Genomic DNA, 72,089 nt, shown 5'->3' with positions numbered 1-72,089 from the left:
AGCTGGTATTCATTCTGAACTGGATGGGCTGGAATTTCCGCTTCCACAATGACTGAATGAAGTGGTCAACCTGTTCTGGAAAACTTTTCTAAATCTTCTCAAATTCACTGAAATAGCTCACCTTAGAGGGGCAAAATGAAAATGAGAATCAAAATGGAAGTGCCTTCATTTCAGAGCATTAGTATCTCCCTCCAAAAAGCTTTCAGCTAAAAATCCCTCACCAGCTACAGTGTGTGCAATTTATATTCAGTCTACTTATGATCTTTCTTTTTCTTTAAGGAGTGATTAGATTTTATCTTTTTTTTTTTTTTTTAATTACCAAGATGCAAGTTTAAATGATCCTCTTATGCAATGACGTATTGCTAGAGATACTAGTTGAATGGGAGTAGGTTGCTGGCATAATAAATGATGAACATTGTCAAATAGGAAAACCTATAAGAACTCAAAAACCAGTTTGATTTTGAGTATTTCTGGTCCCATGTAGTTGCTCAGTTCAAAGCACTTTTCAAAGAGTTTTACTATCAGAGAGGTGCCCAGTGCTTCATGAAAATCTCTCTCTTCCAAAGGATTTATTACTGGTTTTCTTAAAATACTTACATAGACTTTCATGGCTTCAGAGAATTCTGAGTCCAATATCCAGATCTACAAACATAAGCAAACTGAGAAGGTAACAAGAAAACGAAGTTTTTGATTTTGAAATAAGCTGCCAACTGATGGTGGGGTTTATCTGTGCTAGCACAGCGCCCAGTAAGGGTGTGTAGCACATCGTTATGTAGTCAAATTTAGTCTCTGGCTTACAGCAGGTATTTCAGTAATTTCTTCAATTAGTGCAGCCACTCCCTCAGCAGGGCTTAACAAAAAGCTCCTTAAAGCATTTAAGGTTTGGGAGCTGCTGGCAGAGTCTTGGTGGTTGATTTTACATCTTTTGTGCAAAGTCAGTGAGAAGACGAGCTGAGGCTTTCAATGGATGGATGTTTCCACGTGTCCCAAGGGGCTGACCCAAGGTCCTGGGGAGAGGTTACCAGCCCCAGACCCCATGCCATTTCCCCAGTGTGGGGTCTCCATCCAGGCACACCTCAGCCCTCCTCACTGCTCAGCTCTCAGCCTCCTCACGTTAACAAGGGTTCCTTAAATTTGGGCTCACCTTGGAGCCATTTCATAGAGCCATCTGCCTCTGGCTGTGGCCAGCAAAACAATACTTGACTGACAAAGAGTAAGGTGAAACTTTTTTCCTGACTCTGCGGAAGGTGTGCATATCTTTATAAATTAACTCTATCCAAGCTGAAACCCGGACAACCTCCATAATCCCGCTCACCAGCAGCTTGCTTCCTTTCTGCAGTGTTGTGTTTGCTTCACTCTCAGTCCCACAAGGAGAAGCCACATGCATCCCTATCTCTTGTCCATCCATTTTCCCATCTTGGAAAAAAATCATGGGGAAAAAGTCAGATACCAAAGTGCATTTAATTCTACAAATGTTAAACAATGTTTCTTGAAAAACAAACAGAATTAGTGTTTTATTGCCATGGTAGATTTCCTAAAGCAAATTCAAACACTAATTTAAAAGCACCATTGAAACTAGTACAATGCTTGAGGAATGAGTCATATGCAAGCCTTCTTAGTTAAAATTTCAAAAGGACAAAGATATGCAGGGCTGTACTTCTGCTAGTATTGTAAATCATGGTGACTAATGTTAAAAGAGATTTACACAGCACAGTTGTTCCCATCTCTTTCATGAACCTAAAAAGTTAGATCCAGCCTATACAAAGAAGCCTAGTTGTAAGTTATGGAAATAATTTAGCAAAATGATGAAGCAGAAGGAACATATTCACCACTGTGTTTCAAAGGCTATAATAGAAATATTAAGGTTGGAAAAGACCTCCAAGATCATCTGGTCCAACCATCAGCCTACCACCAATGTCACCCACTAAACCATGTCCCTAAGCACCTCAACCAACCTTTCCTTAAACACCCCCAGGGGTGGTGGCTCCACCACTTCCCTGATACATACAGCTGAGAAAGTTAAAGGTGGATACCAGGGGTCGTTTAGGAATTTTTACCATCTAGTGGTAGCTAGTTACCATGGGCACATGGAAAATATTGTAACTTGTTCCTGCCAAGATGAAGATAGGTAAATGGAAGACTTTTTTGTTTGTGTATCTGTTTGTTTTTGTTGTTTGTTTGTTTGTTTTTTCCTTGGGGTTACTATGTGCTGGAAAGAGCAAACATGGACCAGAATTTATATCAGCAAAAGAGCCACCTGCACAACACTCATTATATTCACCTTGATACAAACTTTTCTGGATCACATTGATCTATTAGATTAGATCATTTCCCTGACTCCAGGTCATGGCACTGAGCCTGCAGGAGTTCAAGAAGCATTAGGACAACGCTCTCAGACATGTGGTCTGATTTTTGGGTGTTCCTATGTGGAGCCAGGAGTTGGGCTCAATGATCCTTGTGGGTCCCTTCCAACTCTGGATATTCTATGATTCTTTGATTTCAAACCTCAAATCACTTCCTGGTTCCAGCCTAGCTGGAAAAGCATTGGACAGCAGTCAGTTGTCATTATTTTACTCTTTTGACCACTAAAATATTCTTTAAGGCATACTTAGATCTTTCTGGAAGAGAGAAAATCGTCGTCTCTCTTACATCTGTGCTTTTGTAGTTTCTCAGCTAGGCTTTCCTCCATTTATTGTACTTGAAGTACCTGGTCAATGTACACATGGTCTGTGTGCATCCCTTGTTGATGCAGAAGGTTCATACCAAGCTGAGGGGGAACCAGGAGCTCCTCAGGAATTTTTCCCCTGTCAAACATCACTACTGAATCTGAGCAATCAGGTAGCAAACCAGCATAAGAAAGTGGTGCCTGTTGGCTTAAGGCATTCAGTCAGGGTTTTGCATCTAGCTCTGCTTCTTTATTTTAGCTGAGAGGCCAAATGAAAGATACAGAAATGTGGTTGCATGGTCTGTTTAGAAATCAAGTCCTAACTGGTTACGTAAGAAACTCATGGAAGAACTGCTGAGCCTTAATCTCCCAAGCACTCGTCCAGTCCTTTATTTAAACATATTGCCCATCCTGAAAATCAGGACTTGGAACTGCTCTCTCTTGGGTGTAAATCAGCATGGAAATTGCCTCAGTGTTATTTAGATGTAGCAGCTGTACGCTCTAGTATTAGCTGGAAGAAATGAATACATTATTAACTGGTTTGTACAGACAGCAGTATCCATTCATTCATGCTGCTTTCATTTTATGAATCATCTTTACTTTCTCATCTATACAGGGAATATGCATCATGTGCATGAAAAAAAAAAAAAGAACCCAACACAAAAAGATGTTTGAAAAAGTCTGTCATCAGGTTCTTCTTTTCTATATCCTTTCTTCTGATGATCATCCCTTTATGCTTACATCATCATCATACTGAAAGCAAATTAATTACATGTTTCCTAAGTATAATTTCATATAATTGATTACTAGCTAAAGCAAACCTCAAAGAAAGCTCTTTGACTTAATTTTGGAGGCCAGAGAGGAACCGTCTGCAAAAACAGTCCTATGTATTAATGTTCCCTTTATTCTGAGGCATTTTGCTAGTTTGCTAGGCTGAGTACATAAATATTAAATATGTATTTATTATCTGTATGTTATAGAGGTTATATACATGTATATATATCAATCACTGTGTATAATCAATTATCATATGAAGACTACTATGAAACCAACACATTGGTACCAAATCTCAGAAAACATGGATGGCCCGAACACCGTTTTAGTTGTCTCTTCTGTGGTTGTGTCTACATTTTTGACAAAGCAAAAGAGGAGAGGTATCTGGGCAGGCTTTGACCCATAGTTCTTCACATACTTCAGCAATGTCATTATAACTATGAAGTTGGTTGTACCTTGAACATTTCTGTAGTGTATCCTTGTGTTCTCGGCAGTGACCTTCACTACTCCTTACTCACAGACACATGGGTAACAGTGAGGGGAGAGAAGGAATTTCTTTGGTGAAATGAGGGAAAACTGAAGTCCAGGTAATTTATTTTGATTGCAGGCGTGAAATTTTCATCAGAGGAGGAACACTGTGGACCAGACTTTGCTTGAGACTTCTCAGAAGTATTTACAGGAACAGAGATATTAACTCACCTTACTGACAAGGTCAGATTCCTGCTTCTTATGTTTTTATGTCATTTTGTGTTTTCTAATGGAGAGCTGACAAATTGCGCTGGTGCTCCCTTCTGCTTCCTTGGTGCTTAAAAAGGGGGACTTAAAAAATATAGGGGTGAGGTAGGGTGGTAAAACTTTTCTACTCTTTCTGTATATGTGGTAGTCAAGAAGATAGAATAGAATAGTTTCAGTTGGAAGGAACCTATGAAGAGGACCTATCAAGTCCAACTGTCAGCCTACCTTGCGGCTGACCCAAAGTTAGAATATACCACTAAGAGCATTATCCAAATGCTTTTTAATAATTAAGAATTAGAATTCTCCCCAGGGTTATTCTGACAGAGAATAAGCCAGAACACCATGCAGGTCATCTACCTCTAGGGTTGAGCTCCACACCTGAGATTAATTAAATAGACAGACTTATAGGGATACCTACAGAGGATTTGGATGGGAAGTGCCCAACCAGGTGCTGAGAAGCATTAGGTACACCAGGTGAGACAGCATGATGGGCACCCTGAGTGCGGTGGTGGCACAGGTTCTGGCTCACCCCAGCAGTGCTCAGTGGGGTGGCAGCTCTCTGTTCACATAAATTGCAGAGGTTTGTAGCTTTTGTAGCTTTCTGCGATTCCTGTTTAAAGACAAAAGAAGCAGGTGGTCATGGTGCTCTGTGTGAAATGGTAGCCTGTGCTTTATGATGTTCTTACTTGCTAGCTTACTTTGTTTGCTGCTTCAAAGGTTGCAAATGTGGTTTGCTGCTAACAGAGAATTAAAATATGCCAACGCAAACTTCAGCTGCCTTGGGCAGATGGAGACACTAATATCTCTTTTCTCTTCTCTGATTCTTTTTCCTATGTAATTAAGAGATTTGTAGAGGAGTATTGAAGTACTATGATATGAATACTTTGACCCATATTTTCTCTTGCTTTAAAACAATTTCTGGAGTTCAAGGGCATAATGGTTCCTGCTTCCCAAGTAAGAGGAAAAAGGTATTTAACTGCTAGTACAGAATGTGCTAAAGTATTTTTATGGTGTACTTCTTGAAACTTGAGGCAGCCAAAGTTTACAAGGTCATATCTTTTGTGTTTCCTATAATTTTGGAACCCAAGGCAGTTGTGTTAATGAAGGGATTTATTTAAAATTCAAAGGAAGAGGATTTATTAAGTAATAAAATGTGTTTGATCTTGGGGAATGATTTTTTTTTTTTAAAGGAAATGTATTTTTTGTGTTTGAACTTATATATTTATATTTAATTAATTAATTTATTACTCAGACTTTCTAAGACTTGTCATCTGAAGATGCCAATGCATTTTTTGAAAATAAACTCTCTGAGTTGTCCATGTAACCAAAATTCAGTATGTTATTCTCTAGAAAACAGCCCCCTCTGAAGTGCATCCCTGGGACTTCCAATGTGTGACTGAAGGCATCAAAATCACCCAAGTAATTTTAAGGCCTTAAAGATTTTAAAATCATTTATTTATCTCCCCTAAACAACAGTGAGAACCGAGTATGATTATTTTTCAAGATATGCTTGTCTACAAATTATAAGAAATCCAGATGAAACGCTTAATTCTTCAACTAAGAAAGAAAAATCTTATCTCAGTGGTTTTGAAAATGGGACTTCAGTTTCCAAATCTCTGCCATGATTTTTTGTATTTTACTTCAAAATGGAGCATGAGAGATTTATAATATTTTTTTCCCCTACTAATTCTTAAAAGCTCATGCATTCTAGACCTTTATGCAAGTTTATAATGAAATGTAATGCTCACTCTTTTTGATGAGGTTAAATAGTGCCTGCTCAAGTAAATGATGTAAATAGAATAGAATAGAATTAAATAGTTCACTTGGAGGGGACCTACCAATATCATCTAGTCCAACTGCCTGACCACTTCAGGGCTAACCAAAATTCAAAGCACGTTATTGAGGGCATATATTAAGGGCATTATTAATGCCTCTTGAACACTGACAAGCATGGGGCATCAACCACCTCTCTAGGAAGCCTCTCACAGTGTTTGACCCCCACAGTAAAGAAACTTCTCCTGATGTCCAGATTGAACCTCCCCTAATACAGCTTTGTGCCTTTCTCATGTGTCCTGTCGTTGGCTATCAGGGAGAAGGGAATAGCATTCTCCCTTTGCACTTCCTCCGCTCAGGAATGAAATAGATGTTGATTGCATTCAGACTGTCAACCATCAACTTAACTTGCTATTAATCAGTCTCTCAAGGTCATGAGATTAGCACTGTTATAATTGATATGAAAATAATTCAAATAAATTCTAGTATTGCGAACTGAATTATATATTGTCTGTTAACTTAAATACTATAAACTGTAAATTCTCTGCTGAGAAAGTCTTCTCTTTTAAACTGTAGAACACTGTTAAATATATTTGATGTCTTTGGAGCTGATCAAACTGGATATATATATATATATACACACATAAACATATAAACTTCAAAATCAGGTGAGCCTTGACAATGAATATCAGCTCTGTAACAAGTGATACTCCCCAGAAAAAATATTTCTCAGTGTAGATCCCACAGATGGGTGAATGAAATAATAGTGCAATAAACAGGGTATTAAACCAATCTGTGAAAAGTGGTTTAGAAGATCAATGTATGAGGTGCAACTCAAGCCTACCAGTTTTTGACAGAGAGGTAAAACTAATCGGTAGTGCACAGGCCCTGTGCACTAGGACCAGCAGTGTGAACACTGCCAAGTGTTTCTCACACAACAAAACCAAAAGAAAACAGAGTTAAAAACATCCCGTGTTGCGGACATTGTCATGAAAGGAATTATGCACTTCACTTGTAAGTGAGAATGGTCAACATATTTATTGATGAAAATAATGATTTAGCAAAACTTAATCATGAATAGGATGGAGATTTAACAAAGTTCTAATGGTAAATGTGACATTAACAAGTTCCATGATGGCAATGTCACTTGATTATTTACTGCATACAGGACAAGGTTAGACTAAAAGCATCAGGGAGACCCTTACCTTGAGTCATGAGGTTCAGAATGGGGTCTCTTTTGTCATCGAAACTCTGAGGAGCCTAGATACAACCAGATCCTATTCCAATCCCAGACTTGATGGTTTATGTCTGAAGGACTGCATGCACAATCAATCCTTTATATCCCTTAGTTAGGATTACAAAGTTTCAGCTTGCTTAGCAAATTACTTGCAAAGTTTCAACAAGCTACCTATTAGTCACGGAGTATCGGTCGCAGGTAAGGAATCTCTTGACTTCAAGGAATAACCTTAAGAGGCATCCCTGCTCCAGGGTAAGATTCTGGCACGCAGCCCACTGCAGTACAGGGGAGCTCAACAGGCTCGGGGTTGTCCCGTTTATGGGGTAAGATGACTGACTACCATCATATGTGCATACCAGCCATATCTGGCTAGTGCATGCTCAGGTGGCCCTTGGATCTGTCTCTTCAGAATCCACCTGGAGCCTGGGCGTATTACAGCTCTCATGACCAGATGTGTTCATCACAGCCATCACTTATGGCTATCGCCTAGGCAGGGTTACAGGTGACAGGTAAGGTTAAGAGGGCTAGGAAGAGTACACTGCCACAGGCATCCATTCTCAAATTCTGCAGAGGGAGGCACACTTCTCTCTTGTGTCTTATTCTTCCAAAAAGTGAGAAGGACACTCTTTTAGATCCGTGACTTGTGATCCTGTCTCTGCCTGGTCATTTAAAACATCGAAGGATGACGGCACAGTCCCCTGGACAACTGCCGAGGGGCTCTGCTGCTCTGAGTTTCTTGACTGAAACAAGAATTTCTCCAGCAAATTGCCCCCACTGCTAAAGATTTGCAGTGCAGGGACTATCTCAGCCAGAGGTGGTTTTCAGTGAAATAACTAGAAAAGCACTGTTTATTTATTTAATTATCAAGTAACCAGTGACAGATGCTGTCCTCCTAAAGCCTCTTTATGTGAGGTGTGAGAACAAAATCCGCTTACAATTAGGCTTCTGATCTCTCCAGTTCTTTTTTCCTCCAGTTCCTTGTGTGTTTTCCCCTAAATCCTTGCCCTGCTCAGAAGAGCATATGAACAGAGGATATGAATCTCGAGGTATGCATGCCACTTATTAGTGTACTAAGCTATAATGCAGCAACCACCTGCTTATATTGATAGCTGTAGTGCTTTTAATTATGGGAAAACATCATGAAGAGTTTCTGGGAGCACCAGCCCCTGGCTGCCTGATTGACTCATCATTCATAGACTGAGTCCTCATCATTGCTTGGATGCAGGTGTTCATGGACCTCAGCAATGCTGTACCAAACTGTAAGAGCTGACAGTCTGTCCCACCTTGGAAAGCACAGAGATATTTTTATTTTGAAGAGCAAGTCAAAAAGAACAATTGTGAGGGCTGTGGCTGATGGGCTTGAAACTGGCCATTATACACAGAGAGTGATGTTTAATCTTTTTAACTACTGAAGAGCTGATTACCTACTGACTTTTATCGCAATATAATGCCTCAAGTGCCACTAGCCACCATTCCTGGACAAAAAAATAGCTGGGTGTCTCAAATACAGTACAAAAGCCATTTTTGAGATATAGGGGGAAAAGCTGTCATATACAAAGATGTGCACTATAAAAAGTAACAGCTTTAGAGGCACTTAATAGAAGCAAGTGTGGGCTCTCCAAGCCATGAGTGTTACTGGCAAATCCAAGGCATTGGCATTGGATGGAGGTAGAACGAGGTGACCATGTGTCTGAACTGATGGCTGCTCCTGCTTGTGGTTTCAGTGGAGATTCTGGTCCTTAGGCTCCTGATCCACCGAGCAGGGATGGCAGCTCTACTCAGCTATGGACAGTTCTTGGATATTGAAGTAATTCTGCAATAAACCTCAACCTAGTTAATCTAGTTTTCAACATTTTCTGAAATACTGACACATTTTACCTTGCATACTGAATGGCATACACATACTTTCCTCTCAGAAACTCCCAGCTCCTGTGGTCTTCAGTCTTGTCTTCATTTGGCTATAGGCATAGCTTCCTATTTGATCCACTTGATATATCGAGAAAATTAAAGGTTTCATTTTTTCAATATTTAACTAGTGGTGCTGGAATGCTGCAGACTGGCAGGGTGAGGTTAGGTTGGATGTAAGTGAGGGAAACAGGAAGAAAAGAAGAGATAGGAATTACAAAGAGTTCTTGTAGGTGGAAGCTGAGAAAAGGCTTGAGCTCAATTAAATGAGATGAATTTTACTTTTATTTCTATGTAAGTAGAAGTTCCTGTCTAAGTTGGAGCCTCAGTATTATGCATAAAGGTACATGCATGTGTGCCTGTGTATGCATCACCACAACTCTAACCATTTAAGTTTTTATATGTGTTCACTGAGTAACCACCTCACTGTTTAGTAACCTTTGTTTTTTTCTTTTCACTTCCTCTCCTCCTCTTCATTTCCTTTCTCCATTAAGTACAGACTGTAAGCTGTTCAGAAAGGTTACTGTTTCCTACTTGTTTTCCAAAGGAACCAAAGAGATATTCATGACTGAAAATTAATTTCTCATTAGCCATTCAGTAGTGGCATGCACTCACGCATGGAGAAGTTGCTGGAAGCTAATTCTGGCAAGCAATGTGCTGGAAGTGATTTTTTTTCAATAGTATTAGCAAGGCAAGGTAGGGAAAACAGACTCCTGAAGGATGATTCATGTAAATAGGAAACAGAAAATTAAGATGGAGATGGAAGTAGGAAACAGAAAAGACTACTCAACCTGACATCATGAGCAGGACAGAATTACCAGGAAGTAAAACAAAACTGAACATCAGAGCAAGGAAGTGATACAAGGCAAGTAAACATGGGATAAAAATATATTTGACCTTACTCTCTTTAACTTTTGCTCTAGCTTATTGGTACTTGTATTTTATTTCAGAAATTTGACATTGAAGTGATGTCAGCTTTGGTCCTTTCTCCGTTTGGGTGGACTGTGGGTCCTGTACGAGCTGCAGCAGCTCTGCAAACGCTGATGCTGCCACATGCAGCCTTGAGACCTCAGTTTACATTTCACTCAACATATCTGATGCCATGTTTTTTTAAAAAGATGTTCTAAATTTTTAAATGAAAAAATGTTCATAACAATATGAGACAGTGAAAACAAGAACACACAAATGAGCTGAGCTTTAAAAGAAACATTTTATTTGGTAAAAAATAAAAGTAATAAATTATTTCAAGACACTTTTTGGTTTGTATCTGTACATACACAGTATATCCATAACATAGTTGCTATGTAATCCAGGAATTCCATCTGAGAAAAAGGATTTACATATCAAGTAACTATTTTAGATGAAAACCAAATCAGTTGCTGTCAGTATTGGAACCAACATATCAGTAAAATCAGCTTGACAAAATTCCTTTTTTTTTCTTCCTCAGAAATTACTCAGTAATACCTGTTCTGGGTATTGTGTGTTTGCAGCACCCCTCATGACTGTTTTGCATCTTCTAGCTCAGTGTTCCTCAGCTTTTTTTATTCAATGACCACCTAATTATTATTACTACTTGAATCCCTATTTCAGTTTCGCAGTATTGAAATACCAGCTCTGTCTGAACTGATAAAAATTATATTATGAATGTTCTCTTACATGAATCTTTTGATTCTACTTGCTTCCTTTGTTTTATGTGGAAATACAGGCTTTTTTTTTCTTTTTTTTTTCTTTTTTTTTGTCTGGTCATGTTTTTTCAGTAATCTGAACTCACTTCCAAGTCACCTTTTGAAACCTTATGGATCATCAGGAATCCACAGACTCTGCTCTAAGGAAAATTAGAACCTGAAACCAAGAGCAATGATACTCTCACACCAGCATAGGTGAGACTTGGAAGAAACACGACTGACACGGTGTCAAAATGCAGCCATGATATCACCATGGGTGATAATTAGACATGGCCCAACGAAAACAATGAAACTATATAGTCAACTGTTTCCCAAAATATATCAGCTAGGACTACACTGAGATTTTTACACCAAAATCTAATAAAACACAAAAACATATGGCTGGTGGTATTTTTTATCCCAGGAGGGTTTAAACCATCCTTCTAGTTTAAAGCTAAGTGGGTGTTTAATGGTTCATTGGATTTTCTGGGACTTAGGAAACTATAGACAACCAGTCTGCATTTTGAGCATGCTGATTGCTAAATGAGGCAAGAACAGACAACGTACAACAGACATGTAAGAGGCCTGTGTTTGAATGCTAACAAATAAGTTGCACTCATTTCTCGAACAAAACAAAATATTGCTACTGGTTGTTAGTCTTTAGGATAATAATTCTTGGACTGTCATAAATTGTCTGCTTCAGAGAGACAAGAAATGTTTTTTTTGTTTGTTTTTTTTTTTTTTCCCAGCTATATTTACATTTATTTGTTGTTGGAAGCAACACTATCAAAGTAAACAAGAATCATGTGCCTCTTATCAGAAATGCTTATTTTCTGCCAAAAAAATCTTGTGTACTTGTCCATGGAATTTTTAGTTAGCCTAACACATATGATGGGAAAAAGATGCATAGTCCTCACAGAATCCAGCAGCATCTTCTGAAGGGATATCCAGTTTTTTATTAAACTAGACTCACTTCCAGAAAAATGCAAATATATTTTCAAGATATACAAATAATTGATTTGGTAATCTAGCACCCTAAATCCTCCCGGATTTTCAGAAACAGGACTTGCCTGCTTTTTAAAGGATTGCAATATATGGAAATTGCTTTTAAATACCGACCTGGAGGGGACCGCTCTAAATAAGAAGGGGATTAAGCAAAACTTAACAAGTCAGTGTCACTACAATAGAAATCCAAAATACTAGCTTTGCCTAAGAGTAAAGCAGCTCACTTCTGAACTGTCCAAAAGCAAATGGCTTCTTCTTCAATCCTGTTTCTCAAAGCCGTTGTCAATATGCAACATTTTTTTGGCATCATGTCCAAATGTGAAAAAAAGGAGACCTAACTGAAACGTCTCGTAAAGAGTTGAAAATGAAAAATTTCAAGCTCTAAAGAAAGGTACTAAGACATCTGTAAGCACCTACATGAAATAAAGAATGAAATGGCAAAATGGCATTTGAGCAGTGCAGACTTTTCTCCTGTCACTGGGGTGCTAATGGAATATGTACTCACGCAAGTGAAGACACAATCGGAGGAACATCTCTTAATTACCAACAAACTACTGCAGATTTGTGTTGGTCTAACTCTAACTTAAATCAAAATAAACAAACAAACAAACAAAAGTCACTAGAAATATTGTGCTGCACAGTACAACATTGATCTGGGGAATAAGTTCTTACTGATCTCTGTGCGTTACATGGTTGTACAGCTACTTGTAAGTTGTACAGCTTATGCCATGTAAGAGCAAGGAAGAAGTACTACAAATGAGAAAAAAAAAAAATATATATATATATTTATCATACAGCTTAGTGGAGCCATTTTACATTTTATTTTTACATTATCTTGCCACAGAGTTTGGTATTATTTTCCTTATGACTTTTTTATAAACCACAACATTTCCTTATACATTTCAGAAAGTTGAAAAAAAAAAATATATATATATATTTTTTTTTTCTGTGAATGGTATTGCTCCTGCACCTATCAATGCACAAACATCTATTGCCTGATAAGCTTTTGTTCCCTCAAGGTTTGTAACAAATAATAAATACTACCCTCATGTATTAGACAGCTGGAAATTTAATTTGTCTTATTTTTTAACCTTTCTTTACAAGCAGTTCATATTTGTTAGCATGAATAAAGAGTGCTGCGCAAGATCATTAATAAAATGACTATCATTTTGCAATCCAAGAGGCAGTAAAAACTGTTTATTACAAGGCTGAAGAAATGAAGCAATTAATTCACTGGATATTATGACCACATATCGGGGTGGTTTATTTATGACATTAATAGTATGTGCACCGTATGCGGGGTCTGTATCTCCTGGCTGCATTCCCCAATGCTGCATGCTCCTGAGGGCCACATTCAGCACTGCATAACTCTGATCACCTGAATCTATTAGGGTGCTAATGGAGTTTTATTTAATGTGGAAATGACACATCATTTCACAACTCCCAAGCCATTTGGCCAAATGACTGTCACGCACAGTAATAACTATTACTTCACAGCCTTACAAAACTGGGAGTGCGTTGGGTGTGTGTGGGGTGTTACAAACTTGCAACGTGCAGAGCACATTTAGGACACACTGAACAAAGTGCATCTCTTTGGGAAAAGCAGAAACATCACAACAAGCTTTGGGAAAAGGAAGATCAAAAACATAAACTCTATTCCAAGTATACACATATCCCTTTTCTTTGCAGATGCAAAGAGCATGTACATTTTTTTCCACACTTTTCCTTTCTTTTTTTGAAATGGCTGGGTTCCCACACAAACAGGAGGCAAATCAGACACGAATGGGCGAGCACTGTTTTCCCACCTGTAATGCACAATTCTGGAGGGAACAAAATAACAGCCAGTCCTTGCACCAGCTGCCCTTGGAGCTCCCTGGTGTGCTCCCCCATCTCTAAAGCAGTAGCTTCTGGCAAGGCATCGGGCTGCTGTTCCCATGCATGGTGTCCGAGCCACATCCTCCCCAAGCAGACTTCAGCCTTGTAACACTTCTAAAATAGCAGTGTCAGTGCATTAAGTGTCTGATCCAACTGCCACCGAGGTCAGTGGTGGTCTTTTTCATTCAGATCAATTAATCTTGGATCAGAACTGAATGCACTCATTCTCATGCAAGTTCTCTGAGGAGATATCTGAAAATGAAAAAGGATATTCTACTACAATTAATTTATTGCATTATTAAGTGTACGAGCAGGATCTTCACTGAAGGCTCTTAATCTTCTGTGCATAAATACAAAATATAGCTATATATCTATATAAGTGACTTGGTAAATTAAAATATCTGCCTTCTCAGGACTCTATAACTAGCAACCCACTCTGGAAAATAGAGTAAAAAATTTCCAAAGTGTATCAGATACATTTGCCCAATTTTACTACAAAATGCAAAGAACTATCACTTCAAAACTTGCCAGAAGGCCGTTGCCCTCCCTCCCTCATTTTCTTCCCAAATCTAGTATTGCCTACAAGTGTATGTCAGAGCTCATAAGAGTATAAGGAAAAACAAAATATACTCCCCAAACCTACCCCCACCATTTTTAGCACCACCTGCATCTCAGTTAAGTTCATTTGCAGTACAGTTAATTTAGGCACCATCCTGAATAACTGTCTGCCCTGCTAAAAGGTGTTAAGACTTATAAAAAGTGCACCGCTGCATTGCTGTTGGCTGGGTAGCTGTGGAATTATGTTGTGCCTGTACTGATAATATGCCTGGAATACTAAGGAGACACTATTTGCCTTGGGATCAGCCTGAAATTGCTGCCTCTGGCAGGACAGAGTATTTCTGTGTGAATGGCCATTTAAGAAAAATATCTGCTATGGCATTTTAGCATGGAGTGAACAAAGTGACCAATGTTCATTAAGAAGTTCATAAAATCTTTTCCACATACAGGGGTAAAGAGGAGAGTGAAACTTTCAGCATAGGATTGAGACACCAGATCTAGTCACCCTTAAAAATAAATACTATCCCCATGGTGAAATAATTGCTATAATGCATCAACCTAATAAGGCTGCCTGAGAAACAGTTTGAATGAAAAGCTTGCACTGCTTCACTGAAATCACTGCCAATAGCTGCGGTGAGTTCATGGGAGCCAGCAAGGCTTTTCAGTGATGAGCAAGAACTCGAGTGAGATGGTGCATGAAATGCTTTTTTGGTGTTTCTTTTTAAAGAACAGAGCCAAGGCCTTCACAGTGGGACTCCACCATAGAATGCTGCAGGACCTTTCAGATCTAAGAGTGAAGTGGTCTCCTAAAAGATGCTTCAGAAACATGCAGACCCTGTATAAGGTACATAAGCTTTCAGCAATGAAGCTACCCAAATTTCTGAATTTCTATTGCTGAAAATTTACAATACTACCTAAATCACCAAAATTCTGAGTGGCCTGGTGCCTGCTGCAGGTGTAAACCACCATCATATTTTTTTTTTTAAGAAAAAAAAAGTATTTTTCAAGATCTTACTTGTGAAGCTTAATTTTTAGTAGGTGTTCTCAAAGCAAGCCTAAAACATATCCTGAGAGGGGCAGCAGTGCTACCAAGGCAAGGATGTGAATATGCTTTTCTAATATGCTGAGTGCCCTCTTCAGAGAAATGTCTACCTGCTTGTTTCCAGCCTTCTTAATATGTAATTATTTGATGTGTGGTGGAACAGCCTTACTGAGTTGAAATGGAGTAAGACTGTCCCAGAGCATCTCGCAGGTAATAATAGGTTATGGGCATTAAGGGACTCTGCTACGAGACAGAGTCCATATCAAGGACGGCCGGGAGCGAGCTGGATGCTCTGGCTACAGTTGCAGATGAGAAGTGGATGCCATGGTGCTGCCCAAACACATCACCCTCTCTGTGGTTTCTGTAAACACTAATTTGGTGTAGGCACTTAGTATCAGGAAAATTCTTATGAATGAGAGGTCTGGATGAACACAGACATGTCCCCTTAAATTGTAGTTAGATGCCTAAACACCTTCACTAAGGTTAAATAATTGCTGCTATAGCTCTTCACTGACACTTTTTTGGCTTAGGAGAGGTAGTGATTTATGTGGTGATTTTCATCAACCTCATTTTTAGATGCCTAATTGCTCCTGGCCTTGTAACATTCATCCTGACGTAAGGCAACAGGGCATGGAAAATTTAAGCATTGCAGTATTGAGATTACAACCTTCGTCATATGCCTAGTCTAAAGCACTTACAACCTTATTACAAAAAAACAAAAAAAAGGTTATTAAAGCTAGAGTTGCACATAATCTGCCAACACCTAAAACATACTGTTACATGTGAAACTCAAAAACTTACCTGGGAAATGTAAGTCCACATTTTTTTTTTGGAAACACCAAACAGAAAAATCTAACAAAAAACATTTTTAGACTACATTACAGAATACTGGCATGTTATACAAATGTAATTAATCCATTGAAATTTAAACCAGTTAAGTTCTTTTCAAGGCACCTTGTTTTATAAATATATATATTTTTTACTTTCATCCTACATTCACATTACTTTAGCCATGTAAAAAAGTCTGAGAAAGCTGGGGTTAAGGTCACTTTAAGATTTGTGTGCCAAATACTTCAGAATAATATCATATTACATGGAAAATTCAATAAAGTAATATCCATCTGCTGCCTAAACATTTCAACAAATGCTAAGGGGTAAATTATTACCAAGATGGAATCTAAAAGAGGGTTTCAAAATGAGTTTGAAGTTAAGTAACATGCAATGCATTAACATTTGTGTTTAACATTTGAAAAAGTACATAAACGCTGAAAAGATGCAAGCCACTATTCCTAGTGCTATCCTATTTTTAAAGGGCAAATCTTCAGAAACAGTATTATTTTAAGTTTAAAAACACTCTCCATCTTTTTTTCCACACTTAAACTTACAATATACTAGCACATACTTTCTTCACAACGAAAATGTATAAAAGTAATCTTACAATATAAACACTATAAACAACTTCCTTGAGACATCTTCTGGACACAGAATTTCTGTAAAGACTTAAGCATAATAATTCTAGAATAATTATGTAAAAGTATGTACATTCATTCAAATGTCCTAGACCCTGAAGAAACCCAAGTAAGCTCTACAAAAGTTGCTTGTCAGTCTTATCCAGTTAAGAATGTACAGCTTTGCTACTCTTGCTGTATTTCAACATAATCAGCAGAAGTTTTACTTGTTTTTGTGTAGGAAGTTCCCAAACTTTTGCATAAATCCCCTCAGTTTATTTTCATTAGGCTGCAGTGGATGATAAGCAGTTGAGTTGTAGCTGACCAGGTGATTACTCCTGCCATAGTTATTTCCTAAGGTCTTGCTTTTGATATCTGGAAGATGTGAACTATTTGGTAAATTTCCTACAAGTTGACTAGGATTTTCCATCTTACAGAATGGCTCAAAGCGACTATAAACACGCCTTTCACTCAAACGAGATCTTAGCTCCTCTTGATGTTTTGAGCTTGCCAGTTGTGGTGTCATTGAACTTGCTCTTTGTAGAGCACAAACAGCAGGACTTTCAGGGGTAGTATTTGTGGTAATTTCCTTTACGTCTTGATATTGAATCTGTTCTGTATTAAATCTTGGGGTAGATGCATCTCCTGCAGTTTCTATGAACTTACTTTCAAGGGGGCACAAGACAGGACACTTTTTATTGCTTTCATCAGATGGAGGTTTTTGAGGCTTTGGTGATTTAGGAGACTTTGGAGACTTTGATGGGCTTGCAGTGACATCTTCTTTACTTCTGTTCAAGCTACCTTGGGAACTTGATGTGTTTCTCTTTCTTCTTGGGGAAGAATCTGTCTTATTTTCAGAGATCTTTGGTTTTTGATTCTCTTCTTCAGAAACCAAAGTGTCAGAACTACTACACATTCTGTAAAAGGCAGGACCTTTGTTTTTTGACAAGATTTCCTTCTTGTCTGGTGTGAGATTAAGAAGTGACCGCAGTTTCTGGGATCCTTTCTTTAGAAAACTTGGGGAGTTCTTACTTTCTTTCTTTGATGTGCAATCCTTACTAGACTCCTCTTTGCTCGCTTCAGCAAGAACAGCCATAGAGATTGCCTTGGTAGCAGTTGGAATCTTTAGCTCTCCTTTGAGGTTCTTTTCCTCCTGTGGCAAATGGTTGGTCACACTATGCAAACTTTTAGAGCTCTTCAGAGTGTCTTCTGGAAGTTTTGGACTAACTGGCTGCTTAAGCCTATGCCTGGTCAATGTGCTGTAAACGTAACTGGATGCATGCTTGTCGGCACCAGGGTCTAATATGGACTTTGAATTAAACATGGGAAAGCTTCTCCTTTTAAGTATATTTTCATTTTGAACGTTTTTCAGATTTTCTGCATGTTTGTCGGCACAGAGGGTTGTGTATAAGTAGATAGATGGGTCCCCTGCTGCATGTGAATTTACCATAGGTTTTCTGTTGTCTGCAGTATGAATTCTGTTGTTTTTTGGTGCCTCTGACTTAAGTTGGACATTTGTGCTAAGCTCTTCTAAAGTATTATCTGTTCCATTTTCCACACTTGGTGCATGATTTGATGTCCCTTTAGGTGTTGCACTTCCCTCTGACCCAATTATAGTTGAATTTGAAGAACTTGCACAGCTGCTTACTTCCTGCTGTTCGGGTAAAGTTGGCTGAAACACCAACGACGATCGTAAGCGAGAATGAGAGTACAGGGCATGAGCTTTAATATTTTCAGCTGTGTCATAGCTATCATATCTGTCACCCAAGGCTGACCCATTAGACTCCACTGGATAGTCGGATTGGTCATTTAAGTATGACTTAATTCGCCAGTTACGTAGGAATGATTTTGTTGTGTGTTCAAGGGTCGGCATCCTTTGCTGCAGATGGCGGATTTGATGATCTGTCCCATTAAAAGACCTCCTCACAATTGAATTTCTTTCTGCAAGATTTACCTTTGGTCGTGAAAACTGATCAGCGAAACTTTGTTGGGGTGGATTGCAGTTATTTGCATATCCTCCTCGTAATGAAGACACAATACTAAGGCTATCAGATGGCATTTTCCAAGTATTCAATGGATTATTGGCTCTATTAATAGCTCTGTTAAGCAATAGGTAAGGTGTCCTTTCTGGCTTCTCCCCAGCATAACTATGCCTCTTCCAGTGCTCATTTTTTTCACTAGGTTGATACTGCTGGATTGGATTTTGCATATTAAAACCTGGATGAAAAGGTTGTTTATTATAGGCTTGATTTCTCAATCCAAATTTATCTATTTCATTTACTGCATATCTTCCTCGAGTTTTCAGATAAACAGGATCTAAATTGTGAATCTTGTCTTGCCTACCAAAAAGGTTTCTTTGGCTAGAAACTGAAGCTAGGGAAGACACCGAGTGTTGGTATGTGTCGTTATCCCAGAGTGTCCTGCGACTGTTAACCCGCACTAATTCTGGGGCAAATGAACTAGGAACAGAAGAACGAGCATATAGTGTCCTGAATTCTTCATCAAAGGATTCGACCAGCTGTCCTGTGATAACTTGAACCATACTGAGGTTGGTTTTTTCAAAAGACCACATAAAGCTGAAAGAAGAACAAATGACCATTAGAAACAGTCCTTTTGAACTAATGTATTTCACTGGACCTTCCTGATAGGAAAAAAATTATGGAAAGTTTTCACACACACTTGGATTTGGCACAAATACTTTCTTAATCAATAAATAAATGGTGGCATGATTCATGTAATTTGGATTTGAAAGGTCTAATCTAATACAATTTGAACTCAGTGGCAGACTTCCACTGCTCTCAGTGGGAGCAGGACTGGGTCTATAACTACTTAATTGCCCTTATAAACAGGGGATATTGCAAAAAGGTATTCACAAGTATGCAACATCAAATACCTAATGGTGAAAATTACCTCTACAAAGACTAAGCCAGGGTTGACTAGACCCACTCTTAAATCAGAGACAATGTGTGGTTAAATTGTGAAAAAAGTATGTTTGAAATAATACACAGAACTGTTTCCACAGGTCTGAATATACTTCACTCTAAACATGTTCTCAAAAAGATGCACCTCAAAACTGTTAAACAGTTTTCATTTTCTGCTATGCACACCAGCTTGGATATTAATTTTTCTATTAACTGCAGTGTACTGTATCCTGATGAAGGAAGTTTTCCTCTTTTCTACTGTACTTATAAAGGCTGAACACATGCTCAAAGATAAATAGCTATAATGACTTTATAGCTACAAAATGAGATAAAATACATTAACAAGTACATTCAGGATGTTTCAAAAAGCCTGATATCATGGTGTTGAAACCATGTAATTTGTAGATTACAACAAACAAAAACATCTGTCCTATGACCCTAATTTCATGTGAAGAAAAGTAAGTGAAAAAAATGAAATGAAATCAATGAACTTGTTCTATTTGCATTTGTCTTCTGTATGTGATGAAGGTTTGTTCTATTCACATAAATAGCTTGCTGATTTTGTTTTATTTGTTTTGCTTTTTTTTTATTTTTCAGGAAATAATACTGTGCTGAGATTAAAACGACACATTTTTTTTCTGTTTCTATTTTCTTTCTTTTTCACAAAGTTCTTATTAAGAACATTATATTTTGCAATATTTGTAAATAATTAACTTTAAATTGAGTTCAGAGAGCAAGCATTCAGAAAAAATCATCTTTCCTGTTATAAATCACTAGATTCTTTTTCAAAGCAAGTTTAATTTCTACAGAAGTTCATGATTCCAGCCCCTGTGCTAGATCTTAAAGCAGTGTTATTTTTCAAAATGAAATGAGAAAAACTATCACATTCTTACAGACTCTAACACTGTGTGTAGATGTCAAAGCAGGCAGACTCTCTCTGGGCTCTCTTACACTGACTCATTTATGAACTTGTCACTTACCTCACTACCATTTATACCCATCAATCTGAATTTGGGGCTGCTCAATTCTCAGAGGAAATAAAGAGACAGATTTTCAAAAGCTTAAAGTAGTTGAAATCTACAAAAAATCAGCAGCTGTGGATCTGGCACCCAGGCATTAGGCTGGCATAAATTAATTCAGTAGACCAAAAGAGAGAAGCATACCATGACAAGAACAAAAATATTTAATAATGTGTGAGATAAAACTGCCCCTGCTTTAACCTAATTTTTTTCCAGCTCTGCAAAGATGCAAGTTCTTCTGACCTATGCCTTGTGAAAATATACTGGAAATAAAATGGAAAATAAATAAAATAAAATAAAGCTTAACCAAATATAGACTATGTCAACTTATCTTTGACAATTCTGAATTGTCCATGCTATAGTACAGAATGCTATAAACCTGGTCTGCAATTTTAGCTTTAGAAGATTATTACGAGGAGAAACTATCCAAGAGAGCTTATGAAATACTTTGGTAGCCTTTTTTGGAGTTATTGTTAAGCAAGAATAACTCAATATAAAACAAATTGGGATTTTTCTCTCTTTTCACCAAAACTTTGCCTAAATCAAAAGCTATATCCTTTATTTCTTATGAAAAATTAACAGGGGATCTCAAAATTTGGCTCCATGTTATGTTAGCTACCATTAAGCATCTATGACAACTTTATAAATTACAGAAAAGATAATCAAATTTGCCCATGAAGTTTCCTGGAAGAATTTTCAGAAATAGAAAAATATACATATTTTGCAGTAGGCAAAATACTGAGATGACACGTGTTCTATGGGCACCTCAGTGACTGACCTTACCTGTAAGAACCATATATGACTTTCTTACAGTCAACCAGAAGAAATTTTTGTTCCATTTTTCCATGGAATTTTGCTCCTGTTTTAGAATAGTAATCTTGTCCTTTTACTGTCCGCACCCTCATGTTCTGAAAAAGATAATTGAAATACTTTAATTGGTACACTATATTCTACATTTAGGATCCAGGGCTTTAAATGTCAGAGGTACAGTAGGAGTTACATTATTGCATACCAGTAAACTCTGCAGGACAGTAAATGCTGATCAAACCTGTCCCCTTGGGACCCAGTATGGCAAGTTATTGCTTTGTCTTCAAGAATGATGAAATTTCCTAGGCCTTGGAAAAATGAATTTCCCCTTTTCCATAACCATCACTCTCAGAAATGAGGCTCTGGCACAAGAGGACTTTGACAAGGAAAAAAGATTTTGTAGTGAAAAAAATCTTTTCAGCATCTGATATACTGTATATGATTTCCAAGTATCTCAGCGAGTCAGAAATAACATCTAAAGCACCAGTATCACTTCTTTTAATTGAACAAGAGTACTGTATCCATAAACATAGATATTTCACTCTGAGATGGTCTATCAAAAGATATCACCTGGCCCCAGAATGCCTTGCAGTTCCATCACCACTAAGATTTCTCAATTGGCTTTTCAGCATGGGATTGATTACATTTCTAAATCTGGAGATGCTATCGCAACATGTATAGCTAGCACAAACCCTACAAAGCAGTTAGGTTTGAATTCCAAACTCTATCCATAAGCTCTCTGTTTTACTCATGCAAACTCAAGTAAATTCTACTGAGGAAATTTGCCATGATGGAACCCAAAAATGTGGTCAGTTTTACTCCCAAACTGTTAATGAAGTTGCCTCAGCTGAGCCAGTATCTTTTCTGCACATGCAGTTCTGAATGACTTAAGTCATTTTGCTTTATTGTCCCTTGTTTTTTTAAGCTCTTAGCAAAAAAATAAAAATAAAAAATCAAAAGAAGTGTTAACAAACTAATAATTTTCAAAAAGTTTTTATATGGTTACAGAAAAAAAATAGCATTTATCATAAATTGTTACAGAAAGGTGTTTATAACAAAAAGAAAATTTATGTTCAACGCAAACCAACCTACAGCATCTACCTCCTGTAACTGTTGGATACAAAATGCTTCATAAGACATAAAAAGATCTTGGAATACGTCTGCAAATGACCACAACATTTACTGTGGTTTCTAGCCTTGCAATATGTGTTCTAGTGATGTTAATTTGCGGTAATTTACAAGTATTCCAGTTGGGAGTGAAATGTGTAATTTAGCATTGGCGGTAAGAAAACAGAATCTATATGATTGTTGCCTAAACCGTATATACAGAAATAGTGGAATATAAGATTCTGAATACAGACGAATAGCTTGTTTCTTGTGACTATTCATTAACTGCCACGGTTCATTTCTGCCCCAAGTTCTGCTGCTACAAGAAGAAAATCACAGCAAAAATGTTCTCTGTAAAGTCCAGGTACAGGAGATGGATTAGATCTGTTTATGAAGTAGAATGGATCAGACTGTACAGCATAAAATCAGGTTAAAGGAGTTATAACTGTAGTCTCTACTACATTCCACTGAACTCTCTCCAAACCGAAAATTCCAAAAATTAAGACAAAATCCATATGAAATGATAAATATTTCCAAATAACACATCCTTTCTAAAACCCTATATATTTCATTGTTTGTGTCTTATTTTTTTTTTATCTAAAGACAAATAATTCAAAGAAGCAAAAGTTGCACATAAGAACTGCTGAGTTGGCAAGTTATAGTTTGACTCAAGCTATTCAAGTTCTTTAAATTTTGTAAGATGAGGTTTAACACAGCATTTTTTCAAGCTGTTTGAACAAAAAATACAACTAGGTTAAAATGTATAAAGACAGCATTAAAAAAATAAAATTTGTGACCTAAATGTCCTAAAAAAAGTGCTAGAAACATAAAGTTTATCTCTTAATTTGCCGCATCAAGTTGATTCAATAAATAGGTGTTATCTAGTAGTCCTGTAAAATTTAAAAGTACTTGGGTTCGGTGAAAATATAGATGAATGCTTAAATTATTTTCAGAAACAGTTAAAAAAGGATTAATAACAATAACAACCCAGTCTGCATTACTGCAGAGGAGGCTAACATTTTTTTCTCCTTAACCGCATCTCTAACTTCAATCACCTTTCACTGTCCTGCACTGTGTTCATGTATTGGGTTAATGTCACAAGGTAGCAGGGGGCTGCAGGAGTGGCTTCTGTGAGAAGAGTCCAGCAACTGCCCTGTGTTAGATAAGGGCCAGTTTCAGCCAGCTCCACAGGGACCTGCCGCTGGCCAGAGCCAAGACAATAAGCAATGTTGTTTGTGCCTCTGGGTCAGCAGATTTAAGAAAGTGAAAAGCAAACAAACAAAAACAAACAAACAAAGCACAAACCAAAACAAAACAAGAAAAACGACAACAACAAAACAACAACAACAAAAAAACACTGCTGCACAACAGCAGCTGGGAGAGAGGAGTGAGAACCAGCCCTGCAGACACCAAGGTCAATGCAGAAAGAGGGCAGGAGGTGCTCCAGGCACACAGCAGCAGTTTTCCTGCGGCCTGTGGAGAGGCCCCTGGTGGAGCAGGCTGTCCCCCTGCAGCCCATGGGTCTCACATGGAGCAGATCTCCACGCTGCAGCCCATGGAGGTGCCCCCGGTGGAGCAGGTGGATGTGGCCTGGAGGAGGCTGTGGCCCATGGAGAGCCCCCGCAGGAGCAGGCCCTGGGCCGGAGCTGCAGCCTGTGGAGAGGAGCCCATGCAGGAGCAGGGGGTCTGGGGGGAGCTGCTGCCCACATGTGGGGGACCCGTGCTGGAGCAGTTTGCTCCTGACGGATGGACACAGTGGTACGGAGCCATGTGGGAGCAGTTCTTACAGAGCTGCTGCCTGTGGGCAGCCCACATGGAGCAGGGGCAGAGAGTGACTGTGAAGGAGCGGTGGAGAAGAAGCGTTAGGGACTGACTGCAGCCCCCATTCCCCATTTCCCTGCGCCGCTCAGGGAGAGGATGTAGAAGAGGGTAGATGGGGGGGGAGGTGAGGTGTTTGTAGTTTCCTTTATTTCTCACTGTTCTAGTCTCTTAGTGATAGGCAATAAATTATATCAGTCTCATTATGCTGAGTCTGTTTTGCCCATGATGATAATTGTTGAGTGATCTCCATGTCCTTATCTCAGCCCTTGAGCCCTTTCCATTGTATTTTCTTCCCCTTTGCCTTTGAGGATGAGGAGTGAGAGAGCACTTGTGCTAGAACTAAGCTGCCCAACAGGGTAAAACCACCACAGTCCTACACATTTTCACCACTTTGATTTTTAACTTGGAATCTAAAAGAACAGTCATTTTTCCTGCTTTTCCAGTACTGTTGAACTTTGAACAAGCCAATTCCAGTGAAGAAAACTATTCTTTCCCCACCAGCTACTTTAGCAGAAAGAAGTAGTTAAATAAAAAGCTTGTTTTTTGGAAAGTTAAATAGTGCATAAATAGTAATTACTTAAAAAGAAGAAGAAAAAAAGAACTTCTCTAAAGACTATCACAATAGTAAGCCCTTATTCACTATAAATTAAAATTGTGAATTAGCTATGAATTTTGCATTTACTTCAATGATTAAGCATTTAGATCAATTATATTATTTAATTGCATTTGTATGTCAGCTTTATATTTATGTTAAACTATATTTATATTTATGTCATAATTTGATGATCGCTTGAGATTCAGCTTATACATTTTCAAATAACTATAACAGATAATGTTGACCTAATGACATGCCAGCTGAACCCATCAAGTCTTACTGAGATAAGGCCTGATGGGTATTGGACAGAGTATCATTTAGGAATCTGGAATGCTGTAGGCACAAGCAAAGCTAATGGTTTTCAAATTACCATGCTGGATAAAAAAAAACTTTGCCTTAGGTACTCATAAGTTAAAATATAACTTCAAGTAGGCTCTAAACCCTCAAAAAATATTACAATTCACATTAAATTGCTGTTTTTTTTCACATCTTAGTCACTCTTTCCTCTGTTATTTTGTTTTCCTTCTCTTCTGCAGTATTATTCCTCCTGCAGCATTTCTGTCCTGCTTCCTTAATCCTGCCAAATCTTTCCCTGTCTCAGTATGTCATCCACTTAAAGATGGGAACATGGCATTGTGAAGGCATGTGCCAGAGATCACGCTCACTGTTCTCATGTAACACTTCCTCTTCCTCCACAGCTCATCTGGCATTCTTCACTTCAAACTCTCTAATTAGGTGTCAGGGATGCATCCTTTGAATAATCTCCCAAAATGCATACTATTTTTGAGAACATAAAAGAACAAGGTGTTCCACTTAAGATTAGTTATGTGTACGTATGCACATAACTGAATCGCAAGCCCCATTTTTTTTATGAAATTCTAGGCTTCTCCTTCCTACTTGGTTTTATCCTCAGGCTACAGGACTGCCATGATAACAGCACTAACAATAACATGTCATTGATCAATACAGAAGTGATCAGTAATCAGCATCACTGTGGATAAAGCAATAATTCACTATGAATCTTGAGAGAAAATCCTGGGCAGCTGGAACAAACAAATCCACACATGACGAAGGAATTGAGAGGAAAGAATTCCTTGAGAGGAAGCTATCCTGAAAGGACACACAAAAGCTTGTGAGATCAGCTGTAGCAAGTCAAATGGAAAGTTTGTCTGGTTCTGTAAACAGTTTTTGAAAGTGACTGCTAGTGGATACGTATGGAGGAATAATTTAATTGAGGACTTGATATTTTAGGAGGTTTGTGAAGCCAAAAACGGGATCTTCTCCCTCCTCCAAGAACTGATTGTAGGACTCAGGGACTGTTTGCATTCCTGATGTTTAAAACATCCAGTGTCTGGATGTCTGAGCTGCAGTTTGAGAATGGCCATCAGGGCTATCCAATTAAATGACAGCTAAATGATGAACAGGAAACAAGCTCTAACTTCTCTTTTTATGTATGACTGTGCAACTGACTATCTTCCCCGAGAGAACCACATAACCACGATTTAAAATGTGGAAGTATAATTCAACATTAAACATTTATTTTCATCAGTAAAAAACCTCCAATGTGATAGGTAAGTACAGTGAATACACTGGTCTCAAAGATTTCATTTCAGCACTTTTTATTTGTAGAGTCTGTTTTTATCAGTGTTCAATTACTCACCCTGTACTTGCTGTCAAGAATATGCATAAAGAAGAGAATGAATGTCCATCTAATACTTAGCCTAGCAGCTTTAAAGAAAAATAAGTCGCATTTCTTACACTGTTCATTGTTTCTAATATTATCTGTTATCCTAGGCCTCTGTCCTTACTGCGAGATAGTAGTTTCTGTGCAAATGCAAAGTAGCTTTCCAGCTAGGTTCTGTCATGACTTCTAAGCAGGTTCAGTGACCACTGAAGTCAAATTCTCAATCACTTCACTGGAGTCTGGTCCTTAGGACAGAAATTTGCTCACTGATATGACACTGCACACCTATTTAATAACCAAATTTGACTTAGACTTGGAAGTACTAGAAAACTTTTGATGATTTTGATAAAACTGGTAAAAGATAAAAGAGATAAAATGGCATGCAATCAGTTCTCATGAACAGCTTCTCCTGTGCATTTAAGCATATATATTTGGGAGTAGACTTCACAAAAGGAAAGTAAAATCAATTCTTTACTGGTACTATTTTCTCATTTCTCCCATTCATTATAAATACTGAGAGGACTATCAGGGGGTAAACAGTTCCTGCCAAATTGCTTTCAATATATCCTGTAGCAAGATGACTCTTCTTAATTTCCAGAGAAGTAAAAATAAGTTTCTGCAGAGTACAGAGCCTCTGCCACATGCCGCAACTCATCAAATAGAACACTAAGATGTGACATCAGCCAAGGAACTTGGTTGTCTTCTTTGGTATTAAACAGCATTTCCTACATTGGTTCATTGTTTGTAATCAAAAATGAAGATACAACTTAAGCATTCTGGTGATACTGGGGATTGCTGTCTCAGTGCTGCGTTTTGCAGTGCAAATCTATCTCATAGTTTGCTGCAGCACCTGTCAGCAGCAGAAAAAAACATCTCTAGAAAAAAATTAGCGATTATTTTTTTGAAAATGTACCTGAAAAAAGTCATAATCTGTACTGACTCTTCATCTTTCAATCAAAAGGAGTTACTGACCAAACAACAAGTCTGACTGGTTACAAAGTTAATAAAAATAAGTTTAGATAGAGAAAAGAAAGAAAGAGAAATACATTAGCTAATAGGGGAAATGTAGGACAGTCAGTAAACAGATAAATTAAATTGAAAATGGGGAAAGAGAAATGGGAGAGTACAGGAAAGGAACTATTTATTTGAGTTGAGTTCCACTGATGATGTTAAGGTGAACTTTAAGTAAAAACCAACCCACGAGAAGAAATGTTGTACAAGAGACTGGAAAAGCTCCTAGTAAATTCAAGGTGTCATATTCTTCTGTATGGAATTCACATCGTAGTCACATAATACATAGTCTATCAATACCTTCAGTATATACTCTTTCAAAAAAAGATGGAAACATGCCCTGGTATGGATTTGCACTACATATGAGACATTTAATGTAGGTTTATTTACAAATAAATCCTCTTTTTTCCATATAGAAGACTACTGAATTGTAAATCTGAATTCAAAAATACAGTCTCTCTCATGCCAGCATTTCATTTTTTACTGATTCAAAGGAAGAGATAAAGAGCCAGTGAGTATATTGACTAAGTCATAAAAGCTTGAGAGTAACTCCTCCCCATGACTGCACAGGATGAAGAATGTCTGCCATACTCAAGACTGAACCAAATCATGCCAGAGAATAACAAGGCCAGTGCTGCTGTTGCTACATCTTGAGGAAAAAGAAATATATCCTTACATCTGTCCTCTTCTTGCTTTCACTGAATAGGAGGGCCAAAAGCACAAAAAGGCAATGAAGCACTGAGGCAATGAAAAAAAGAGACAGAAACCTTGCCAAAGTATTGACTGCTCTTTCACAGTGACCAGTGGCTTCCCTTCATCCTGAAGAAAGACACAGGATAATTACTGTGAGAGTAGTAAGCTTTTATTTTTAGAGCAACAGTCACTGGGAGTAGCACCTGGATGAGGAGCCTGAAGAGTTTTACTACAAGCTGAACTGGAAACCCAGCACACAACAGGATTACCGTTTAGCTCTTTGGCATACATTTTTCATTTTCTGATAAACCTTGAAGCATTCCAAGTAAACCTTTCAGCCTAAAAATGTTTCTCCCATTGTTACACGACAGAAACATATAAAACATAATGTCACTAAAGAGGCCAAATCCAAACCTCTCCAACCCACACTAATCTATACCAAATCCATACCAAATTCAGTCTAATGTATGTAATGTGAGTTCTTTCAACTACAGTGTAAATGTCTGTAGGTCTATAAAACCATAGTAAAAAGAAAACCTCCAAATCAACCCCAAGAGTTAGAAACAGCTATAGATACATATTATACAGAATCAGTTTGAAAATGCATATTACCACATTTTTCAAGACAGAGCTTGAAAAAAATGCTCCTAATTTGTTTTACATTGGCAGGATAAAACTCATGCCATTAAAAAGAAATGTACGCTGTTTTTAGCAACATTTATGGCAAAGTTAACCCAAGTAATTAGGAAACAATGCTGTCTGACGTTCCAGTGTATGGAACTATTGCCAAATACTGACTTTATGAGGGCAATTACTACCAAGGTCTACAGACCCACAATATTTGTGACATTTTCTTTTCAAAAATTCCCATAGCTTTGTGTATTAGGCCACCAGAGGGCAATCCCACATGCTCAAATCCCCCACACCAGAAACGAGTATGGGAAGTGGTGTGGTAATACTTTTAAGGGTCTAAGTCAACACTCCAGAGCAAAACTTTGTATAAAATACAGGTTTGTTCCAAAACTTTAAGAAAAAAGCCTTCTTTATCCTCACAAAAACAGTCTACTTCCATCTGTTTTTCAGACTGGGTTCTTAAAATGCATGCTTGTAAGAAGAGCTTCTGAGATATTTTTACCAGGAGTAAACATGGCCCAACTAGTTAAGAAACAAGGAATTGCAAATAGAGCTATATGGAAGTTCAGCCAAGGAAGAGTTTAAGGCTTTACAGAGAAACTCTGGTACTGTGCTTGGAACATTTTCAGAGCTATCTACAATGACAGTAAACCTAGAAGTATTTATGAAGCATTTATGTCAGGTCAGTGCAGCATATGGTTAGCATTCTATTCCCTAATATAGGAGGGTGGTGCAGGACATTGGGTGAAAAATGTAAACATCAGTCCTCTCTTAATTATCTTTCTCATAAGGCAAAATTACATATGTAATGTATAAAAGTAAGCCTACTCATACTGTATGCTGTAGACAGACTTAATAAGAAGTGCTTTCTAAACAGAAACTAAAACAGAATCCCAGTCCTTTTAATGCATTTTAATAGTAATCACATTTAACAAAAAGATCATGAAATGAAGTATACCATTTATTATTCCAAACAATTTGCATAAGCTTTATGATTTTATTTGCAGGTTAATTTAACATAAAGCAATAGGAAGCAAAGTTTTTCAAACCTGTAGTATGCCTAAGGAGATAATAATGGAAAAATATTTTATAAATAATATGGAAAAATTATGTAACTCTATCAAATATTCTTGTTTTGGCACACGAAAAAGATAAAAGCTTTTCTAAAGAGAATAACATTTGTAGAGAAGTTTCTGCTGAGAGCTTACCAGATTATACCTCATAGTTAATTTGATATAGCAGTATTTGATAATGAGGTTTTGAATAATAGTGTCTTTTCTTTGGGTTGCAGAGGAATGACTAGCAAATGTTCAAGCACAGGAACACAAGAAGTCTTACCCTGAGCCTCTGAACCTGACAGCCTTGTTTCTCCGTCATTTTCAGAAAGTGACTGAAGTTTGACTCATCAAGCAGGAGATACACTGCAATCCCTCTTGTAGATGCTTCTACAATTTCTCTAAAAATATCCACATCTGTAAACATATCCATAACTATGGCAATGACCTGAAAAAAAGAAAAGACAAAAATTACTGTGTTGTATAAACACACATTTGAAACTCTTCACTGAAGTTTGCACTTTGCAGCTAACATACCAATGCTATTCATGCATCAGAAAGTTCTAATATTTTCCGTGGGGTACCACTTAACCCAGAAGGCTTCTCAAGAGCACTGGATCTTCTTTTTGAGAGGTCAGGTGACTGCCTATACGACAGTCATTACAAACTGCAAACTCTGGCAAATTGTTGTATTGTGTGTGAGTTCAGGAATGGGTGTTATAGGGAAAAGGAAAGCCAGTGGAACAGAAGGGAATGGGAAGCAATACAGTGAAAAAAATGGAGCCAACTGCAGTGTGACTGCATAATAGAAAATTCAGATAACACTGTTTTTGTACAAGGCGGTTGTTCAACCTAATCTAAATGCTGTTCTTTGTCTTCACAGTTTTCCCTAAAACTAATAGTTTGGGAGTTTGAAGGAGTCAATAAGCAGACATTGAAAAGGTGGGGGAGTTGATGAAGACTTCAGCACCCATACTGACTCAGCACACTCACTGGGACAAAACTTCCTCAGCTGGTGAGAGGTTGGTTCAGGAAGATTAGAGAGTGCTGAACACCAGCCATTCAACCTAGGGGAAAAATGCAGGTATTTCTGACTGGGAAAAGCAATGTCCTGCTAATCGCATTTTGGAGATGATAGACAATTTACTTATCATTAGCAATTTGGAATGAAGTAATACTGAAATAGAGGAAATAACAGTGGGAGAACAGATGCCTGTGCAACTTTTAAAAATACTATTCTTACCCATTAGAGTCTTCACAAAAAGTCCCAGTGAAACTTTTCAGGTGCAAATTCAAATCAAATAAAGCCTATCGCAGGTATAAGAGTAGGCTTGATAGTGAGCTTGCTTTACCAATTTCACTCATCCTTAAATTTTCCGTACTTGAACATATACTTAAACCATAATGGTGTAATTGTAAAGTTACAATCACTCATCTTATTCTGGAACTGAAACATTTATCTTACGCACAAAATTTGGTAAAGGATGTTGCACACACAGAGGTAAATGCTGTGTCTCCAGTCAGTCATCTGAATTGCCTTTTTGAATGTGCTTGCTCAGAACCAGAAGATTCACTTATGGCAAATATATACTTAGAACACTAGAAATACAAATGGGAGCTGACCAAGAATAAAAAATAAAATAACAATGTCATTAAGAAAGTAAAGACAGCTCCTGAAGCAATAAAAATGAAAGGAGTTGGCTTACAATAACATGTCACCTGGCAGTAAAAAGACTCGTTACAAATCCACCAGTCAGAGAGGAACTGAATAGCATGAAATAACTGAATTCTTTCAAATGCCCTATGTATTACCTCACTTTTTTAACTGACTTTTTGGGAAAATAAATAATTAAAAAAAAAAAACACAACACACAAACAACTGTTTTTTAACAGTACAAATTATTTTTTCATCTACATTTGAAAGGAAAGAAAGAAAACCACAGAAGTTTATTTTGACTCATCACTTCTGCTTGGTCTTGACTCAGATACACAAAGTTAACTGGACATGGCAACCCTATTTATTCATCTGTCTTGTTTCTCTTACATCCAAACAGAAGTATGCCAATGTAGATCAAGTGTGCTAGGTAAAAAGATCAAAGAAGAAAGTCTGTTCCCAAATAGGTTTGTTTCATTATCTGTGTCCCCCTCCCTCTGATCTCCTCAATTTCTTCTTAATCTTTCCTTTTCTTCAGATCTTTTAGATTGTTATATTAAAGAATGTATTTAAATTATGGGATAAATCCAGAGTAAGTAGTGTAAACTGACATAAATACATGAAATATTTAAAATCTACAGTACAGACTTCAAAAATCCTTCTAACACTTTCCTATGGCAGATATCTATGATGCTAATTTGCAGCATCTGTGGTTACAAAGACTATTATACTGGAAGCATACAGAAAACATATAAACAAACAAAAAAACAGCTAGAATGAGTAATACAAATTGAAACCAAAGCTGACTAGAATGGCCATATTTGTCTTAGGAAGGGAGAGATGACTTGAAAAAATAAGCAGGTATGAGAGTGCTGGCTGTGCACTACTAGTGAAAACAATCACTGCTGTTGAAGATATGCAGATACACCAAACCTTAGAAATGAACAGAGCACCCCGCTTTGTCTTCACTAGTAGAACAGGTCTTAACCCTTTTAACTTTGAAATTTTAGACTTAATTCTATGAAGTACCAAACTATTATTGTGAGAAAAAGCAGGTTTCAGTTCCAAAGTTTGAATAGGCATTACACTTTGAAACCTGAAGTTTGTGCTAACTCAATAATCCTCAACAGATTTAAGGACATTTGCAAAGCCATGTTTGTGATTTGACAACCAGCTGGACATTTGTTTTTCCACTCCCTGGAAATCAAAGGTTACTTGTGAAGTATACCCTTGTTAGTCTGCCCATTCACTTTTAGCAACACAATTAATCCTGTCAACACTAATGTTTAGTAGGCTAAATTGCTGAAGGAAAGAAGAGTGCTAAATTTGCGTCATGTATCAACATACACTGATAAGTAAAAGCAGTAATTTACAGAGATAAGGTTATTTCTGTGTGTAGATTTCTATAAGTCAAACTAGATATTTGGTCATAAACTACATATTTTGATGCAGAGAGAGTGGATCCCATAAATATCAGAATATTCAGGCTTTTAAGTGTACTAAACTTCCCTTAATTTTTAATTCCTTGGGTATATTTGCCAACTCCCAAGGGAGTTGAAGCACAAGGGAGTACTGAGCTTGGATAAAGAGAAACCCAATTCAGAGTCCCAAGTTTTGATTAAGAATACCAAGACTAGGCAGTTCCTCCAAAATAGGTATTCTGTAATGTGAAAATACCTTTACTTAAAGCTCTAATATCAGCTGCAGGATTAGTTATTTGCTGCATAACTTTGGAAGAAAAGATGTCACTACAGTGTTACACATTTGTTTCTGAAATTGCAGAACGAATTTCCACACTGATACTTACAAGAGGAAGCCAGGTAACAATGAAATCCAGCAAGGAAAAGGACAAGGGATAGAATTTAAAGAGCAGCAAAGAGCTCAGAAAACTGGCTATGCCACAAATTCTGTTTCTTTTGGGCATAAAAGCACTATCCTGTGTTAAGAAAATCCCCCAAGACAGAACACTTCAGTGTCTTACAGTACACTTCCAGGCTTCCTTATAAGCTGCAATTTTCTTTCCAAAACATATTTGTTTTCCAAAAGGCAGGGCTCTCTGCAAAAACAAGCATCAATACTTTTATAAGGACATGCAAAAGCCATCCAACCATGCAGGGGATACTGGATAGGTGCAGCAGTTTTCAGCTGAAAGCGCCAGATTTCTGGGAGAACTTGCCAAATGTAGGAAACTGATCATCACCCTGATCAAAAATGGCCCTCGGGAATAATAAACATTTCACATTTTCAGGGATGAGAGAATAGTTGGCAGAGCAGACACGCTGATATTATGCACAGCAAAAGTGGAGTACTGCCACCTGACTTGAAATTAGAAAAAAACAAACATTTCAATGACCAATTAAAGGTGAAGCCAGTGCAGAAAACAATTTTTATACTACTTTTCTTCCCCCCAAATTAAATTTAAATCATCTTAGGTTGTTACCACTGATCTCTTCTTATTATCTTCCAACTCTTTTTCAAAGTAGTGAATGTTTTTTAAGGTTATATTTTGGATGTTGTGGCATCCTTACAGATGAAGAAAATCTGCTGAAATCAATAAACACAACATTACTTCTAATAAAGCTGATAGTTTTATCAACTTAAATAAAGGCATCAGCAATGCCATATTATATTTTCCTCAGTACTGTCTTGAAACCAAGAATATGTCTTGCAGTAGAAAAGCAGAGCTTCATACATTAACATTTTAGAAATATTTAATTACAGGCAGAAAAATGGCCAGAGGAGGACCACCAAGATAATCAGGGCTGGAGGACTTGCCCTGTGAAGAGAGCCTGAAGGAGCTGGGCTTGTTCAGTCTGGAGCAAAGGTAGTTTCAGGGCACCTTACAGCAGTCCCCAGCACCTACAAGGGAGTGTCTCAAGAAGATGCAGCCAGGTTCTTCACAGTTGTGGCAGGACAAAAGACAACGGTCAAAATGAAACAAGAACAGTTCTGACTTGATACAGGGAAAAATCCTTATCCCCATGCAGAAAGTCCAGCACTGGAGCAGGTTGCTCATAGTGCTTCTGTAGTCTCTGTCCTTGGAGGTTTTCAAGACCTACCAGGATAAAGCCCTGAGCAACCTGGTCAGGTCCTAACACTGGCTCTGCTTGAAGCAGGAGGTTGGACTGAAGACCTCCTGAGGTTCCTCCCAAATTACCAAGTCTGCAGTTCGATGACTAAGATCTCAATTTCTGTCCTTGTCAAAATGCAAGCAAATCTTGCCATATTTGATAATAATTATAAACTCTGTTATAAGGCTTAAAGAAACAAAACAGAGGCTATGAATAAAGAACAACGAGAAGTTTTTCTCCCATTTTTGATACGAAATTTGGTAAGAAAAACCTTTCAATTTTTTAATTTTAGGACATCAAAATCAACCCTTTTTATGCGTGTGTATTGACATTAAGGCATAGATGTAATTAAAGGTCTTTTACTGCTAGTGATCTTTAGGTCTATGCTACTGACAGTTCCATTATCCCAGTATCTTTACTCCTTTTACAAGCAGTAATTACCATTCTTTGCTTAGTATCTTGCAGAGTGTGTCATTTAACACCTCCTTTCCTACAAACGGTAAAAAAGAGGAATCCTCTAATGCAGCTGCTTTCTTAGGTCAGGCTTTACTGGAGACACCTACCATGATATCAATAACCTATTAGGGAATAATGCTAAGGACCTACCTACACTGCAAGAATATTGATTTCTTGTAACTTCCAGGAGGCTTACTTTGGGTTTACATCCTGCGACAAAAATCTGTGCAGTGCTTTTGAACACCACCACCTTTCCTCACCCCAGGACCAAAGAACTAATGTTTCAGATAGAAACATTAACTCTATTTTTGTCAGCCTTCTCCCTGGTACTCCATTTAAATTTCTTTTTACAGTTCTCTGTATTAGAGAGAATCTCCCTGTGGCACAGGCATGGTGCTGCCTGAATCTGGCCTTTCTCAGAGAGAAGGCAGCCAGCAACCCTTGCAACACAGTGCAGAAGGAAGATACACTAGTGTACACCTTGCTGCTAGGAACACGAGACAGTGTGCAAACTGATTGCACGGGTTTTGGGTGCCATAAAAGAAAAAGAGACAAATCTTGTGACCACTACAGACAGCCTTCCCAGTAGTAAGCTGTAAAATATGTCTGTTACAAATTATCATGCTTTGTTGGGAGTCCATAAGACAGGTCCAGTTTATGCTTGCTGCAATTCTTGTTAGCAGTATGCAGTCGATCTCCTGATGTGCACACTTTCTGTCACTGTTGTTCAAACCAGAGTGCTCCTAAGACAATAATTTCATATTAATTTTCAAAATTTAACACAGCTCTGAAATGGTTTGCACAACACATTCTTCCACTGCAAAGCGTACTTTCAAGCCACTGTGACTTGCACCTGAATATCCCAGGTCACCTTTGGGCTGGCAGAACTGCTGAGATCTCACATAGCAGATGTAGCAGATCAGAAGTCTTGAGATTAAGTGTTGAAGCAGAATATAATGGGGGAACCCCTCCTCTGTAAACAGGAGCGTACATACAACTAATAAACAAACATCTGAGTATGACCCACTGTCCTACAATTACTGTGGCAATATAATGGAACAAATAGGTGATTTATACTTATGCAACTTCCATGAAATTAATGTCATTACTTGTAGTGGCTTATCATGAAAATTGGCTGTTTGAGACCATATTTGATTTATTTAATTTGGCTCTGCATTCAGGGAGCAACAGACCATAACCATACCGTGTACTGCGAAATGTACTTCCATTATTACCTTCTTTAAATGTAATTTAATGAACTGTAGGCTGAAGTCTGGCACTTCACTCCAACAAGCAGCTATGCAAACCACCGAGCAAGCCCTCCTAGCCCTCACTATCCTCTTTTCCTCCTGCTACTCCAAAATCACATTTGTGCCATCAGTTCTGAAGACCTGCAAAGTACACAGCTCAGAGCTGAGTGCATCTTCTGTTCTGATCATCCAGCCCCAGCTTATTGTGTCATGTGCTGCCTACACAGCAAAAGTATTTTAAAGTGAAAACTATGCTTAAATGGAATAAAAATTAACTTCAACATGCACATCAGCAGTCTTCAATAACCACAACAACTTCTCTCTGTAAAAGGATGTTAGGTATGCTCAACATGACTGAAAACTTGTGTGAATAAAAGCAGCAGGAAAAGAAACACTGTGTAGGAAGGAAAACCAAAAAAAGTCTACACATCTCCTGCAATATAACATGGGAAACCAATGGAAATTACTCTCCCAAAATTATGAACAGTGGAATAAAGCAGTGTATAATAGTTTAATTATGCTTAACTGACTAGCCCTCACGGCAAAGCCTAATCTCTTCTGCCCAAGAAACATGTCAGAAAGCTGTGTGGTGGGGAACTTTCTAGCAATCAGTAATGGGGAAGAATATGCTCTGATGCTGGCAGCAAAGAATGATATGGAAATGGTAACAGCAGCTCTGAAAAACGACATGATTTAACTTTGAAATACGCTGGGAAGATCCAATCTTCGCAACGTGCCATCTTCTAATCACCTGACAGTTCTACCTTTTGCTCACTTTGGTAACTTCTGTGCTGCTTAGCATGTCTCTAGGAGGATGAGAAGGTCAGGATTAGCTCTTCTACAAATGAAAATAAAGATAACAGAGAAGAAAAATTATCTGAAGTGAAGATAATACTGTTTTCTCTGAAAAGTGAATGTATAATAGCCTTCTGCACTACCTTTCAGAGAGCTATTGCAGGCTGAGCTAGCTTGTCACATACCATGTAGTGTCTTAAAATGACACCTTCAGTGCTGTCACTTTGAATTCACGCACGACTAAATTTATAGGTATCTTGCAAAACATATGGGAGTGAGCTGCATCAATTCTATAAATGTGATCTGTATCTATGGGTTTGGTAGTTGTTATTCTGGCTGACGGATTAGTAAGAAGACAGTTTGATCTGACCGAATTAAGGAGGCGCTACCTCACTGCAGCCGGCAGCAGAGGTGATGATTTCTCTGAAGCTGACCTCTATGCAGGCAGTCTCGAGTTTCTGCAAGTCAGGGAGAGGAAGGGGATAGTCGGAGGATTCTTCCTGGGGGCTTTCCAAGAAGCATTTATAAGCCTAACCCTTAGAAGAAAGGAAAGAGCTAGAACACTCTGTGGAGAAACAGCAGCTGCCCAGTGACTGCCACAGCACAGACAGGAAAAGATTTACCAAAATTTGAAAAAAAAAAAAAAAAAAAAAAAAGATTTACTTATATCTGCAAAGAGAACTGCCAAGCCTGGTTGAAGCAACAAGCACTCACAATGCTCAGTATTAACACTTTCCGTCCTTCTTGCAATGCTCCCATAAATAAGTAAACCACTTCTGGTATTTAATGAGCAAGCTGTTTTCCGTCACTGTGAACAGCAGTGGGCAGAGGTCCTACAGAGAGGCAGATAACGCAGAGCAGAAAATCCTTGGCATTATGGAGGGAATGTGTCTGGGAGCTTGCTCTGCCCTTTCTTCTCTTGCCATTCATGTCCTTGCTCTATCAGATCCCATTCTCAGTGCCATGTGTGCTGCAGCTGGTTGGGTAGCAGGATTTTAATAATTGTATTGAGCTGTTCAGAATGTTCTTATTCAGTTGTTGTTTTGGGAGGCTGCCAAGCTTTTCCTGAGGAAAGCAAACAGAAAGGAAATGCCAGGATTTTCTGACAGCCTGCGACCCAGCTAGACCAGAATGAAAATTCATGACAAAAAACAAAAAGTACTTCTCTAGCCTCTGGCTTTCTCTACGATGAATTTCAAAGACTTGCTGCTTTAGAAATAATTTCTTATTTAAAAGAATATTAGCAGCTTTAATATGTGGGTTCTCACCAGATCCCTTAATATTTGGAGAATGTTCAGTATGCTTAAATATTATAATATACTTTTTATTTTAAATTTGCTTGTAAGTACTACTCATACATGTGTGCATTACTTAGTGACTGCCTAAAAACAAACAGTGCGTGACCATGTGATAAGTGAGCCTTAATTTTTTTTTTTAAAGTGCCAACAGTAATTAGAACATGCTTTCTGCTAAACTCTTAATAAATTGTACTTTTTGATGTGCTCTGCAGCATTGAAAACCTCATGCCTTGGCGATGATTCTCAATTTTGAGATTTCCACTGAATAATCAGAGTAAGAGCAGCAGATGTTCTGGGCAAGCTTGTACCTTGTCCAGGGAAGTATGAGTCTACTACCACACATTTGAGAAGCCTCTCAATACTTGAAACTATGAATGGCTGCCATGCTTTGCCATGCACAGCTAAGTATATGGGGAAAAGCCTCCTCAAACTCTGGGGAAAAAAATGCAAAGTGGCAAAAACGTTTGAAAAAGTGTACTAAAATTGCCCATTCAATTTGCTCCTGCTTACAAATATTTTTTATGCCAAAGAAAACCAGACTGGATGCCTTTTTTTGCTCATCAAGTCTTTGCTGCTCATCAAGTAATCAAAGTAAATGCCTGAGATTTGAACTAAAGTGGATAAAATTCTCTAAGAAAATTTTTATGCACATATAAAAAAAGGTTTTGGCGGAGTTTCTCAGAGGGGAAATGGAATGAAGCTCTGGGTCAGTCTGCCTTCCCACAGCTCCATTCAGAGGCCTCAACTATCCTATATAAACAAACTGCCAACACTGAACGCCACTTCCTGAGAGTTTACATATTTAAAAAACTTGACAATGTATAGAAAACCACAATATTAATAAATACTTACAGGCTGTAGACTATAACCTATAAAAACAAGCAATATTTCTTTAAAGTAGACAACTTTGCTGGCAGTTGTTAATTAGACCCTTGGAAACAAAGAAAGATCCCCTTTAGTTAAAGGCAGATTTATAGGAAAAAGAGGTGATTCAGACCAACTTTTCTAGACTGGGAAGAATAATTTTGCTTTTAAGTTTGCTTATGCAAGTGCTGTGTAGTGTTTGTCATCTTCAAGACCTTAATAGTAAACATATGTTTCTGAAATGAAATAGGAAGAGTTGAATATCTAATATTCATATTTTATACATAAGCAGCATATTTAATGTATCTTATGTGCTCCTGCTAGTATATATATTATTTAGATTAAAAAATTCCAATAAACCATAAGTATATTGTTCAGTAGTATAATACTGCCTGCAGTCCCTTGTTACTTAAAAGAACGAATATGTACTACAGACACATTCAGCACATAAGAAAATAATCAAAGAAGACAGGTGAGGGCTTAAGGCAGAGGTGGAAACAGCACTTCTGTAGTAGACCCTGGAAAATAACAGAGGTAGATGAAGCGTTTCAAAAACAATACCTTTGTCAAATGCTTCTAAAAGCAGAGAGATTTTGGTGGATCCAAGTCAGCACATAAAGCTGACATGATTCAGACTTGCTTATAGATCAGAAAGATAGACTTTTGAATGCATATATGCAGTCTTGGTGATGGCCATAAAATCACAGAACAGCTTGGGTTGGAAGGGACCTTAAAGATCACCTAGTTCCAAGCCCCTGCCATAGGCAGCGATGCCACCCACTAGATCAGGTTGATCAGGGCCTCATCTAACCCGGTCTTGAACACCTCCGGGGATGGGGAATCCACAGCTTCTCTGGGCAACCTGTGCCAATGCCTCACCAAACATTGGTCTACCAAACATTTTTAGTATCCAGAAAAATAAAAACATACAGTTGGGAGGGACTTGTAAGCTACACAGGAAGACTTTGAGCATTATACCATGGGGACCTTGCAGCAACTAACAGAATTTCATAAGAAATTTTTAAAAATGATTATTTTTTTTTACATAAAAGACATTGCATCCAAAAGAAAACAAAACTATTTTGGATTTCAGTGCCCAGTGGAAAAAAAAAAGTGTTTAATTGCTGAATTTCAAATTAGTGGAAGCCTACAGACCAATGAGCATGACCTGATTATACTCAATACTGAGAAGCAATTCCTAATTATATAATTAGTAGTTGGTAGTTAGTCATCTATAGACACCCAAAACCTCTTCTTCCAAAAGGTATATTTCATAATCCTAAGGAACACTGCTGGTGAAACTGTCTGGGAGATAAATGAGGAAAAAAAGGTGGAATAAAAAATTGGATGTCCTTTCACAAGACCTTATTAGATGTCCACAGAACCACAACTGAGATGAGAACCAATTCTGGTTAAAAACCTCCCTTAGTTCACTGCATAGTGAAGGTAATTACCAAAGTGGAAAAAGTAGTCCTCAACAGAGGCTCCTGTCAGTATTTGGAAAGAAATGGGATGATGTTCTTTTCTCATATGGTTAATAAGGAATATTACAATCCATTAGCAATAGAGTAATATTTTTGAGAATAACTGCAATTAGCAGACCTGGATAGTTTACACTTCTGCGAGGCAATTCCCTGGTCTGTTGCTGGTCACTTTTAATAAAACTGAGTATCAGGGAAATCCCAGAAAACTGAAACAGTGCTCATGCTCAATGTTCATCAAACAGCTTGATGACCAAGGAGGTCTGACTTCTGAAAGGAAAACCAACACAAGGTTCAATACATACATAAATAAAGGCTAATCATGTATTTGGGGAAGGGTAAGTGGGAAAAACATCGTTTCAAATATCACTTATTTAATCTTTCTTCAAGATTCCACTTTTTGCATTTAGCTTTATATATTTGATTAAAAAGTCAGTAATAGACACCTGAGGTGTACAAATTTGAGGGCCAACTGTTTGAGGACAGATGTTTAAGGCTGTCCTCAACTGTTTGTTGAGGACAGATGTTTAAGGCATTTGTCCTCTAAGAATATTATGACAGGGTGGGAGTATTTCTATCAGTTTGTAGGACTTAATGATTTCAAAGATTTTCACACTAATGCCACAAAGCTGCAAGCAAGATAACTATGATTTACAGATTATTATATTTTTGTTACCCTCCCTCCCCTTTTTTCTATCTCATTTTTCCTTCCTTCCCTCCCTCCTTCCTGTTCTTTTCCCTTTGCCTTTGTTCCCTTCCTTTCTCTCTCCCTCTCTCTTTCATGAAGAATGTCAAATTAAGTTAAATCTAGGATTGGGGAAAAAATATTTTGAATACTGAATGTGGACTTAAAATGGGTTCTTACACACCGTACATAAACTTTAAAATATGTTTTACTGCAAATTTTATGACCATATATATTATGTATCTTTACAACATTCACAACAGAAATATTGCTTCCTGCTATTATCTTCACTGCCACTACTTTCAAGCCGCATAGATGGACCAAATTCCGTTTAAGGAGTTCAATTCAAGAAATAATACAGTAGTGAAAACCAGCAATGTAGAGAATCGAGGCCGTTTAAAATTACTGGTGGCAGTCAGTTATGGGTTAGTAAGAAGGCAAGCCAATGATCCTCCTGAACAAACAGAAGAGGATGAATAATGAGAAGTTTCCCCAGGGCTTAACTCTGACAAATTCTCAATTCATCTTATACATATATCCTGCAGGGTCATCTTTAATATTTTTCTAGTTCAGCTACGTGACATAATAAAATGCATTTATAAGCGAAACTACTGTGCCTGGACAAATACCTGCAGTAACTTCTGCGTTGCTGACAAAACCAACAGCAATGGTTGGTCAGATCAGCATTTTGCAACACATATTACAGACTAATTTAAGTCTGCATATGGCCATATAGCAGCACACCCTTACATCAGAACACTGGGTAAACAACCAGTTGGATGATTGAACCAGATGATTTTAACTATTTATTTTTTTAACAGGGTGTCACTGAGAAGAGTTCAGCTCTCCTTTGTTTTGCTTCAGGAACCTTCGCTGATATTAGGGAGGAACCGCTGATGTCACCTGCTTGTGCAGCAGCTACAGTTAGTGGTGCAACACGTGGTTAATGACAGCATGCTGCCAGCCCGCATTTCAATTTCACCTGTTTTAAAGACAGGTTGTGAAACTAATTAATTAATTATTGTCTGCAAATCATCTTGAGATCCTCAAATGAAATCCATTACCCTGGCATGCCGGACTATTTATTACAGATCAGATGAAAAAGGAAAAATAATTGCAGAATATTCTGAAAGCATCAGCAGAATGTCCTAAAGATAAGAAAAGATTAAGCTAGTGCATAAGTAATTACGTGTAGCTTTTCAGGGAAAAAATAATTATGCACATTACCAAATGAAGCAAGATGCCTGAAATAGCAGGGAAACAATTTAAAAAAAAAAAAAAAAAAAAAAAAAGCTCAAACCTCCAGTGGAGCAAACTGAAATGAAGTGGATAAGCAGTTCTAGAATCCTTGTAGACCCGGGGAGAGGATAGCAAATGAGAATGGAATAATGTAGCAAATGAAATACAATTCCTGAATCAAGCGTAGCAATTAAAAAAGAAAAAAAAAAAAGAAAAATGGAGGAATTACAATTACAATTAAAATTACTACTAGTTTAAAAACTTATAATAGTAATATTATTATTTAAAATACTGTATTTATAAAAATTATTTCAATTTTAAAACCCTCTGAAAACTTTTACGATAAACCTGATTATTCTTGTCCAAAGGTGAATCTTCCAAGGAGGGTGTGTAATTTGAGGGAGTAGCCAGTCAATAGATAAGAAAGGAAATGAATAGAAACAAGTTTAAAAACAAACAATAGAAAGAAATGGTTCTTTCTTATTTATTTCTGCAAGGTATTTGCTGAACTGATCTTTTGGTCCCAATATGAGCTCAGTTTTTGATCAACCATCTTTGCCAGAAAAGCAAAGAATGATCTTGATGATCAGCTCAAGAATGATCTTGGTGACACTGTGTGCACATGCAATTAGCATCAGCTTTCACTGATCTGCATACAGGTCTTCAGCAAGGCTACAGGAAAAGTATTAATTCATCATTTGCAATTTGATACTGTAATTATGCAAAAATCCCTGGTCTTTGTGACACAGTCAGATCAGATAACCATAATGCTCCATCTTTAATATCTACTAGTCTTTTCATTTAAATGTAAAAGTTTATTTTCAATGTTTAGAAGTTTATTCAGTGTATTTACAGTAGTTTCTTAAATCAATAGTCCAGGCTGCATCTAGGGAAGAGAAGACCCAGCAGGACTGCAGGAGAGAGTTCTGCGATCTGAAGTCCATCGCTTCAGCCATGGACAGGCACTGAGATCTGTTTTTCCTGGTCTACTCCTCTCATTTTTCTCATCCTCACAAGAATAATGCAAAGCACTAATTTGTGAATGAATAAAATGAACAAACAGTTATTAAAATAAATGAGTTGTCAGCGTGCAGGTAGCTGAACCCCTTATACACAATTGAGCTAGCGACCAACATCCTAAATTAATAGGATATTATTAATGGGTAGCAAAGAAACAGGTTATCACAAGTCTTCCATTGTACAGCTTCATGTACGTGAGATCATTCTCCTTTCTACAAAATATCCTTCGTGATGTGCACGGTATGCCAGTTATACCCGCAACCCCCAAACATTTGGGGAATGATAATCACAGATCTCATCCTGAAGCTGCTGAACACCTGCAAGAAATACAAAGCTCTTGCTAGGGCAAAGGAGTCTCTTCCAAAACATCACAGAAGGCACCTGGATTTAAGAGTGAAGGAGGAAGAAAAACAGTCTCTGTGACAGGAACTTTCTACAGTAGCTTCCTTTGAGAGATTGGCTGCATATTTGTGTCAGTGATGCACCTGCAGCCACCAAATGTTCCTGTGCTGAATAGATGTACACCTCAGGGGTCTATATGTAATATGTAAGTAAACACGATGGGTAGAGAGCCTGCCATATCAATTCACTTGTTTTGCATAACAACCTTTTCTGCCTAACTGTAAGGAACAAAGGCAGAAACACCACTGAGCAAGCCACTCGTGGACTCCAATTAAGCCACATTCCGATGGAAAATTTGCTCTTGAAAAATGCACCAAGCACGGTAATAGCATAATATACTACTTGACTTGTGTTGCTTGAAATAACTATGAAGATGAGAACCTGCAATACTTCTGTGGAGGAGAGGTGAAAAATTTATTCCAAGAACACTTTGGAAAATAACTGCTTTTTGATGCAAACTAGTACCTTTCAAATAAACATTTGTTCTTATGAAGTACCTCTCTGATCTCAAAAGAGAGCTTCCCTTGAGTAACCTACAGATTCATGCCAATAAGGCTCTGTACCTGGCTACTAGGCCTTCTTTGTTTGTGTGCATTGCTAAAAACATGTTTTCTATAACACAGTCTTTATGTGTGCATGTAGAGGAACGCATGTGCATACACACACTGACTGAGAAAGACATATTCTAATATTTGCTCCTTTACATAAAAAAATAAAAACCGCATTATATGGAAGTGTGGAAAAAACAGCACTCATTTCTGATGCAACAATAGGCTGCTTTTCTCCTTTTTTTTTCTTGCTGCCTTAAAAATGCATACAGCTATTGCTGTCCTTCAGAGTCTTTCCTTGTTCTGAATCCACTGTCAGGTGCTGGAACAGCCACGTTCACTAGACATCTGAGGCACAGCTGTCAGGCAGGAATTTTTCAGGGAATTTATTATTTTTGGTCAACTGTAACTAGTAGTTGGTAACTGGAAGATGTTCCAGTCTCTTATCCATGATAAAAAATACAATCTATATCATCATAATCGAGGCAGAAACAATCTTTTGCAGTGAAGCAAGCATCAGGTATGCAACGGGTAAGACACAACATTTACATGGATGACTGAGTGTTCCCTGAAATGCAGCCTAAATCAGAAACAGTACTTCAAGTGAACAACAAAATTATTTTCCTGTGTGTTGCAGCTGCACAGAAGGAATACTGTAACAAAAAAAAGGAACTGCAGAACACGGCCTGGAAATGGGGAAGTGAACTGCTCTCCCCCTTGTATTTGGATACAACAGAAATATTTCTGCTTGATTGCTCCAAAGCAAGCAACCAAACAACCTCATGGACAAGAACAGACGCTGGACTGGCTGACGCAAATTATGAAGTTTTAAACTACTAGAAGAACTTGAGAAGGTGGATTCCAGCTTAAGCTCTTGATACTGTGCTCACTATTCTTAGTACATCAGTGCCCTATACTATGTATGTTTCCACAAATCAGTCTGAGCGAATATTCACATTGATAGATGGGAACCTAGATCTTTAATTTTTGTGGTATTAGAGAACATAAAAGTCTTCTGAAAAACTAAGTTTGAATAATTTGCTGAAAAATAAACAGGAAGTCTGTGTCCTAAGAGGAATCTGTGCGCAAGTTTTATAAGTCATAGACCAATGTTTTTAATCATAAGACCTTCATATTCAGCCATACAAAATATACAAAGAATAATATATATATATATATTTTGTTTAAGTATTTAAAAGATCTTTTAATCTATAAAAATGCATGGAACAGAGAAGGCATTCTAGCATTTTAGCTAGTTCTTGAGCATATTAGCATAGGAATATATTTTTAATAGACTAATGTTATTTATGGCCTTCTAAATCATCCCTGGCATACCTATAAAAATTAAAACTTATTGAAGTCTGCTACTTCTTTGCCATAAAAGACTTAGCAAATTTACCAGAAAAACAAGCAGCTTTTTGAATTCCTCTTAAATTACTTGCAATAACACTTAAGTACCTATTGAAAGCTTTTCATATGTAAAGCACAAACCATTTCATAAATGTGGGAATAACATTATTACGTCTATTTTTATCTGGGAAACTGAAAATTAACAGGGTGTGTGTGTGTGCGTGTCACACTGCTGTCCTGCGCCGGGCCATCTGAGTCAGCTCGTGACTAATTAGTTTCATTGCTGGAAACAGTCTAGTCACACTAACATGATGCTCTGGGAAGGCGAAAACGCCCTGCTTCTTGTCAATCTCCTCACTGTACTTTACCATGCCATGCGAACAAGTCCTCAGAAGCTAATGGCCTGTGTTTACAGAGACGCTGAGCATCCCGAAGTCCCTCTGAATGCGATCCCTGCAGCTACGCAGCAGCCCGAGCCTCGCCTCGCCCTGCAGTCCTGCATTTGCAATTCTCTGCACCTTCTCTTTTGGCTCACTGTCGTGTCAGAGCGATGAGATATGCAAGCACAAAGCTCAGGCAGGGCTGGCCCGGACTTGCAAAATGGGTTTCTTCAAGCAAACTCTGTAATTTAGAGAAAAGGGATAGTACAGAGTACCCGATCTCCTGAGCAGTTATGGATTAGTTTCCCAGTGCTGACTGCAAGGCCAGTGCCCAACTGTTCTGAGGTCAAATTTATTCTTAGCATCAGCTCTTTGAAGACGCAATAGTGTTAGGCCTCCGTTAAGCCTGAAGTCAGATTTCATTATCATAATGGTCCCTTCTGGCATCAAAATCCATGAATCTGTTCGTTTTATCAACCTTAGCTGATTTTGCGACCTGGAAGTGGCTGCGGAGATGAAAAGGGAGGGCATCAAGAACACGTAACATACTGTCAGATTTTAAAGGATGCAAATATTGAGTAGAGGAGTATGTTTGCACAGTTATTTTCCAAAACAGCTTCCAATAAAATCAATTAGAAAAATATACGTGAAAATAAAAGCAATGACAGGGCCCAAGGAGAGGACACACGAACACAGTACAATCAAAAGGTAACTAAGAATGACTTACACAAAAAATATCATAATTAAAATATCAGAATGACAACTAGTCTAGCAGGGAAGACTGTGGCTACAAGAACAAGCTCAAAATTAAAGCCTTGCCACTGGGATTTGGTGAGAAATGACTGCAACACACCAAGTTTACTGAATGCAGGGCAAAAGATTCATTGCCCTCAAAATCCCAGTCACAAAGCACCCAAAAACATGCCTGAGAGCGAGCAAACCAGCAAATAATGCAAACGGATGATCCTCCAAAACACTGAGGAATGTTTGGCAACTTGAAAACAACTGGAATATTTAATTTGAGATTTTGTTGGTTCTGTGGTTTTTAGCAAATTTGAGAAAGGAAGGAAAAATAAGGTATGTTTTGTTAACGTTGAAATCCTTCCTGGACAGCCTGCTGACCTGCAGAACCCAGCCACGACTTTGAAATTAAAATGTCCTAAGTGACGTGCCATTGTCAGTTTTCATAATGCATTAATTTAGTTAAACATGTTAATAATTACCACGCAAGAATTTTCACCTACGTCATATTCCCAAGCATTCCACGTTTCAGCCTGAGTGGTGCCCTGCTTGTTTCGGAAGCGGCTGATAGGCAGCTTTTCAAATTCCAGAGTGTGTGTGTGCATATTCATTTATATAAATATTATATAACCTGTTTACACAGGTCTTCTGAAAATTATTTAAAGACACTTTTTTTTTTCCTCTGTTTACAGGTAAACAGATTTCTGTACTCACAAGATTAACCAAGCAGTTTGCTTTATGTTTTACTGTTTCAGACTAAAACCCCTTCCACAGCCACAGCAAAGCAATTTAAGTACAAAACCAAAACAGATAAATGCCTGCTACTTACATCCCAATTGCTATGGACTTTATTCATAGGTCTGAATAAATAAATAAATATATATAGAGAGAAAATATATATTGAAAAATATATATATTATGATACAAAAATATAATTCAGTATTTTTACTGTAAGTCAGCACTATAGAACTCAAGAGAAGAGTAATTCAGAAAAAAATCCATCCGATTAGGTTACTTTTAATTTATATGTTACCAAAATTTCCATATTTCTGAAATCCTCCTCACTAGAGAAAAAACTCAAATGCCATTCTTATATAATTTCCAAATTTCCAAACAGGAAAGTATTTAGTGCAAGTATCAGTAACATCTCCCATGCTGGGATAACAATACTCCCAACACGTATCGCCAAGAGATTTTTGTACTTTTGTGCCATATTGGGGATTTTTTTTCCTAAACTTTGTGACATACTCACATTCAGCCAAGACCAGTCAAGGAGACTGTCAAAATTCAGAGCTGTTGAGCAAGAAAAACTTATGCTTAAACGTAGATCCATTTCTTTTTGTACACATCCGACTCCATGGATCCCACACAAACTGTGTTTTCAAGCTCCTTTTTGGTTTTTAAAACTAGAATGTCTATGTGAAAACCAGTGTAAACTGAAGAGCACCAAGCAGAATGTTATTGTTACTTCTGAATGTCTTTAAAACAAGGCCAGGAGATTTCTCTATTTGGACTAAAAACACTGCAACTTTTTATTGTTTATTCAGCACAATAATATCATACCATGCAATGCTATACAGTTGTGCTGATAGAACATTTCAGTCAATGCACTTTGCTGTAAATCAAAAACAAACAAACAAACGAACAAAACACCTAGATTTTTTTTTGTTCTTTTAAAAATAATTACAGATTATGGAGAAAAAAAAAAGAGAAAAAAAAAAGCCTGTCAGAGATCATCACCTAATTCCTGCCTGGAATCCTACTCAGATTAGTAACTTCAATTTCTGTACTTAAGTACTATTATTACAAATTTCAGAAATTAAAGCTTTTCTGTTTTCAAAACGTCTGTATTTTTGTTATGTGTGGTCTACTACTTTCAACACAGACAGCTGTGTTATGAACTAGTGAGTAACGTATTGAACTGAAATGCTTTCTCCTTTTACTTTATATCTCAAGAGGGAATTGTTAGTATAATTAAATGTAGCAAGTCACCTCCTCAAATAGTATAAACAATGTCTCTCCATGGAATTTATCAGAGTATGAAATTGTGATCTCTAGGATTTTTTGAAACAACACTAACAAAATTCAAAATAAATGTCTGTGCGCACACCATTTTGTATCAGCATAGTGTCATAACTGTCCATGAAAGTATTCCTCAAGGTGTTGTCTTGATAAATATTTAAGAATATGTGTCATTTAAAAATCAAAATCCATAATCTATTTTAGACGGTTCTATAGTTATAGCTAGATTTTAGATGTTCACTTCTTACTGAATTTTTTTTCATTTTGCTTGCATGTCAGCATGCATGAAAAAGTACGTGTGTTTTAAATATCTATTTTGCAATCACTTCAAAAGCCTCAGAGTACAAATTGAGAAACTCCGGTAAGGAATTTTCCTTGCACTGCGAATGAGCTAAGCAAGCATGTGCAATGTAGCAGAAGATAACAAAGCTTCCTTCCCAAGCACAAACTCTTAAGGTTTGCTGGCAGAGAACTCAATCGTTTCAATTCAGGCCACTCATATGAAGTTAGAGGAAAAAAATATTTTTGATAAACATTCTACATGGGCAAAACCTATTCTTGCTCTTTCTGCATCAACATGAGAAATTAGTCTTGCTCTTAGAACTGATTTTTTTTTTCCTTATGCAACATTCATGTGTGCGTCCATTCCCTCAGGTTAGACTCTGTGGCACATGGGCATGTGCACGCATGCCTGGATCAGTAAAGAAAAACTGGGTGGTGCAACAGCACTTTGGGAAGGGAAGACCTTCCACCAGTTTCCATGCCTTCTTTGGGTTTCAGATATTCAGATCTTATTTAGAATTAAAAAAGGAAGGCTGTTTGCTTGGGGATGTGCTACTGTTTTTAATCGTTCAGAGTCAAAATCAACTAAAGATGCATGTTCATTTTGTATTACAAATGTACTTGTGGCACAATTTAATAGAAGACGATTATTTAAATATTTAAAATCCAGTTCTTAATGATATATGGTCAGATCCCTAGGCATCAATCCTGCAAACACATAAGCGTATTAAGTTAATGGAAATTCTCATGTACATAAATTGAAGTATTTAAAACCTTTCAGGATTAGGAATCTAATTTTGCTTCAAGAAAAAAATGTGTCTTCTTTGAGCAAGTATTATTTTTCTCTCTTTGCCCTTTACTAAACACCCATAAAATTTCTTTTCAAGTTTTATTAGATGCATTGTTTGACAAAATGAAACAAATTGTGTAAACAATTCATTTTTATAATGAATCTATTGTAATTTCTGACACACAAATGCTCAATCTCTAAACTTCAACATTGTCCCCCACCCCAAAAAAATAAATAATCAAAAATAACATTTAAAATCTTAATTTATTGCTAAATAATACAAAGGACAAATAAGATGGTCCTATCCAGAAAATATCTACTCTAGTGCTTAATTTTTTAGATCTATGACTGATAATAAATTATCTGACACCTGCCAATAAAATCAAGTGATTTGACCAGCGATTTAAAAGCATTATTGTACTTCTAATGCCTTAATGCTATTTCACATATCAGGGGAGATAAGGGATGGGGGAAAGAAACCATGTACCGCAAGCACTTGCTTAAGGTTTGCAGGCTTGCATCCTCAAAGGCACCCATGTTTCTTTTGTGATTTAGGAGGGAGTTTAAATTCCCAGATTTCACACCTGGAACTGCATTCAAGCAAGATGACAAAAGTACCTGGAGCAGGCAGTGAACGCTTGCCTCTGGCTGAGGTGCATGATGAAAGGAAAAAAGGCAGAGGAGAGAGGGTTGTCTGATAGGAAGAGCTGCAGTGGTGGGGTGACGAGGGAGGAGAATAAGAACAAAATGTATAGGTTTCCTATCATGCTGTAAGCACAGTCACTTCAGAGGATGACAGCAGAAATGCCTGCATCTTACAGACACTGTACACATAGAATAGTCATAGAATCACAGAACCATCTAGGTTGGAGAGGACCTTTGAGATCACCAAGTCCAACCATTAATGTGACCTACTGAGTCACATCACTAAACCCTGTCCCTTAGTGCCACATCTGCAGGTCTCTTAAATACCTCCAGGGCTGGGGACTCCACCACTGCGCTGGGCTGCCTGTTCCAATGCTTGACCACCCCCCCCCCGTGAAGAAATTCTTCCAAATGTCCAATCTAGATCTCCCTGAATGCATGCCTTACTGCCTTCCCTTTGATACTGACTCTCACAGAGTCACTGCTGATCAAAGGGTGACCGAGCAGAACAGCGCCCAGCTGAACCAAATATTGGCCCGTCTGCATTCATCCTAAACTGTCCCCTTCTTTCCACATGGATAGACTTAAGCAATCCCAAGCTGCCAGCATTTTCACCCTGGGTGACTGCTCCAGAGAGTGATGGTCCCTCAGGAGGTATGAACAGCGTTTAGCTGTTGCACTGGTTTCTGAGATGAAGGCCTCCAGCAGCTGAAAGACTAACAGAGATCTTTTTCTCTTAGTCCCCAAAATTGCACATATTTTCCTTTGCTTTTATTCCTGCAAAACGCACTCAGAGCCCTGACTCAGCAAGGCTGAAGTTTACAAAGAAGAGCTTCTTGGGCTCCCAAGAGCCCACTGCAAAGGCAGTGGACAAAATTCCACTCGGGACAAAATTCCTAGATCAGGAGACTGTAATGCTTCCTCACAGCACTTCAGATCAGGGCTGCACCTTCATCATGAAATTTAACTTATGCATAAGGAATCAAATCATCTGATTAATATGATTTCTGGTTCAAGTGACTGTCACCAAAATTCAGTAAGCCTAGAACTCACAAACAAAATAGATACTGATATTACAGCAAAAATTTACTTCCAGTCATCCACATAAAGTGCCAGCCTAGTGATCACATAGTGCTAAGAGGTGCAACAAATTGACAGAAAATAAATAAATACAAGAATCAGTCATAATTCCCAATTTCATCTCTAAGTTTATTTTCCTCATTTCAGAAGAACTTCCTCTGAGCAAAATAATACAGTTTCTTTATGTTTTAAAGCAACTTTCTGTAGATTTCTATCAGCACATATGGAAGAGCTGGATCCAATGAACGACTGATATTTTTCCCCCTTCCCAGCAAAGACAAGTTACAGAACCCTACCAAATAGTCCTTGTGCAATCACTTATACTGTCTATTATAAAAACAAAACAAAACAAAAACACAACAACAACAACAACCACCAAATCCACAGCCTTGACAGTGACTTTCCAGGCAATTATTCTGTGCGTGTGCTAATCTGCCATTAGGTAGTGCCAAGGAATTATCAGCAGAGTAGACAGCTTCAGATATTGTTGTTATTATTATTGTGTTTGTCATGCTGGCTGCAAACCTGGTTGCTGTGACGGGCAATATATCCCTGGCATTTGGTCTGCTGGCTGACACGGTCACTGCTCAGGAGGTACGCTTCACTAGCAGTGAATTCTGCTTGGCTTAAAAAGGGCTGTCCTTTGGTGACTATGTTCTTACTTCTTGGGAAGGTCCCATAGAGAATCAGCAGCTACCTGGTTTTCTTCTGTGCTGTTTATTTCACCTGTTTTCACCTTATTTCACCATTTTTATGTCTGGCATATTGAGCATCAAAAGCCTAGTGGGAAAACACTAACTCCAATACCTTCTGTAGGTCAATGCCACTCAGATTCACCTGAATTAAAATATGATGTCTGGTGCTTTATCTAGTGCTCAACCCATAAAATAAGTTTATTGAGCTGAAGTGCAGCCTGCTTGGCAAAGAGTGCCTGCAGCTCCAGGAAACAGCATGAAAATAAGGCTAAGATGTTATATCTGCTGTTTGAACTGAAGGCACACCCATTTGGCCACCTGAATGCACAATCCAGTGCCACTGTTCAAGCCTGACTGCTAGGGGATGAAGCAGATATCAAAGTTCTCTTTTCATCTCTAAGATACAGCGCATAACTTCTCATATTATCCTATCGTACGGCTTCATCTCTTACAGCAGATCACTTGCAGAAGCGAAAAGGCCTGAGGAGATCTGGTGCTGCAGTTAGCAAAAAAACCCTGGATAAAAGGTGCAGCACAGAAGTTTTCCGAAGGCAGCTTTGTGCCCGCATGCCTCACTGATGAGGGCCCGGGTCACCATAGACTCTGTTTTTGAGGAATTTGTTCTGGGTCTCTCAGGTCTTACATCTTCTGGGCAGCGAGTGCAAGCGCTCCAGACCAAGAGACAGAACTGGTTAAGGTAATCTGCTCTTACCTAAGGTATGAGAACAGCCTGGGTATGTCTTGAAGAAACACCCTCTTTATCTGAAGATAAGAAAGACCTTTACACTTTTAAAAATATTTTTGTAAAGTAAGCACTACAAAGCTATTGTCATATACTGACGCAAGCATGTCTGGAGAAGTACTGATGTTCCTCAGACATCAGTTTTCATAAATATAACAGTAAATGCAAGATTACGATGTTTTATCAACCAAAACCACAGAGACGAGAAAATAAAAATTTGTTATCTGGCCCTTACTTGCTTTGTTTGCTAATGTATATTACTCTCAGGCTTTTGGTTTATAATTGGTTCTTTTTGAACTGCGATATATATTAATTCAATGCCTTTGTGGCTTAGCATTTTCATCTACTAAACTCTAAACACTTTGGTCATGTTCTTTGATGGCTAAGGATAAAGGAGAGCACATAAATTCTGAACCTACTGCTTATACTGTAGCAGTGGCATTTCTCCACAGGCTGGCACCAATCGGGACAACTGACATACCAGTTGAACTGTATGATAGACAGACTTGTAGCAAAACATAATGATGTTTACAGCTTAAGAAAACAAACACCCAGGATATGGGAAAAGATGTCACACAAAGGCAAGAGAAGCACAGACAGCTAGTTTGGTTGCTTCCACTTACATATTTATAATGTAAATAATACTACTGTAAATTCAAGTGGCTTACTGATACAGTACTTCAGTGGACTGTATTCTGAAAAATTATTAACTTTGCTGATCAAGCAAGCCATCATTGGGTGGGCCTTGCAATTATTTATTTTGAACAGCTCTACTGAGGTGAGTCATTTTATGGATGTCAGTAGAACCTCCTCTGAAGTAACAAATCCAGTTACACTCCCTGATTATTCTGGTGGCCCTCGCTTCTTTCCTCTCTAAGGTAAATCAGGGTCGGATTTTTAAGTATAAAAGCCCTGTGAGATCTCAAGCATGCTGAAAAGCTTTTTGAACACAAGGACTGTAACTTTTATTGTACAGAATAGCACCTCTTTATTGGGAAACAGTCACAGACGTAATTTAACAGCAGGCTAAAAGGAAAATAGTGATTGCACTGGTATCACTGGCAAGGTCTGCACTTGCTTTGAAGAGGTGAATTCTAACGTGTACTTTGACTATCAGTGCCTGAACTGGAATTCTTGCACTGCTCCTTGGGGAAAATAACACAGCTACAAGAGAGCTGTTCGGAAATAATTACAAGTGAAGTATATACTCGTAGTCAGATCTGCCATATGAGGGAACTAAATACAAATAACTCAGTGGTATTCTCTCCCACCCCGACTGAACAGGAGAATGGGAACTTCTGATAGTAGGTAGTAGGATTTTGTGCTTCAGGACTGTTTTGCTCCACACCAGCAGTTCTCCACACTCCATGTAGTTTCTGTTGTATTGTGTTACACAAATACTCCTGCAGCGGGGCAGAGTCTGTATATGCTCCTTTAAAATCCATTCATAGGTAGTAGAATATTTTGGTTTCCCAATTCTGATTCACGACAAATGAATTTAAAGATTAAAATTGCCCCAAATGTGTCCCCCATCCCTCAGGGCATTGTTGGCTATGTTGGAAAGCTATTAGAGATCAAACGCTATGCTAAGTCTGCAAGAGATCAAAAAAGGCCGACGGCAATACTGAATGTGAAGTGATTAAGCCTAGAGTTTTTCAGGCAAGATTGTTCCCTGGCTGAAAAAATTATGAAAACTCAGATCTCTTGAGGATAGGAATTCAGAAGAACAAAAATAGCACTTCCAACATTATCAGTCTTCTTTCGAAAAGCAAGAAAAAGAGGGGGAAAATGCAAATACACTGGACTGTGCACTAGATGAAGCATTTTGCCTGGGCAAAATCAACGGTTTTGTATTTATAGCAGATCTTTACTCATAATTGCTTCAGCATATTGTAGTACAGAAGTATTGCTGAATATGATAAAGAACACTTTACTGAATGCACAAAAAGTGTGAATGACTTTTTAATAGCACTCTTTTGTTTTGCCTGATAAAGATTTATGTCAATGAGAGAACAGGTTTTAATGAAAAATATTCCTACGAAACATATGTATGTGCTTACTTCTTATATATATGTGAATGAAAGACCTTAATAAATAGAACTGCCTAAAAGATCTGTTCTTTAATTTTCTTTATTCCATTTTGAAATTCATGATAGATCTCCAATATTTTCATAGCATACTAGCACAGTGGTGACATAAAAATAGCAATACTCAAACATCAGTTCATGGTATCTTTAAATATAAAATGCAAGTGTCAAATATTGCTAAATAGTCTTGCAAACCTTTGATCTGACAGAAACCTGAGAGTAAAAACAACACAACTGACGAAAACTATTTTGTCAGATTCCCCCTCCCTGTGCTAGCCCTAGCCTTGGTCTGCTCTTTAACTTTAGATGCTTCTCCTGAACGGGGAGGGCCACCAAGGGAAAAAAAAAGGGGGGAATAATGTGTAGAGCAACTATGTGTAAGAAATGCATTTAACAGAAGTCCCAGGTCTTCTGTTAATCATTTGTGCTCTTTTACATCCCTGCCCTCCTAAACTTTCACGTCTCAAAACTGTTCCAACCTCTTCTCCAGAAAACTTATAAAAGTTCTGCTATATGTTAAAAATTCAGGACGTATTAAGACAATTTCCTGTTGGCAATTAAATTAGCATTTCCCTGCCCTTTAATTTTAAGGACAGTTTGATAATTAAGTCCTTGCACTTTTCTCCTATGAAATCTGAATAGTCATATAAAAGGACAAGATGTGTCCCATGGATGCCTCTTCTCTTTGTATGTATCGCCATTTGAATGACTATGCTTATGCAGAGAGTGGGAGGGTGAGGGGCGAAGGGGACAAGCAAATAAAAAGGGTGAAGACTCCAAAGGCAAATCCAAGCAGGTAAAATACCTGACATGGTTACTCATGAGCAGATAAAAAATTGACACCAAATCACACAGTAGGAGCACAAAGAATTTGACACGTTCTAGTCCAGTGTATGGCATGTGCGCTATGTGATTAGAAAAGCTGGGACACAACCTCACTCTCTCTAATAAATCTGTCAAAGGCTAACCACCGTGTTTCACCTGGAAACTATACACGTGACTGCCATGCTGGTTTTCAGATACGGGGAAACCTTTTAACAGAAGGTGAGCAGAAGCAAATGCTGAATGTACCTTTCAGCATGGAACCATAATCAAAAAGCACCTGCTGTGTGGCAGAATATTTTAGCAGGGAAAATGTTGCCTATACATCTACAACTGAGAACTTAAAAAACATATCCATCATTTATCAGATGCTCTAAAAATAGTACAGACCATTTTTGAGTAGGATGGCTATTTCATTTACCTGTCCTCTCCCTGGATTCAGCAGATTTCTCTAGCTTTTCTGAACAATAAATTGTAGCCCCTCTCTCATCTGCTTGGACTGTTGCAATTAATGAGCTAAGACAAGCATTGCCACAAGCACGATTCATTATCATTGTTCCAGACTCTGTTCAAATTGTATTTAAAATAGCTGGCAAAGAGTATTGTTGAGAGAGTAAGAAATGATTGCACAACAGTCTTCCACACCCATATTCTACAAGGTTCTTTCTGTATAGAGGCATCACTCTTCATGTAGGCATGCAAAGAGCTTGATTTTCTTTCATACTAGAATGCAGCTAGTACTAGATCATGATTACTGTATTTATACATCTAATCAAACACGGACATCAGTTGTGAATAATCATTTTTTCTGTTATACACAACCTCTCACTCTTGCCTGAAAGAAACCAAACCAAACCAAATGAAAAACAAAACAAAACAAAAGGAAACCAGAAGAAAATATTTTTCTTTTTATATGGTTATAAAATGAGTCAACTGTTTTTGTCTATTTGACTTGGGCTGGGGCTCTATAACACAACACGGAAATCATACTTAGATTTTGTACAATAGCTCTCTCTCACGAGAACTCAAAAAAAGTCCTCTGTGACTTACTAAAGGCCTACATGCAGTGGGTCCAGCAAGACTTAACAGCAAATTACACTCCTTTACAGTGTAACTTGATTCCTTCCCAAGGGTCCAAGTTTTGCAAACATTTCTCCCATTAAAAAGAACAACCATGAGCAATTCAGCTAAAATATCTGCCTTTTTTGATTTTCTAAAATGGTAATACACTATCTAAATTTCCATTTAACCTTCTTAGCAAATAACTTTTTAAAAAGTCTTACAACTATCACTGATTTTATAAACCTGGGTTTAAGACTGCTAGTCTATTTGAATAAAGTGAAATGAGTGCTGGGTTGCATGTTTATTGAATAGCCAGCAACTTAAAACACTCCATCAGAAATCCCCAAAGTATGTCAGGGAGGTCTTTCAGTGTTTTCTGGCTTGTGCTGCAAAACAGTAACCCTTGGGTTGTCTAAACAACATGGTTCTTTACAAAACAGGTTTGAATTCTCTCCAGGAAGAGCTGATCCTTATTTGGATATCAATCTAAAAGACTCAGAGCTATGCATTCTCTCTAAAACTATGTAGGAATGTCTCGGTGGTGGAGAGGGGAATCCAGTTAATGCAGTGAGAGAAAAACAGAGCCAGAAGGACCCTTTATTGCTCTGTCCTGTCCTCTCCCCGTTGCCTCACCCTGTCCATCACGCTTGAGAGACGGTACAGGATGTTTGTTGCACCCATGTACAAGCCTCACAACTGACAGTTTTGAGGCATCTCTTATGAGAAGTCATGCAGGGAAAAAACACTTCATTACTGAAATTTCAGCGTTACTTTATAGTAAGAGAAGGAAGATTCACATTAACCTGACACAGATGACTAATCGTCTTGATACCATTTCCCAGATGAATAATCTTGTCAGGAAAAACTGCTAAACATTATCAGTTGTGGTTCAGACAGCCCAGCTGGGATGAGTCAGGCTGCAGGAGCATCTCAAGCTTCAGAGAAGCCGGAAACCTGCCAATGATTAAAGGCAGAAGCCTCCAAAACACACAAGAAATAAGGCTACCGGTTTGTTTGCAAAAGTCTGTCCATCATCAAGGTCAGACAGACCTTGCAGTGGTTTTTTTTTTTTCCCACACGGCTGTATTAACATCTGAAAAAGACTCCTGTTTCCCTAGCTGACACAGTCATGCCGAACAGCCTCCGCGTATGAACACCAGTTATGTCGACAGAGGAGGGCGGCTGGCAAGCTGTATCATTTGGAGATGAGGTCTAGTTACACCAACAGTAAACCCATTTTGTTGGCATGTTAGGTTTGACCTAAGGCACTCTGCTAACCTCACTCTGACAGCGTGCCTATCCCACAGAAGTGCTGTAGCATAGACTGTAATGTAATGTCATCCTGTGTACGACACAGCTCCCCTATTAGTTGTTCACAAACACACATCACAAACATGCACTCATCTTCTTGAAGTGGCCGGCTCATTTTCTAGGATTCAATAATATTGACCCTTTTCTGTAAGAAAAACTCCATTATTATATCGACTGTACTTACCATGAAGGTGATATGCATAGTTTTTCTACATCTTATACGTTTAAGAAACACGAGACGAGATTTCCTTCTGACACTTTTTCATAATCACCGTTTTCAGCCTAGTGTAGCAAAGCCTTACATATGATTTTCCTCTTTAGTCAGGAAAAAATCGCTGTCAGCCAGCAAGTTGCCTAATGTTGTTTACAACGTCTTCTTAAGGTCAGAATTAACATATGTAATAATCATTTTAAGGAGTGACACTGTGATGCATCAAGCATGAAAGAGGTCAAGAGTAAGTCCACTAATAATGTCATCTTATCCTTGTATATCTTCAAATATTCAAAAGAATCTAGGTTTCAACTAGCTCAGTCTCATCTATTAATTTTGGGGCTTGTATATACATATAAACATATCAAATAGTTTTCTTCATTGGGCAAACTGGTGCAGAAACATTCTCTGACTTGCCCTTGTAGGAGTTGGTTTCCCACTGCCCCAAGCTTGGGTAGCCCAGGGAAATCAGTGCCTGAACCCAGGCATGCAGGTTTGGTGCTTAAAGTTAGGTGGTACAAATACTCCCATCTCCAACAGCCTCTTTATTTTCCCACAGAAGTATGCTGAAATTCCCATAGATTTTGCTTATTGGTTTAATGCGATTTGCTGAAGAACTTGTTTATTCTTTACAGGTTTCTTTTTTTCATGTGTGACCTTTTTCTATTTCCTTTGAATATTCTCATATGACTACACATCTCCACTGCTACATAACAAAGAACCATGTTTAATGTAACTTTATTTTGAAAAGTGGCTTAGGAGAAGTAGGTTAGCCTGTTTACAAAGTGTTTTCCTGCTGTAGGCATGTTTTAAATGCCTTATTTTACCTTACTTAGAAATCCTTTAAACTCTTCTATGCATGTCACTTGTATCTGCAGACAGAAGAGACAACGTCTTTTAGATTTAATTGCTGCTTCCGAAGCGACTAACCCATATCACTGTATCAGAAGTGTTATGGTTGTTGATCTTGAGGTTTTACTGATCAACTAAACAAGCCTTTCAGCTGTCAGATTTGACAGTGACACACACATTATATCCTCTTTGTAACGTGGAAATGACACAGCATATCAGAGAGCTAATGTAATATACATTAAAGTTCTTTTTCAGAAAGGGGTAAGAATCACACCTAATTTTTTTACCTAACTGAATTCAGAGGAGGCATACTCCCTAAAATGATGTTTAACAAGACAGTACCATGAGCCAACAGAGCCCTTGGAGAGGGCCTGGTTTGCACATAAACAAAACAGGCAGAAAAACAGTAAAAATTGACTAGAAACAACATTTCTTTATGGCATTTTGAGACCTAACAAAACTGAACTAGCCTTGGCACTGGAGTTAACTCCATTTTCCTTGTTTCCCTTACAATAGATACATTCATAGCTCAGGAGCTGCCGTTGAAAAAGATAAGAGTATGCCAGCCAAGTCAAGGTTAAAAGTCAAGTCTTACTACAACCAAAACCAGAAAACACCAATTGTTATTTAGAAAGGGACACAGAGGGGAAAAAGCAATTCTTCTCTTCCTTGTGATGAGAGCAGACTAATTCTGCGCTGTAAACTGCACGACAGAAGGTCTGGTGATAACTCTATTGTGGCAACAAATTATATGCTTTATCTAAATAGAAAAGAGACATCATAAAAAGACGTCCTTCCCTTCCATGGCCATGTCAGTCCACTTCTATTACACCCATTTACACAGACATTCAAGTCACTATAGTGTTTACAGAGGCACTTGAGCTGGATGTCCTACAGAGTTAAACCCTCACAGAGCCCATATGCAGAAATAAGCTGAAGAAAGGAGAGTGTGTCATACTTGCTAGGAATACTTCTGAAACCTTGTAAGATCTATTTAGTGAGGTAATTTGGTGCAGGGTCAAACAGAACTGCACACTTACATGCTTTAAAAACAAAACAAAACAAAAAACCAAAAACACACACTTGACACTAGGAAGTAAGAGGCACTTTGTACATCTAGGCCTAAGTCCTAGGAAACTCAGGATGGAAGTGCCCCTAAGCAGAGACAAGTACATTTGGAGAAGTGTTCAAATATCTTATAAATCAGGCATTAGCCAAAAATGAAGGTAAGGTACCTAGTTAACACTCATTTCATTGTTTCCTAAATCTATTTTTTTTTCTTCCCAGCTCTCTCTAATACTTTCCTGACTAATTTCCATGATGACAGTTGACATGCAAAATCACAAAAGCTGAGAACCTTAAGGTACATGAGTCCCATATACATAAAGTTGTTATTTTCTTGTAACAACAGGCCAGCATACCAAACTGATGCATGTTCCAACTGTACATATTCATTCCCACTGACGCAGGAGAGAAACCTTAGGATATATCCTGAAGTTGGGTAGAATTGTGTCATCTGAGGTATATTCAACTGAGGTCAAAGAAAAGGCATGCTGATTATCTACAAATTTCTCATGGACTGGTCAGCATTATAGTAAAATGGTAATTACATTTCATTAATCCCTCTAGTTAATCCCTGATCCCTTGTAAATGAGGTTAATAACATTGGTGCATATGATATAGCAAGGGACCGATCTCAGTCTGGGAGAAGTTTTCAGTTTAAGTTGTTAGCAGCCAGATATTTTTTTCCTGCCAGGGGAGAAAAAAAACAAACAACTTCTGATAAGACACCAACTAGATTATTATTGCTACCTTTTTTTTCCACAGTATTTTTCATGTTTACCTTTCTCGCATCTCGTATCATCTTGCGAATAGTTTCCTTTATGGTGTAAGGCTGTGCTCGTGGAGGGTGAAAAAGCAGATCAATGTTTGTGCCACCAGAAATTCCAGGCATCAGGTAGGGCCAACCTAAATCAAGATTTGGAGCTTCCACATCTGATTCAATAGGCCAGTATGTTCCCGAGGAAGAGGTGTCATCAATGGCATGGTTAGACGAATAAACTGTGTTTTGGGGAAGTTTATGAACATTGTTCAAAATATATTCAATCTCCTCATCTGCAAGGAACTCTGAACATCTCTCTTTGGAAAGAAATTCTTTGTAGGCTTCTAAACCTCCTTCAATTAGAGCATCAATTGCTACTCGGTACCATTCCTTGTAATGAGGTTCGATGTAGTTGTCTGATCTGCATTCATCATGTAGAGATGACAGCAAAGATGAAGTTTCCATTTTCACATATATTTTGTATAAAGCCTCTTACACTTCCATTCGTGAGCTGACGAAATATACCTATAAGGAGAGGAAAGTAAGACAACAATCAGAATATCTGTAGTAATCTGATACACATACACAGATACTATACAAAATACTTTGCTAGAATATTGCCGTAAGTTTTTCTAACACCTTCCAAGAACTTAAAAATGTTTAGAAAATCCTTGGGGATGACCACTCCCAAATGACTATTAATGAGCTAGTTAAAAAGCCTCCTCTACTTAAGGCAATACTAAACACATATGATACTAAGTGACTTGGTGAAGCTCTTGTACTAAAAGCTACAGCAGAACTCATAATACAAGGTACCAGTAACACCAATACATACCCGCAGTATATTTCAATTCATGACTACAGGTACTGTTTCAAAACTCTTTGTAATAACTGACAGAGTAGTGTTGAGAGAGGCACCTCAGAACCCAATTATATTTCCTAATTTTTGATGTAACACATACCTTTTCTCTGCCTTCTTTGAAACCACAGTCATTCAGGCCCTTCTCCTTATCTATATGTCCTCCCATGCTGATCTAATCCACTTGTTGCTCTCAAGCAGGACCAACCTTCCTCATTTCAGGGAGTTATGAGGAACTCCAGAATGATGTCTCCTCCCACATCTGGGATCAACCTCTGAATCAGCAATCTGATGTCTAGTTTCCACCCTGCTCATCCCTTCTGCCAAAAGGAGCGGCTGCTTTAATCTTACCTTTTTTTTTTTTTCAAAACATTAATAATAAGTAAGCTGTTTACTGCTGATGATTTATAAATTCATTCTTACCATCTTTTTATTTCATTTAACAAGGATTGAAAGGCTTGGTTCCTGCTACGTCAGTTTGGGATTTAAGGTCGACAGGGGATAATTGGCCAATGTCTCTTCCCTCACGCCTGTACAACCCTATGGAACCGCAGCCACTGTTCGCCTAAAACCTGAACAGCAATGATTTTCTGCACTGGGCAGGAAAGCCAGAAAAAGGGGGATGTACATGAGAATGGAAAGACCACAGCCATGTAAAACAGAAAGATGATGCATGGTAGCAGTGTTTCATCTCTCAGGGCTAGGGCATAAGGCTTACATCATTGCGAAGCTTAGGAGAAAGACAGCAGAAGTAGGAAGAACAGCCAGTGAAGCCAGAATAATTATGATAAGCATATACAAAGTATTGTTTGAAAGTTAACACTGGGTTTCCTTGCAAGCCTAATTATTGGTATAGCAGTATAATAGGAACAGTCGCATGGTGTTTCATTTACTGGCATATAAATATAATTCTCACATCAAGACCTTTCAGATATTTTTGCAAACTTCATTTTCCACAATCAGCTGGAAATAGTTTAAATCTTCTTGAAAGGAAATATAAGTTAGCTACATTAACCTACAGGAAGGTAAATCAAAATCTGCATACATTACTGATACTCCAAAACGCAATTAAATGTTCAATGAAACTGAGATTTCTGAGCAACTTGGGAAGTCAGAGGTTAAAAAAAAAAAAAAAAAGACAAAGAAAGAAAAATCCAGATCTGAGGCTGGCATCAGCATGTCATATGAAATAATCCCATTTGAATCCTGTCTCCCAGCCAAGTAGCAGGATAGATCTTCCCAGATAGGATTGCTTTCGAGCCTGAGGGAAAGGAGTGTTTCTGGCTGATTCTAGAGTAGCTCTTTGTGGTGAACTGGAAAGCAGCAAGTGAAAGGGATCTGATGGCTCTCCACTGATCAAGAACTATATGTATTCCTGTGACAGATATTCAGGGCTTCATTCCTCCATCATTAACAGATAGAAATACAGTGTTACCAATGGGAACAATACTGTTTTCATGCACACTTTGTTCTGTTGCAGATGACAACCTATGGTATACTGTGGCAGAGAACCAAGCATGCAGTACAGTCAAAACAGACCATTTCTAAGGTCATACTCTTAAAATATTGTACAACTAAAAGCTTCATATCAGTGTCCCATGAAAGGCAACCACATGGAACAGCTTTTCAAGAAAATTTAGATGAATGGTGAAAAACTACCAAAAGTACAAGGAGTTACTGAGCTGAGTTGTTCTGAAGAGCCTGAACACAAATATATGTAACTTTCCTGAGAACCTAACATACCCCTTGCTGTAGGACCTTCCAGGACTAGGATCACTCCAAAGAATGTAAGAAAACAGTCTTAGTATGACTTTAAAGGCTGAATCCTGATTTTACTAAGGCAAATGAGAGATATTTCTGAAATGATTATTAATTTAGAATGGATATAGTCCTTGAACAGTTTTGCCACTTATTGCATATATATAGTTGAGAAAGACAGCTACGTGTTTATTTCAAAACCTTTTCTAAATCCCTTTTTCTTCTCTCTCCTTCATTTGAAAAATAATGTAAGGGAACAGGACTGTATTTAGTATGTGAACTTGTGCAATATAAAATATTGAATGTTATGAACAAATAAAAATGATTGCATGTATGTGCCTGTGTGTCCATACAGGTGTATACACTGACTCATATGCCTTTTTTTTTGTTTTGTTCTTTTGATATATATATATATATTTGTATTTTTTTGTAATATTGTAATTTTCTTTTTTTTTGTAATGGTACAGTATATTGTTTGACTTTTTATTAAAACCAGTGAACTAATTAATTGGGGCATGGATCAAATGCAATAACGTAGGCTTAAACATACAACATATGCTGAAAGCAAGGTGTAAATATACCGTCATCTCAGAAAGGTGAGACTTTAGTCAACATTAGTGCAGTGTCTTCCAAACAAGAATAGTTATGTTACAGGGAACATCTTTGATGTTGATCTTTGATTTACAAGTGCTGTTTATAAAAGACGTTTAAAGCTGTATACATTTATTTAAGAAAATAAATGTTAAATCTGTCAGCATGGAAATAAATCACAGAAGATGAGACAAATGAAATAATTCCAGTTTTAGTTTTTTGAATTAAGGATATCTGCATGTGATACATTCATGAGAAGAAACAAAAGAAAACTCTCAAGTTAAAATTATGGCTTCAGGTATATTTGACAAAAGCTCTAGAGGTCTTGAAACAGGGACTTTCCTCCTTGGGAGGCAAGAGCTGTTTTGTAAGAAATTCATCTGACACCACTAAAATCTTTGATAGAGTGACAGAGGTTTAAACAAAATTCTAAAATATTTATTTTTGATGTCTTCTTCAACCATGTAAAATGATTTCTGCATAATCAACTCGATTCCTCAAAGATCAGTATTTAACCTCCTCAGGTAGACACAAGGCTATCAGCAAGGTTGTGAAGAATGAGGTCCATCTCTGGAGGCTTCCGGGGAGCTCGATTAAACCCATCTTCCCACCTTTGTAGATGTCATCTATGCTCTAAAGGGTTTTGTATACATGACCACAAATGTTACCACGAAAGCTGTTGTTCATACCCTGAGAAATAAGCTTAACTGTTAGTTCCAGTCCAGTGTATCAGCCATCTTGAATGCAGTAAGAAGAAAAGCTTGAAAGAAAAGTATATTTGTATTTTTATGGGAAGATACAGAGTATCCCAGCTTCCACAAAAGCAACAGATGGCGAGTGCCTACTGAAGAAAATGATGCAGTATTATGCGCTGGTTCCAGGAGCACAGTCCTCCAGGCTAGAGCTAAAGACAAGCAACTTCCCAGCCTTGCTAATATTCTCAGGATTTGAAAAATTTCCTATTCAGCAACTCTGGGGAGCAGCTCTACCCTCAGGCTCGCACAGCCGGTCCACAGGAAGGCCCTGGCCGTGGTGCTCTCCTAGGGACGCCCGTATCTCTTTCCTGAAAGAAGCCCGCTCAAACTTGGCCAGTTTCTGCACAAAGTTGCCATCTTGCCACCTCGGTAAAGGGGAATTTAAGCCACGGGGGCATCGTGTCACCATCGTCCTTGTATGCTCTTTGGGACACCCTAAAGGGATCTCGCAAAGCTCCCCAGCACTCCGGGGCAGCTGTGGCCAGGCTTTTAGGGAATAAACAGGCGATTTTCCCACGCCTGCTCTCCACTGTGTCAAGGAACTGCATCAGTCACAGACAATAATTTCCAACACCGGCCAGCAGCAGCTAATCGTTTCACTCGGGGGCACCAGACCCGAAGGGAACCCCTCGAAGGCTCCCCGCTCGCCCCGTTTTTGGGGCTAGAAGTTCACTTTCCAGCCTAAACGGCCTCCGCGGGCGCCGCCACGTGCTCGGGCACGCCTCAGCCTTGGGGACACCGCGCGGGTGCCACCTTCGGCCACCGCCACCACCTCCCCGGGAGGTAACACCGCAAACCCCCTGAGGGACGCGGGGTAGCCGGGAGGGGTGTGAGCAAGCCCCCGAGGGCCGCCAGCCCCCCGCCACCCCGACCCCATCCCCACCCGTTCCCTCAGGTGCCCCGCCGCCGCCGCCTCCATTTTGTGCCCCCGTTCGCGGTTACGGGGCGAGGGGGGGGGACACGAGGCGGCGCCCCAAGGGCTCGGCTCCGCGGGGGTCCGAGCGGCCGGGCCGGGCCCCGTCGGGGCAGTGGGAGGGAGAGCCACTTACTGCCGGGCTGCCCCAGGGGGGACTCGCCTTCGGAGCGGCTCCTTGCCGGCGGGGGGTCGCGGCTCGTTGCGATCGCGGCTGCGGGGAGCGGGGCCGGCCGGCGCACGGCTCCTCGCAGGTACTTCCCGTCCGTCGCTCTGAGGCGCGGTGGGTGTGGAAACCAGTTACAACATGTCAGGACGGTGTCGCACCACAACCCGCCGCCGCCGCAGAGAAGCGGGGCGAGAACTTGTCTGAACTGGGGAAGCCCGGCCCCAGCGCGGAGCGAAGGGCAGCGCCTTCCCAGGGGCGCGGCGGGGCCCCCGGCACGACACGGCTCGGCTCGGCACGGCCCCGCGGAGCCGCGAACACCGGCAGTCTCTGGTGTCTGTGTGGGTGTGTGAGGGTGTGTGTGAGTGTCTGTGTGTGTGTTGGGAGTGTGTACTTGGGAGATGAAGCCTAAAGCTCAACGGTGAGTTGGGAAAAAAACTGCACCCCTCAGCCTCGAGTCGCAGTTTCTAAGTTAACTGCAGGGAGATTGTCACGGCAAGGGAGCTATACCTGGCTGTACCCACACCTTTACACTAGGTGATGTGAACGAGCCCGCTTTTCATAGCTATATTACATTAAAATGCTCTTCTGCTTCATGTCTCTGGTTAAGAAATGCCACAGCCCCCTACCCTGGCGGTGATGCCCGCTGGGCCTTCCTGCAGCCCCCTCAGTGCTGCGCAGCCGGTCAGGCACGCCAACACGGCTGTCCTCTACCCAGCTGCAATCGAGGTCCCGCTCAGAAAGGCCCTTCCTTCCAGAGCACAGCCATCCTCATAGCACAACTGCAATCCAAATCCCACTCAGGCCCTTCCAAAGCATGGCCATCCTTGTAGCACAACCATGTAACTGCCAGTGGATCAATGTATCATGCCCATGCTTGGCTGAAGCATGCCGGGTTTGTCAAGCAGACAATGAGGTGTCACACACGACACTTGATCAGTAATAATTTGTCCAGTCACGCTTTAGACACAAACTTCTACCCTTCACTGCCCAATCTGGCTTCAGACACAAACACCTACCCTTCCCTGCCCAGTTGTAAGTGCAGGGTATGTCCTGTTTCCGGAGCTAAGCACGGTTCCACTGAGACTTTTCAACTTTTCTGTAAGGAAAAGGCGAGAAGGGGGACGGGGCTCAAACAAGGCTTGTTGGAGCCGTGCTGGGGGAAACAATGGCTAGGCTGGGGAAGAAGGCGATGGCCCAGCTGAAGTGTATCTACACTAATGCACGCAGCATGGGTAACAAACAGGAGGAGCTGGAAGCCATCGTCCAGCAGGAAGGCTACGACTTGGTTGCCATCACGGAGACGTGGTGGGACCGCTCCCATGACTGGAGTGCTGCAATGCCTGGCTATCGGCTCTTCAGGAGGGACAGGCAGCACAGAGGGGGTGGTGGCGTGGCTCTCTACATTAGAGAATCTTTTGATGTTGTGGAACTCCAGGCTGGGAATGATAAGGTTGAATCCCTGTGGGTTAGGATCCGTGGGAAGGCCGGCAAGGCTAGCGTCCTGGTCGGGGTCTGTTATAGACCGCCGAACCAGGATGAGGAGACGGATGAGGAGTTTTATAGGCAACTGACAGAAGTTGCAAAATCGTCGGCGCTTGTCCTCGTGGGGGACTTCAACTTCCCGGATATATCCTGGAAACACAACACGGCATGGAGAAAGCAGTCTAGGAGGTTTCTGGAGAGCGTGGGAGATAGCTTCCTGACGCAGCTGGTCAGTGAACCCACCAGGGGTGGTGCCCCGCTAGACCTTCTCTTCACAAACAGAGAAGGACTGGTGGGAGATGTGGTGGTCGGAAACTGTCTTGGACAGAGTGACCATGAAATGGTAAAGTTCTCTATTCTTGGCGAGGCCAGGAAGGGGACCAGTAAAACTGCTGTATTGGACTTCCGGAGGGCTGACTTTGAGCTGCTCAGGACGCTGGTTGGCCGGGTCCCTTGGGAGGCGGTTCTGAAGGGCAGAGGAGTCCAGGAAGGCTGGGCGCTCCTCAAGAAGGAAATCTTAACGGCACAGGAGCGGTCTGTCCCCACGTGCCCAAAGACGAGCCGGCGTGGAAGAAGACCGGCCTGGCTCAACAGAGAGTTGCGGCTTGTGCTTAGCAGAAAAAAGAGGGTTTATAATCTTTGGAAAAAAGGGCGGGCCGCTGAGGAGGACTACAAGGATGTAGCGAGGCTGTGCAGGGAGAAAATTAGAAAGGCCAAAGCTCATCTGGAGCTCAACCTGGCTACTGCCGTTAAAGACAACAAAAAATCCTTTTACAAATATATCAATGCGAAACGGAGGACTAAGGAGAATCTCCATCCTTTACTGGATGCGAGGGGAAACCTAGTTACTAAGGATGAGGAAAAGGCTGAGGTGCTTAATGCCGCCTTTGCCTCAGTCTTTAGCGGCAATACCGGTTGTTCTCTGGATACCCAGTGCCCTGAGCTGGCGGAAGGGGATGGGGAGCAGGATGTGGCCTTTGCTATTCATGAGGAAATGGTTGGCGACCTGCTAAGGAGCTTGGATGTGCGCAAGTCGATGGGGCCGGATGGGATGCACCCGAGGGTACTGAAAGAACTGGCGGAGGAGCTGGCCGAGCCGCTTTCCATCATTTATCGGCAGTCCTGGCTATCGGGGGAGGTCCCAGTTGACTGGCGGCTAGCCAATGTGACGCCCATCTATAAGAAGGGCCGGAGGGCAGACCCGGGGAACTATAGGCCTGTCAGTTTGACCTCAGTGCCAGGAAAGCTCATGGAGCAGATTATCTTGAGGGTCATCACGCGGCACTTGCAGGGCGAGCAGGCGATCAGGCCCAGTCAGCATGGGTTTATGAAAGGCAGGTCCTGCTTGACGAACCTGATCTCCTTCTATGACAAAGTGACGCGCTTGGTGGATGAGGGAAGGGCTGTGGATGTGGTTTACCTTGACCTCAGTAAGGCTTTTGACACCGTTCCCCACAACATTCTCCTCAAGAAACTGGCTGCTCGGGGCTTGGACTGGCGTACGCTTCGCTGGGTTAGAAACTGGCTGGATAGCCGGGCCCAGAGAGTTGTGGTGAATGGAGTCAAATCTGGTTGGAGGCTGGTCACAAGTGGTGTCCCCCAGGGCTCGGTACTGGGGCCGGTCCTCTTTAATATCTTTATCGATGATCTGGATGAGGGCGTCCAGTGCACCCTCAGTAAGTTTGCAGATGACACCAAGCTAAGTGCGTGTGTCGATCTGCTCGAGGGCAGGAAGGCTCTGCAGGAGGATCTGGATAGGCTGGAGCGATGGGCTGAGGTCAACTGTATGAAGTTCAACAAGGCCAAGTGCCGGGTCCTGCACCTGGGGCGCAACAACCCCAAGCAGAACTACAGGCTGGGAGATGAGTGGCTGGAAAGCTGCCTGGCCGAGAAGGACCTGGGAGTATTGGTTGATAGTCGGCTGAATATGAGCCAGCAGTGTGCTCAGGTGGCCAAGAAGGCCAACAGCATCCTGGCCTGTATAAGAAGCAGTGTGGCCAGCAGGTCTAGGGAGGTGATTGTCCCCCTGTACTCGGCTCTGGTGAGGCCGCACCTCGAGTACTGTGTTCAGTTTTGGGCCCCTCGCTACAGGAAGGACATGGACGTGCTCGAGCGAGTCCAGAGAAGGGCGACCAAGCTGGTGAGGGGTCTGGAGAACAAGTCTTACGAGGAGCGGCTGAGGGAGCTGGGCTTGTTCAGCCTGGAAAAAAGGAGGCTCAGGGGCGACCTTATCGCTCTCTACAGTTACCTTAAAGGAAGCTGTAGTGAGGTGGGGGTTGGTCTGTTCTCCCACGTGCCTGGTGACAGGACGAGGGGGAATGGGCGAAAGTTGCGACAGGGGAGTTTTAGGTTGGATGTTAGGAAGTACTTCTTTACCGAAAGGGTTATTAAGCATTGGAACGGGCTGCCCAGGGAGGTGGTGGAGTCGCCATCCCTGGAGGTCTTTAAAAGACGTCTAGATGTACAGCTTAGTGATATGGTTTAGTGGAGTACTTAGTGTTAGGTCGGAGGTTGGACTCGATGATCTTGAGGTCTCTTCCAACCTAGAAATCTGTGTCTGTGTCTGTGTCTGAAAAGAAATGAATGTGTGTGTGTGTATGTGTAAAAATACACAATGTCTACACAACAATATACATGGTTGTGTATGTATCTGGTGGCTGCCAGGCAGTAACTTTTGTTGCACAGTGAATTCAGGCAATGCAATTCACAAGCGGAAATAGCTGGTGTCAGTATACTTCTGAATTACTGTTTACAGACATAGGATCACCTGGATTAATTGATTTAATCCTTCTTACATTCCAAAAAGTATTTCCCTGTGTTTTTGATGAAGCGCTTTTTATCCCATGAAAATGTGTGGTCAGGAAGAAGAACGTGTTTCAGTGGAAACTTGTCCATTAAGAGGTGGCCATGTAAATTTTTAAAAGAGTAGATCTATTTTCTAAAATTATTTTAGGAAGGGTAAGAAGGTGATCAGATAATCCCAAAAGGACTTTTGATCTCAAATTAATTGGTTAAACTTTACATGAAATTTACAAGTGTCACTGGGTCTCAGTTTTAGAAGTCAGTGCTTGAGTACAGACTTAACAAAAAACAGTAATGAGTAGTAGCTTTCTGAATAAGAAAATCTACATGAAAAATAACTTTTTTTTTTAACCTTAGCATCTGCACAAGAAAAATTTTATTTATTTTATTTTATTTTATTTTATTTTATTTTATTTTATTAATGTACCTCTATAGTGTCCAGCTCAGTGGGAAACTGGTCTGGTATTGAGATCTTCAGCTACACACATGCACACATGCAACACAAATGAACAATGCAGTATAAAACAACAACAATAATGTCAGTAATAACAGGGCATTATTACTACTGCTGTTTCTACTACGGAGAATCACACACTCTCTACATAGCCATTACCCCACGCTAACTTTAAAATTGATGGGTAAACAGAATGATGAGAAAAGAGATGAAGGAATCTTAAACATATCTTTATAAATCATGAGCAAGCCTTTACAGAGATGATAGAAAAAGGGGATGTCAAATGCTGATGCAGATTCTTCCATGCAGTTAGGGGCTGCCTGAGATTATCAGTGGAAGCCCTCCAATAGCTGTACAAGGCCTGACATTTCATAAAATCCAGCTAGGATAATGTGTTTCAGAAACAAGCTACCTATAGTCAACTGTTAAAATAAGGAACAATTTTATTCGGCAGGTAGCAAACTTCTGTGTCTTGCATCCACAGGAGGTGATGAAGGGAGACGGCTATCAGCAAGCTGAATAAGCAGTAAGACAAATTCTTGAACAACAGGTATAAAACTGGATTCTAAAAGGACTAGGCAGGGATGTGCCTTTTAGCATCCTTACTCTGAGGGCTGTGGAG

At 39.2% G+C, this 72,089-nt stretch overlaps 1 protein-coding gene across 1 annotated transcript; it reads right to left on the bottom strand.

Annotated features, from left to right (window-relative positions):
- Window positions 1-16,904: 16,904 nt before the first annotated feature.
- Window positions 16,905-66,821, bottom strand: FAM83B (family with sequence similarity 83 member B). Its single transcript, XM_035542979.1, has 5 exons — window positions 66,697-66,821; window positions 61,706-62,209; window positions 30,311-30,475; window positions 21,405-21,529; window positions 16,905-19,257 (listed from the first exon to the last, which is right to left on the bottom strand). Exons 2-5 carry the CDS (start codon window positions 62,147-62,149, stop codon window positions 16,905-16,907), a joined length of 3,087 nt encoding a protein of 1,028 aa, XP_035398872.1. The 5' UTR covers window positions 62,150-62,209; window positions 66,697-66,821.
- Window positions 66,822-72,089: the final 5,268 nt, after the last annotated feature.

This window comes from Cygnus atratus, chromosome 3 (assembly GCF_013377495.2).
Source record: "Cygnus atratus isolate AKBS03 ecotype Queensland, Australia chromosome 3, CAtr_DNAZoo_HiC_assembly, whole genome shotgun sequence".
NCBI lineage: Eukaryota > Metazoa > Chordata > Aves > Anseriformes > Anatidae > Cygnus > Cygnus atratus.
The sequence above is the reverse complement of the archived record's forward strand: the minus strand, read 5'-3'. Positions and strand labels throughout refer to the sequence as shown.

Excerpts from the sequence above, each read along its gene's own strand:
- FAM83B (XM_035542979.1), bottom strand. The coding sequence starts at position 62,149 with ATGGAAACTTCATCTTTGCTGTCATCTCTACATGATGAATGCAGATCA. Across the intron at positions 30,476-61,705 it reads TGATACGAGATGCGAGAAAG|GTCATTGCCATAGTTATGGA; the intron begins GTAAACATGAAA and ends TCTTTTTTTCAG. Across the intron at positions 19,258-21,404 it reads GTCATATATGGTTCTTACAG|CTTTATGTGGTCTTTTGAAA; the intron begins GTAAGGTCAGTC and ends TTCTTCTTTCAG.